Here is a 63174-nt window from a genome sequence, read left to right as displayed (position 1 = left end):
CTTTTAAAATATGCAAGATTTTCTTGGGGTGTTACAAGAAATCGCTTCTCTTTTACTGGGCTGGTTTTGGAGTGCTTGGGTTTTTTTAAAATTTCTGTTATTATTATTTCGATACTCTTTAAGGATGATAACAACCATTATAACTCACCCTCTGAGAACACCTCTGTGGATGGTCTGTGGAAAAATGGTTTGAATATCTGTCCTACCTTGTCCTGTTTATCTGGAACTGTTTTCAATGTAAATGTCTTAGTGGATCAATGCATGACTAACAACATGGGCAGTTTAAATAACAAGCCAAACTATGGCAATCTTCACATTCCATCAGCAGAAATCTGCAAGGTAAAAGACTCATTTGTTCCACAACCAGTTTAAGTCAAGATGACTTAATGAAGACATTTTTATGTACCTAACACAGAGGCTCACTCACTGTCACACGCTTAGTGTGTTTTATATGACACAATGCCTGCATGTGTAAGCAGCATGGCAAAAACTTTATGACATTGACTGTGATTATGCCTCAGTCTTTCTGAGTTTTCTTCTTTTACTCTGAGCTATATTGCTAGTAGTGACAATGGTGGTGGTGGGGGGTGGGAGGAAGTAATTGTTCTTTTAAATTTAATATGCAGGAACTAACACTGTTACTGCTCAGGAAAGAGCTGCAGACATATAAGGTGAGTGCTAGCTGCACAATCTAAGGCACAGCTCAGGGCAACACCTGCACATCAACACCAGGAATCTTAACAGAGGCAACTACAAACCAGCAGTATCTCTTCCCTCCTTTCACTAGCCTGCTAATATCAAAACTTATGTACCTAGGCTTATGACATTTCAATGTCCCTGCATGTTCCCACATCTCTGCATGAGCTCTTAATTCCAGGACACAATCATCTCAGGAGCGTGGTTTCCAAAACCTCATCACTAAATAGGCAGCTGCCATCAAGACTTATTTTCAACTTGGTGAAGTTGATGTCAACTGACAAGTGGACCTTTGTGTATAAAGGGCTTGCACAATTCTCTTGAGCTTTACCATGGTGTGGCCACTATCACCTGTAATTGCGGCTTGGTAGCCACTGCCAGAGCTGTTCAAGAAACTCTCTGAGCTTGGTCCACTGCACACAATTAATTTCTAAACAACTTGTGCATCCTAGAGTATTATGAGTTATAATCCCATACCGCAACACTCAAAAATGCTTTTCTAGCTAACTACAAACAGACTATTATTAGAAAAAGTTGATTACTACTGATTTACCATTCTAGGCATCTAGATTTGTTCCTGATTCAGCCTACAAAAATGTACCAAAACCATTACATAGTTTGGATCACATTTGTACTATTGGTGTGAGGATTTTGGTAGTCACACTTTTAACAACATAGTCATCATCATGATTTCTAATTTCAAATATGTGCCTCCTGTCTCTCCACAGAGAAAAGAACAATAGCAGCAATCCAAAAATTGCGAAGGCTTCAGTCCCTACTTTTTGCACAAAAACTGTACTTTTTGTATAGTTACCACAAAATCCTACCATGTAGTGGCTATTAAAAGCAGAAGCTGTTTTCTTCATTAATACTGGTCTTGGTACACAACCTGACATTGATCCACATATACGAACAGCATTATTTGGAAGTATGGATTACTTCTTACACAGCCTTTTTAGGATGCTGCAGCATTAAATAAGGAAGCTACAAACAAGTATGAGAAACATGCTCTTACTAACTGCTTCATGGAATTTCTTTGACAAATCTCTCCTTACTTTCAAGTAAAATGAACTTGGCTAAATGCAATTAATCCAGAGGGATGTTTCTATAGTTGTAACTATTCTTCAGTGTGTATTTTGTACCATTTACTTAATAATCTGAGGAATAGGAGAGACAGTAAAATGAGATGATGCCACACTCCTGACATAACTTCCATTTCCTAATTTAGAAGGCTAGTAGTCAAAAACACAGATCAAAATTATTCAGAGAAAAGACTACAGCAAGGAGGGTATTTGTAGCATAAAGCACTGCTCGGCATATATTTGAGAGTGGTGAACTTGATTTTAAGGCATTTCCAACTAGCCCAGTTAAAAGCCTAAGGTATGAAACATTTGGGTACTTTGTTCCCTTATTACTATTTTTTTTCCAAGTTACACTATGGTTTTGTTAGGATTCTAATATATGTGTCCTCTTAACTCATTTCTCTTTTTGTGCTTGTGTTCAGATGAAAACATTTCAGCTGGAAAATGGTATTCAGATGGTAACAAAAATTCATATGGTAATGTAACCAGAAAGCTGCAGGGAAGGCCTTAGGTGTGCAGATAACCTATGTTCTTTGAGGAGCACTGCGTAATTTGTGCAGCGAGACCTGTTACCAGACAGCTCAGTCCAGAGCTCCTCTAACAGGCAGTGCGAGGGGACTGGTTCATAAAACTCTTCTGATTATTCCTATTTCTTTCCAACACAGGCACTGCCCTTGCAATGGCATGGAGATCTTTTCTTTAGTTCTCTTTTATTTCCTTATATCTTCCACTTACAGAAAAAGACTAACAAACCTCATTTACCACCTCTAAAGCTAAAGCTTCCTACTTTCCGTTCTTCATACCACATGCTCCTGCTCTCTCCACAATGTGTGAACAAAAGCATCTGGGCAATGATGGAAACAAGATTAACAAACACGTCTTGGGTAAAAATAACAGTGTGGATCCTCAGTCCAACACATCAGTTGGGAGAAAAGTTTGTGATAGCACCTGACGTCAAACACAAGATGCAGCAGCTACTTACTGCGTGAGTAACTGTGCCCTGCACTCATCCTTGTCCCCAAAACCACCTCAGGGGCAATGTTCACACTGGACACTCACAAGGCCTTCTCACGTGGACTTCATCACAGAACCATAGACTAGCCTGTGTCAGAAGGAACTTCAAAGGTCATCCAGTTCCAAGCCCCCTGCCATAGGCAGGGGCGCCTTCCACTAGGCCAGGTCGCTCAGATCCCCAATCCAACCTGGCCTTAACCACTTCCAGGGACGGGGCATCCACAGCTTCGCGGGGCAACCTGCGCCACGGCCTCGCACCCCCTCACAGCAAATAACTTCCTCCTCAGATCTGCTCCACGCCCACTCGTTTTACGTTTGAACCCGCTCCTCCTTATCCTGCCACCCCCGGCTCTGGTTCTCTGTCCCCACCAGCCGCTCCTCTCCCTTCCGTCCCCACTCCCCACACTCCCGCGCAGCCCGTCAGCCCCAACGCCAGGCGCGCCTTTTCCGCCCGGACCAGTGATGCGAACGCTCTATGACGTCACTTCCGTCAGCTCAGGCCCGCCCCGGCCCCGCCCCCCCGTGCCGCCACCGCCCCTCGGGGCCTCGGACACCGGAGCGAGGGGAGGGGGAGGAGGAGGAGGGAGAGAAGAAGAAAAAGAAGAAGCAGAAAGAAGAGGAAGAGGAAAAGGAAAAGCAAGAGAACGAGAAGACAGAGGGGAGGATCCGAAGAAGGAGGAGGAAGAAGAGGAGCGGAAGCGGAAGGGGGTGGAGATGGCGGCGGGGTCCTCGGCGACGGCGACGACACCGATCCGTAGCGCGGGCGGGCGAGACACCCTCGGGAGGGCGGAGCCGCCGCTGCTGCCGCCGCAGCGACCCGGCGCCTGCTCGGAGCAGTGACTACCCGGCCGCGTCCCCCTCGCCGCCGCCTCCCGCAGGCCGCCCGGCCCTTGCCCAGCCCGCATCCGCCCCCGCCGCCGGCGGCTGCGGCTCTCTCTCGTCCCTGCACCGGCGGCGGCGGCCCCAGCACCGGCGAGGTCTCAGCTCCCCGTCCCCAGTGGTGCTGTGCCCAAAGGTCCCGTCGGTGTGCCGGTGATTATGCGTGGTGTGCCGCGGATGCTGTATCTCTCCTTCCGCTGATGCCCCCGCTGTTCCCCCGCCTAGGCTAGAGCAGGCTGAGCGCCAGCTCCTCTGGAAATCTTCAGCCATGTATTTCCTTAGCGGCTGGCCCAAGAGGCTCTTGTGTCCTCTGGAGTCCCTGGAGCGACCGCTTCACATCCAGACGGATCCCCAGAGAGCTTTCTTCGCAGTTTTGTTCCCATCTCAGCTAAGCATCTGGTACTGCAGAGTGAGTATCCACCTTTTTATAAGCTCTCGGACGCTGCTCTATCAGCTGAAAAGACCTGTCGTCTGCTAATTTTTTTCTTCCAGAAACGGTTGTAAAATTTGATGCTAACTTTACCGGATATTCCTATATTTGTGAAGCTGAGTGGTTGTCCACGATGTTTAGTGGTAGCAGTATAGTCTTAAGAAAATATGCAACACCAATCTGCTTACAGTTAACACTGGTTTTTCCTAAAAAACGAGACTTCCAAGAAACTTTTTTTTTTTGAGGCTGTGCATTCTGCTTGTCCTTAACATAAGGAGTGTTTGTGGCAGTGTAGGGGTTTTTGCATGTATGTTTCATGTCTTTCCCCTTTGTATTTTCTGTGTTTAGATAACGAATATATGAATATAGAAGATATGAAGCACTCTTTGTAAACCATGGAACAAATGCTATCATTACCCAGAATGTTGTAGCATAGAAGTTCACAAAGTTTTCTTTTTATGGAAAGTTTAAAAGTTTTGTGGCTCTGAAGAAGACTTGTCATGGCTTTTGCACAGAAGGTGCTGGTTTACCTATATCTAGTTTGAAACTGTGTGAATAATTGACATTAAGTGCCTTGCTTTTAATTCACATTGTATTATCTGGTAAGAAAATGCTGTTTGTCTGTTTGATTTGATGCAGTCAGTGAAAACTGTGATACTGACTTTGAATTTTGATGCTGGATCCTTTTAAATACTGCCTAGATTAGACCCTAAATCTGTCTATAAATATCTCTAGATCCAGGTGGTTTATGAAGTTCATCTCAGATTACCAGGGAAAACAACAATCCAGTTTTAGAAAGCTGGTACTGAAAAATGTCAAATGACAGTCATAGCCTTAAAATCTTATTTTTAAGTTATGCAGCAATTTCATCATGTTATGTTTTATTGTGCTCAGTAAGGCTGTTCACTAGTTCCTGGCAGGGGTGCTCATGCTGTTTTTTGAACCTAGACAGGTATTCAGCTGGCACGATATCAACTTTGCTGTGTGAACAGCATCATCTGGCCTCTGTTTCCTTTGGTTTACAGCACACAGTGTATATAAAGTGTACACTTCTTAGTTTTTGCCTTACAGTTGGGGAACCTGTAGTTGTAGTCTGTCAACACAGCAGAGCTGATCTTTTTCATGGAAAGACATAGAAAACAACAGGCTCATGAAATGCTTCGCAAGATGTGCCCTGTTGTCTAGAGTGTAGTTTACTTTATGGTCTATTTTCAAGGATGAGGTTCATTAGCTTGCATGCTTAGACTTGTTTTGAAATGTTAAACATTGTATGACTTGCTACACACAGCACTAGAAGAAGTCACTTGGTGCAGAAGAGTTGACTAAACTTAGAGATCATTAATATTTTTAAAATAGATTTTGAGTCCGTTTGTAATGGGTGCTTTTGAGGAAGGTGCCAGTAGGCACCATGCCTGACTGCTGACTGATCTTAAACTGAAAAACGTGTTACATCTTGTGGCCTCTGTGGACAACTGGGTGTTATCAGAAACCTGGAAGAATACAGATTTTGGTCAAGGTCATTTTAAAGTAGAATTTCTTGCATTATTTTTAGCTGGGGTCCTGAATGTGGTTTGTTGGATTTTTTTCCCCAGGCTTTTCTTTTTTTCAATTTCTTGTTTGTTTTTGAAGGTAAAGCTTAAAATCATATGTTTGAACTTTGATAAAATAAAATTACTGCATTCTAGAAGATGTTTTCATTAGTCAGAAGCAGAGTTTTTGGAACAAGGATAAATTCCATCAGGTTGCACTAACTTGATTTCTTGTCACAGAAAAGCCTTCAGGCTGGTGTTCTTGTTAAGACTTTTTACTATCTCAGCTGTGTATCAAAGGTTTCACTTAGGTTTCATTTAAGAATGAGGGGATGAGACTGGGAAAGTTCTGTTTTGAAATTTTCAGAAACAGAGCTCTTTGAAATGCTTCCAGGTGTGTGAGCTTGCATTCAGTATGTGTATTTTTAAGGTGACATAGTAATGTTTAAAACTCCTTTTCACCTACTGTGCACTAAGAGCTAGTGGAACTAAGGAAAGTTGATCCCATAGTGTGGATTGCTTCCTGTTTTGTAATCAATATAGGTATTAAGACTCAAAACAGGATAACTGGTGTTGAAAAAAACCTGACGGAATTCTGCTATTGTTTTTGAACCAAAAAGTTCTTGACTTCTTTTGTGTTAGGAGAGATTGGATTGTGAATAGAGAAGACCACTCAGGTGAATGATTTTGATCATGCACCTGTGTTGGTGAAAGGTTGTTGAGCACAGCCCCCAGATATATTGACATTTATTTGTGAATCATATGCATGTGCTACTGTACTAGTATACACATTGTCTAGCATACACAATGTAGTCTAATTTTTTTCATCCGTTTGGAAGGGAGCTGCTTTGGTCACCTAGTCTAACTGCCTGACCAATTCTGGGCAATCAGAAGTTAAATCATGTTATTAAGAACGTTATTCAGATGCTCTTATACACTAGTAGAGTCTGGGCATCAATCACATCTCTTGGATGCTTGTTTCAGAGTTTTAAAAGGAAAAAGAAAGAATTAGGTAATACCAAAATGAACACGTTTTAAAATTTTTACTTTATGTATTTTTTAGTGGTATAAAAAATTCCTTTGTTGCTCCCCATTGGATTCTGTTAAATACACTCCACTGTGGAGACCTCTGCTTCAAGCATTTTCCTTAAATCAGAAGTTTTAGGTCTACATGCTGTAGATAATTCCTTGACACTTAAGAGCCAGCATAACTGTTTTCATTGGTAGCTTGTCAAACATTTTCATTCTGGTGGTTTAAGTACTTGGATGCTTGAAATGAGAAACATCAGTGAATTATAGAACCTTTCTGAAATGCTATAATGAGATAATTGCTGTTTGATAAATTGGCTTGGAAACTGAAGATGAGGTTTCACAAGGCAGCTGTGCAGTCCGGTGTGTCATCAACTTTCCTGCTTGCACCTCTATTTTAATGGAGCTTATGATGGACTAGTGATGTTTTTTACAGGGCTGTTAAGCTTAATGAACAAATATAAGCCTGTTTATTTAGTTGATGAAAGAATGAAAGGAACATTAGAGTTGGCCCTTTGAAAGTTTTACTCCTTTGACAGCTGTGGCTTTAATTTTAAATTAGTTTAGTTATCTCTTGAATTCTGGAAATTCACCCACAGGGCTCTAGGTATTAAGAGACAAGGTAATGTCACTAAGGAAGAAGGTGTCATAGACAAATGAAGTTTTCTGCCTAACCCCTGACAAGTGAATTGTGTGCAGCAAGAATAGTCTGCTGATGTAGTTGTACAAATAAAAATCGTTCAGCGTTTCCTTTCTTTAGTAATAACAGACTTGTGACAATGACAGGAATAAGTGCTGGCCTTGAATATTTAATGAAAATAATGTCCTGTAGGTTGCTGGGACTATCTGCTATGTCTTTGTCAGTCAAAACCAGTTTTGTGAGCCCTTTCGAGCTAGGAATAGCTTGTCCCATTCAGAGGAGAATTCTTGATTACTGGTATGCTTCTCTGCTTATGATTTACATTTACTCTTGTTTTTCTTCTTTTTTGGTTTCTTTTTTTCTAATGATCTGATATTGAGTCTGAACACCTAAATGAACTAAAATAAGCTTTTGGGGAAGCATGCATGTCAGAATCCTAATTGTCAAATAGGTGGTATTAGTTTTAAGTGCTCTGTAAGTTGGTATTCAGACTGCTCTCACAGCTCTCTCAAATGTGCTCTTCAGTCTCTAGCTGTTGCCATATTAGACTTGAAGTTGAGTGAATGTGTGCTTTAAATCTAAGCATACAATAGGATAAAACGGGACGGGGCTTTTGTTGGGGAATTGAAGTCTGTAACCTGGAATTTTGCCACACTATAAAAGGAGTTACTTGTGACACAGTGCATGGAATTCATAAGATATATGAATAAATACATTAAAATTGTCTGCAGTTGTTTCTGTAGTGTTTTTTTACTTATGAGGGCTGTTAAAAAGAAATGTTTTCACCATGATTTCAAGATTGTTTTCATCTCAGAACTGTAAGCAGAATAATTTACAGAATTATTATGTGTGGCTTTTTCTTAATAGAATTGGATGCAACCTCTCGAGGCTTTTTATCTAGAATTTTATTGCAGAATGGGACAACAGATGTCTTGATATAAGTGGTTGTGTTGGCTGTGTATTGTGAACAATATGGTACAGATAGCATCAGTGCAAGTTAAGATATCTTACATCTTCTGCTGTGTTTTCTTCCTTACTAGTCTAACCCCCAAAGTGCTGATCTCTTATTTAGGCCCTTTAGACACTTGTCTGAGAAGGGGATTTCTTTTTATTTGTCAGCAACAGTAACAGTTGTGCTGTTGCTTCTATTAAAAAGATGCAGTTATTATATAAGGGAAAAAATGTTACATTGATGAATTATCTAATGAAATCCAAAATTGTCATGTGGTTATTTAGTAGGATTTACAGGCTTTCAGTGTCTCCTGTGTTATAAAATAGATGACCCCTGAAAGCAGTGTCATAATTACATGCATGATGGAAAAATGCATTCTCAGTTATGACTTTTCAGTGTTCAGTTAGTTGCATGTAAGAGAAGACCAAAGATGTATAAAATATGCCTTTGCTTTTTGGCAGCATTTTTGAGCAGTAGGTTAACTGAAAACTTTTGTTTGGGAGAGGTAGTGGTTGACAATTCTGCACTTTGTTTTTCGAATTATTTCACAATAGCCATGAAACACATGATTGGAAGCTATGTCTGCTCTATTGGGTGGATTTTCTGTTGATTCTGAGCTTTCCAAACACTTTCAAAATTAAATTAAAGGAATTATGGTTTTATAATTTGCTATCAGAAATGCATTTGTCACCACCATTTGTCAGTAACCATTCTGTTACTGACAAAATGGTCTTTTGTGGTCTATTTGTACAAATTTTTCTGTTCCTTATTGTTCATATGCTTGCTCTTCTCCATATAACCTTTCTGTTCTATTAGCTTGTAATTTAACAAAATTCTAGCATTTAAAGCAAAGCACAGACCATATAGTGACAAAATAAAGTGCACAGTGTCACCAGACTTTTGTTCTGTTCTGTTTTGTTGTTTTCTCCCAGCCTTATCTTTGTCACTTAGATCATAAACTCATCTGAACAGCGTTTTTGATTTTTGTCTCATAACTACAGCCTAATGAAGCATTAAAGCATTTGCCATATAAAACTAAACAGAACATTGCTGTTTTTCAAAGAAATGGTTTCTTTATCCTCAATGAGATGGATTTTTGATATCTAGAGTAATACATGGTCAGGGGATAAGACTGTTAGGTTTTAACATTTATCCACAGTCATGCAGGTTCTTGGACTGAAGTTACATTAAGAAACCCAAAACTGTACATAAGACCATGTTGCATATGTGCTGTCAGGTCATGTGTTTGCTTTTCAGACTTAGTCGTTTTCTGCTGTATTTGCTGACCTACTTGTAAAATCAACAATACGCACAGTTTGTCATGAACTTGCAGTCAGCCAGAGAATCTGGTTTAACTAAGCTATTTTTTCATTATTTTATATTTTGTCAAATAATTGTACCTCTTTCCAGTTGGTTTATGTGTCATTTTCTGTGATGGTGTAAACATCTCAATTAGGACTCTTGCTCGTGGGAGGACTCAAGTCTGTTCAAGGCTACTTGTCCTCTTTAAAGAGGGCCTTTGCAAAGCAACAGTCACATTTTAGTTAAGGGTTTAAATGCCAGTTTGATTTGCATTTTCATCAAATGTAGTAGAATGCTTGTGTTAAGGTAAGTGAATTGGTAATTTCCCATATTTAAGCTTGCTGAGAGAATTTGCTGCAGGATTTGTATACTTTAATAGATTTTTTCATAAAAATTACATTATACATGGCTAAGTGTTCTGACATGGGTTATGCTGCTAATACTTGGTAAGTGAGCAAGATACTGTATTAGGTCAGGCAGAATTAAGTTAAACAGTAACAATTAGGGATTATTTCATCATGAGTTTGGCTGTGGTGTTTTATGTTGTAGTTTTTTTAATTGTTTGCATAGGTATTTTGTCCAGATGTTGATACAGAACTCATATTTCATAGGGGAAAGTCCACAGGGATTCTTAATGTATAACTGACAATGAAGCAGCTGTGAGTTTTTAGGTAGTTTGAATTTAGGTGGCTTTGCTGATGGAGCTGTCTTGCTACCTTACTGTTTTACAAATAGTGCAGTTAATTTCTGGTAATGCAAACCAGATTTGCTTTCATGTTATAATCTCACACCAGTAAAAAAGAGCATGTTTAATGCTAGAAAGACATTGTTGTGAAGCATAAAAACTTCTGAGTAAGAACTGTGTAACATGTTCTTGTCAAGTAGGTAGCTGACTGATTGAAGGAGATAAAGTGTAGCTGTGAGAACAAGAAGTTCTCTTTCTTTTCAGTACTGTTAACTAGTGCACTGGAGAGTTTGTTTACACATTAGTAATAGTAGTGCTATATTATTTTTAAGGTTGCATTTCTCATTTTTCTTTTTACCATTTTTCTTACCCTGTAAACATCCACTGCCACAGTTCCTCTTGTAACTGAGTGGCAGCTTCTGTTTTGCCTGACCTTACATTCCTCCTGAGACAAAAGTACCGTATCAAAATGCTAGATTTTCTTTGCAGCAGACTTAAAAATGCTAGATATGCTTCTTATCTATTTTGGGAAGTTTTTTTTAATGTTACATTGCAATTAAGATTGCTTACTCACGTCTTTCTTCCTTAACAGCTGAAGGTGTTTACTTCTTCCTCTAAACAAATGTTTTACTTCTTTTTAAACAACTCTTTATTTTTTAGGTTGTTTGTTATGTTTCTGGAATCCAGTTTCTCCCAAAGCTGTGGTTCTTCCATTAATATTTCAGCAAGTGGATTTTAAGCATATCAAAGAAGAAGGATTAATATACTGGCTTATTTGAGACAGTGGGCATAATTTGTTAATTGAGCTTAACTACATAGCTTCGTAATGTTAGTAGCTGCATGCAGAAGTGGAAAGAGTAAAAGACTTGGAATTTTTCTGAAGTTTATATGGAGATATTGGGTTTTTTTAACATGAAAAAAGGAATGATTTAGGAAAAATTCTTATTAATAAAACCTAAACCCCTACTATTTCTATACAGGGTATGAATTAAATATATAAAACTAACTAGAGGAGAAAAACTAACTACCCTTCCCCACACACCTATTTTTTTTTTGTGTTTTTTGGTGGGATTTTTGGTTGTGGGTTTTTTTTGTTTTGTTTTGGTGTTTGGTTTTTGATTTTTTGTTTGCTTTGGTTTTGGTTTTATTTGTAAAAACATATGTTAAGTGGCTTGCTGTGCTTGGGTCAGGTAGTTAGGTTGATATATATTCCTGTTTACAGAAATATTCCAGTACCATTATATGTTTTCAGACACTTTAGATATAATAAATGACTTCAGATGTAAAATTACTATTTCTCATGAGTAAGCAGAACAGGATCTTGAACTCTCCTTCTGTCTTTGTTAATCCAGACCATTCTCACATGTGTGGAAAGCTTTTAAACAGGGGGATAAATTTGTATGTTAGGGTTTTCCTCATGTCTGAATTCATGCTTTTGTCTTCTGAAGTATGTGGAAATTAATAGTATCAGTGTAATATTTCCTCATTTGACCTCTAGCTGGGTAGCATTTGTGACCTATTTATTTCGAAGTAGATCTGCTTTCTAATAAGGAGCTAGTTAAACTACAGAAGGATAACAGTTTGAGTACAAGCAATAATTTTTAACTGCTTAAATCCTCATCTGCAAGTCACAAAGCCTAAAAATCAATTTGTATAAATTTGGTAGCTGGTGTGTATATAGAATGTTCTTCCAGCTTCAGAGATGTAATAGCGGCTTTCTTGTGAATGAATGTCTCAAGAATTCTACACTATAAATACTGTAATTATTCTGTAAGAGTAGTAATATAGAAAGAAAATTGTGCATTACTGAGTTTCTAATTTTGCCAGCGGCTAAAATGCTTCAGGCATGGAAGTGCTTTAAGAATGATCTTCAGGTTTGCAGAATGATGCGGATTACCAAGAGACTGCTTTTTCTCAGTATATCTAAGGCAGTTAGGGTGGTTCTAAGCCAATCGGTGAAAGGCTGTGTAGTTCATTGAGGACAATCAACTAGAATCTGCTACTAAGAATAATTAGTTATCTATTTAATGTTGGATAATTTGATGCAAAAGAAGCCACACAAGTTGAAAAAGCTGGTACAAATAGTTCTTAGGGTAAAGATTAATGTTCTTGTTATACTTCATAAATGTTTATTTTTGGTAATTCAGTTCTGTGTGGGTATGAAATTTAAAGAATAATGCTGTTAGCAGCACACCGAGTTATACTGTGAATTTACCAAGGCTAAGGCTGCCTATCTGACACTAATTCAGCTTGTTATTTACGTGCATGAGGACAACATTTCATTGCTTTGTTTTATGTTCTTTAAAATTAACATTCATACTTTATAATTAGGTTGTTTGCAACTCTACGTTTTCTGAAATGAAATTGAAGGAAGTGATTCCAAATAGGATGGAATTCTAAATAGGATTACCAAATTCTGGAGTGATGGACACTCACAAGATTCGTGGGTAGAATTAATGTTTTTATAATTATTGTACTGCTTCTGCTGGTCCATCAAGTAAGCAAAGAACAGTACTAAACTTCTGTCACCTGCAGTTGTAGTGGGAAGCTTTGCCTTGTGGTATCGTGGTTAATTTCAGTAAAATGAGTGGTTACTCTGTACCCTCTTGGTTCCCTTTCAGTGTGCTTTTTCTGGTACAAGGTTCGATGCTCTAAATCTGAATGACAACTGACATTAATAAAGTTAGGACAGCATACGGTTTGACAATTAGGGGTAACTTTTTTGACAAAAAGTGTGTCCTGCTTAATTTAACTTCTGTGTACCAGTATTGGAGGATAATGGAAGGGGAAAAATCCATCTAAGCTGAGAACTATTATTGATTCAAGAGCAAGAAAATAGAAACACTTGTGCAATATATTTAAGGAGAAGGAACATTTCTAAGCACTAGAGCAAGGAAGGGTAACTTTGCATTAGGTTTTTGTGTTGCAGCTCTCGACTGCATTCGTGAAAGGGAATGAAGGCTTAGTAGCTTTGTCTGGTCTTCCTCACCTCAAAGCTTTTCTCCCTTCCCAGAACGAAAGGTGCTATTGGGGGCATTTTGCATTACTTGCAAAATCCTTCCAGCTAACTGTAGAGGTGGATTTTCAGCAGGTTACGACAACCTGTTCCAGAAAACAAATTTCGTGATTATCATTCTCTTTAATACAATGGCCTGTCCATTTAGTAGAAACTAGGGAAATTGTCAGTACCAAATATTCTATAGAATATATCATCCTAATTCGTTTGACAGTCCTTGTCATTATAGGAGCCTGTTTGAGGTGTGTCTGTTCATCTTAAGCATCAGTTACCCTTCATCTAAATTGAAACTATTTCTCTATTCTGTAATGACTCCTTGCTGTGCAATTATGTATTTTATTCAAATATCCTGGGTTTGAAAGAGATTAGGAATGACAGTGTGGCAACAGTTCTCCATGAACTTTCTTTAAAAGCACCTATTTCTAATGGATTGTCAAATACGTATTTTTTAATCTCCTTCAAAGGAAACATGTTTTAGCTGTTTAAGGAGACATAGTATTTTACAGGTATAGCACAACATATAAAACATTCCGTTCCTTCTAGATGAGATGTAATTATTTTTATTTTTTTCCTCCAGCCAAGTGTATTAATCGTAAGCTACAAGGAACTTTCAAAAGCAGCTTCTCAGTTTGGACCTTATAAACAAGCAGAATGGCGACCTGACAGCTCAATGATAGCTGTTTCGGTAAGTAGAATTTTTCCTTCTTACTCTGGTTAAACTATTGCAAACAAAAGTTTGTGTTACCAATTTCTGTGCTTATGGAAACTTGCAGATCATAAATACATTTAATTGATACTTGTCTTGTGAAAATATATAATGGTACCAGGGACTTTCTAGATGATAGAGGCTTTCTTTTATAGTATTCATTAATTTTTCCTGTGAGAATGAAGTGCGGTTCTTTGTCTTAAAACAATGGTTAGATGTATTGGCAAGGGGATGATACAACATTTCATTATTTTAGTAATCTGGTAGCAAATAATACGGTAATGCAAAGTTATGTGAATGAAAGAAATAGTTGTGGACTTTGGTAGCATAGTCATGTTTTACTTGATAAATAGGGTTTGAAGGTGAGTTTTAAGAGATGAAACTGTGGCCTTATTACTGGCTTTTGGGGGTTAAAAAATATTGCAAGTCACAGAGAACACAGAAACAAGGGCAGTGATAAATGATACATGAACTCTTCTGTTTAGAATCTTAGAGATGAGATCTTGTCTCACATGGAAATAAAGTCTTGTTTCATAGCTGGTGCTGTGTTCACAGTACTTTGGACTATTTCAGCAGCAGTATATAAAGCTTAAGGTGCAAGGTGAACGCAAGAAAGGTGGGAGTACAGTTTATAAGAGTTGCAATATGAATCCTCTTGGTGTTTTGGTCAGGTCTTAACTTTAGGACCAGGTCTTAAATTAGATACTGTTACCTTAGTGGAAAACACCAGATGATTTATGGAGTAGTTTTTGTCTCTAGCAATATCATGATAATAATAAATCAGCTAAGCTTCCCGTGGTCCAGTTTTCTTTTGCATAATGCAAGTAAGTAGTTGGTCTAAAATGTTAAAATTGCCTAGCAGTATCTGATGAAATCAATGAAGTTAAGTATTTCTGTTAGTGCCAGATTATATTCTCAGTGAGTACTAATAATTATCAATAAAGTCAGAAAGATTTCTGTAATTTTTGCTATGGATCAAAAAGAATTCTTCAATTTTATATTGCACCAAACACAATTTAATTAAACCTTTATGTAGTAGTTTAGAGGAAATTTGAATTTTTATATTCAATTACTTTGCATATTGTGGGGTTTTTTTCTGAGATGCTGTGATCCATTTGCTCAAGAGACGTTGTGGTTCAGCTGACAGTCAGATTTGCTTTAGTTTCTGCCACTTCAGTGACTGAAATTTAAAGTTTTTCTGCAACTAAATGTAAAGTGCTTTTTGGCAGATAGTGTTGAAATGTAAATGCCCATAAAGTCTCAGTTTGTAAGCTAAAGTTCTGTGAATTAAAATTCAAAATGGCCATCGCTTATAAAATAATGAGTGTAATAAGATTTCTAATATTCTTTGTGTTTCTTAGGATGATATTTCATCCCTGGGTGAATGTATACAAATGATCCAGTCAAGCATGTATTGCTGGTTTTGTTGTAGTGAGACAGCGCAGAAAGTTAGTCTTTGGAGCTTTAATTAAGAAGGTGTTTCTGCAGATGTGTGATACTCTCAACCCCAAGGAGAGTTCTGTCTGAGTGAATAGTTTTCTCTTTTTTCTTAACTAACACATTCAAATGAAGGAGCAATGGCAAAGCAAGTTTTTAATGAAAAACCCAATAATTTTGAACTGAAATAGCATCACTTAATTACTGAAGTCCTTTGCAACACCTAAAAATTTCAGTTTGAAAGCTAAGTGATGTTTCTCACCCATTACTACCTGTACTCATGAGTACATGGTTGTAGTAATTTTCTGTAATGAAACTTTGTTTTTAAGAAGGTGAACATAAGGCTTAGTGAAGGTGAACATAAGGCTTACTTATTAGTGAAGTGGTACATGCCTTTTCTTTTTCCCCCGCTTTTTTTTTTAATGACATCATCATGGGGAGTGTAGTCTGAATTTTATGTTCACCATACCAGTGATATACCATGTTTTTTGGTTTTGACAGCCCAAATATTTAAGTGTCTTTATGAAAACAAATCACAGCATATGCTTTGAGGTAAATATTATTTTTACGGCAGGCAGACTTTGGGCCAGCACATCAAGCTTTATACCATACCTCAAGTAACTACAAAGGCATGCAGTTAAACAAGCTTAAGCAGTTTTCACAGTGTCACCATCCCCTAGAAATTCTAACTTCTTTTTCCAGTGGTATCTTCTGTTGCTAAATTGTTGGCACATTTCCTAGGCAGATCTTATTTTTTCCCCTTATATTTTGTAGTTTCTTCTTTCATATTGCTGCCTTTCCAGTGTTACTAGGAAATACTACTTCTTATTTAGATTAGTACATACATCCAAGGTAGCTAATTCTAGTAGTAAATCAGACTTAGGAATTGGGTCAAGATGCTTCATTATGGAGAAGTATAGGAGGCATTTTGGTCCTTCCCATGTTACAGGCAGTCCTTTAAGACAGACTGCTCTTCAGCATGCATTCCCATAGCTAAGGCAGAGCTTTATTAAACATGGTAGCATACAAGAAACCATGTTATGAAATCCCTGGCAAGATTCTCAGTGTTTATACTTCTGACTGTCAAAGATTAGAATGATCAGGGAATGGACAACAGTGATGGTTACTTATTTATTTTCACTCAGACAATTTTAAAGCAATGAGACCTCTGTAAATTAATATGATCAATTTGCCAGAAGTCTGTGCTTGAGTGCTTCTAAATTTCATCCCCCTCTTCATGTAATTTGAGGTTTCTATTTAGAAATGAACCTGTAACAATAGCAACTTTGTCCTTTGAATAGTGTTCAGTAAGGCCCTTTGTACCTTAATATCAGTATAAAGGTACTTCACAGTATTGTTTTACTGTTCTTTCCAGGATAAGGTAACTTAGGGGTTAAATATTTAATGATGTAATGGAATGAACCTGTAAAGATGTTAGAAATGAACACGTGTCTTTACCACATAATACCTGAACATGGTATTACAGCACACAGAAAAGCTTCCATTTATTGTCACCCTGTCTCAAGCTCACCATTATGGTTCAGATTTTTGTTCTTGCTTGAAAAATATACTCGCTTTGAATGAGAATAATAGTGTTTCTTGGAGTTCAAAGCCAAAACACACATTTTCTAAAGTGAAATGTTTGACTGAGGAAAGCCATGGCATCTATGAAATGATACACTAACTAACAAGAGTGTTGCTTTATTCAAAGAAAAGGAAACCAGTCTTGCAAGGAAATGTGAAACCATTAATTTCAGTGCTTTTTGTCTCCATTGCTTTGGATACATGCCCAGCCCATATTAAAATAATTGGATGGAAATGCTATTTAACGAAAATGCATTTACCAATTTTCCTGGAGAATAAATTCATGCTGTAAACAAATAACACTTCTTTGCACACATAACATTATTGGTCATCTACTTGTTTCATGCTTGTGCAAGCAGCTTCTAGGTATGACTGGAACATCATATAACTAAATGATTTGTATTTGTTCCCTGAATATAGTATGAAGTCATTCTTTGAGAATGACAGAACATGGCTTGGGATTGAATTATTACAGGCTTTAAAGATAAGTGATGTGAGGATTTCTGGAAACTACCTGTATGACCAACACTGAGAGGCAGTGCCTAAACTCTTTGCATCTAGTAGTGTCTGTGTTCAAACACCTGGAGAGTTTATTCAGATACTTCCCACCTTCTACTCTGTTTTCCGTGTTAATTCCTGTAGTTGATAGGAATTATGTGCCCAGATTCTAAGTATCTGAAATAGTTGTCAGGTTTTATAGATTTGTATGAGTTAGAGGAAAATTTCTGATGGACTGGTGCATAAACAAAATAGTTTTTCTGGTTTTCGATCTCCTGCCTGTCTATTCATTTGACTTTAAGGGTGGGTATGGATTTTATCTGGAATTAATATAAACACACAGTGTTTTAAATGTCTAAATGAATGTATATTTGATTTCAATATATGAGACATACATAGAAGTCACATGAGACTAACAGATTTTATTCACACTGAGACTAGATATTTATCTTATCAGTACTTCTCTTTCAGACTGCAAATGGATACATCTTATTTTTTGAAATCCCATCAGCAAGAGACAAGTATCTTTATGAGCCAATATATCCTAAGTAAGTATTTTAAACTTTTCATCCTCACAGTGTGAAAAAATATGACTAGACAACTTCTAAGCAGCTCTTATGACAAAAGATACTTCATTACAGAGTATGTTTTAATGCTTGATGAGTATGTGAATCATCATTCCTATGAGTTAGAGTCAGTGTAGGGGAGAAGTTGTGTTCAAGTAGATTGCTGAGTGTCGCTGTGATTCCTTAGGTCCTTCTTACAAGCTCCCAAAAGCCTTAATAGTAGGTAAAGTCTAATTTTATAATTTGAGGTAGTCAATTGTGTTCATGATCTGCAACAAGATTTAATGATGCCCTTTGAATAACTCAGTTGAAAAAATCACATGTCTTAGGAACTGTTAAGGTATAATTCAAAAATAGATCCTGTCCACGATGTTTTCATAACTTGGAGATTTTTTTTTACAAAATGGGGAATAAAATCCCAGTAGTTTTGAAAGCAAATGGATACTTTTTAGTAAGAATGTGCAAGTATTTTTGTTGCAGTGTGTTATGTTGTCAGTTTCATCTTATTTTCCTGATTGTGAATGATAGAATACATCTTACACGTTTAAAATGTGACTGTATTTTGATTGTTTTTTGTGGTTGACTTAGTTGATTTTGGATTTTACAAAATTGGGAAATGGCTAGGACAAATTAAAACTTCAAGGAGTATATGTGTTTGTGTCTGTGTGTTTAGATAGGCAGAATCTGTAGTCATGGTTTGGATTGAATTTGTCCATGCATATAATAGCACATTCTCGATTGCTAATTGGATAGAAACTTTTTCTTTTTTTTTTAATATATCCCTCTATATATCTTCATCATTATGATAATACTAGTCAGTTTATTTTTTTTTATATTCATAAAAAGAGTTAAAGTTGAATCATGGATCTCTCCACGTGGTCATCTCTGAGGAGTATTGGATAGCCTAAGATGTCATGTAAGAGGAATATATTTGGACTTCTTTTTCTTTTCAGTGTAACTGTTAAACCATGAACATTAAAAGAAAATAAAGGGGGTTTTCAAAAGTATTTAAATTCAAAATCTGTCTTCTTTCACAAATGTGTGTAGGAAGAAATGACGTGGCAGGTAGTAAATGATTTAAAAGTGGATTTTCCTTTATTGACTAGAATTTTTTTTGTGTGTTATGGCTATAATCCATCTTTTGACCTCTGAAATAGCTCTCAAAGCTCTGGAATTAACTGGAATTTATTGTTGCAATTTACTTTTCTTTTTTCCAGAAACTTAAGACTAATGTAGACAAGTTATATTACTTTACTTGCCTCTTTGGAGAACTGAATAGCAGTTTTCAAACTGACTCCTCACATCTGGCTTACTGTCATCAGGGGAAGAGGCAGACAGCCTGCTGCTGCAACTTGTCCAAATAAATAAAGTGGTAGTATATCCTTGTCTGTACATTACATAATGCAGAAAAAACTAAGCAGTAGTTTATTGTGAGTTTTTCTTGTTCTTTTTGAAAAGTTTGGGGGGTGCTTTAATTGACAAAACCTAAAAACTTATGGAGATATACATGAAACACAGTAAAAGTTGAGAAAGAAGCTTTGGAAAGTTTGTTCAGAATATCACTTGAAGGAAGGCTTGAAAATACCTATTAAGCCATCAGTGACTAAGCAGTCTAACTTTTATAAAACTTTAGTAATTGATATGAATTTTTGACCTGAAAATGCATGTTTTAATTGTTAGTTGTGTGTTGAACAATCAGGGTTTTAAAATACATTTGTATAGCCCAAGAAGGACTATAATGCAAATTCCATAGATCAGTAGGACAAGGTATTTGTCCCTAGTGTGTTTATAATAGGTTGCTCAAAGTCTCCTAAGACTAATGTGTGTGCTTACCTTTAAGAAGATGATGATCTCGCTGAATTTACTGGGATTACTAGCTTGTCTATACTTAGTCCTCAATTTTGAAAATCTAAATAAAATTACTACTGTTCTGATTATATTAGATCAAAAGAAAGACACAGGCATTTGTGGGTGAATTGTGCCTCCTGTGATTAATGTCAAATGATTATTTAAGTTATTAAAATGGAATGAACTTCTTTTGCAGGTGCAGATACAGTGCACTGCCTGTAGGCAGTCTCACTAATTTACATTGTAGAGCAAATACTTGGCAGGGGTTAATCAAGCAAAAAACCTCCAATATAAAATGAACAAGTTGACAAATGAGACCAAAAGCTAGAATTGAAACTTTTATCTTTATTTGGGCATATGTTCATTTTCCAAAGGCATTGTTTCATTGAAATGGTTGGATTTCACTTCTGCTGGGTTTAACAATACCAAATTAGTTTTCTTCACTTTGAGGCCATTATAGATCAGTGAAAGGCCTTGTATCTGACTTGCCTCATGCTTGAAAGGGGACATCTTACTGTTTTCTCCCCCTGTAACAGTGTGTTCTTGGCTCCTTCCTCTATGTTGGCAGCAGTGATTATGCAGATGTGCCTTAAGTAAAGTCGGGTTGTTGACCTGATGGGGAAACTAAACCTGCCTATCTCCCTTTTTTAACCCTCCCTGTCCCCTGCTCTGGATTCTAGTAGCTCATTTTGCAAGTTGGCATTTAGTAAAAGGCTGACATTAGAAAAAGGTGACTTTGAAGTAGCGCTGTGTAGCCACACTGTGAAGTTGAAAAACATGAAGTGGCCATTCAGTGATACTTGTATAAATCTTATGATTCATGGTAAAGCAATTGCTTGGAACGTTTTTACAGTCATGGATATATTAATTAGGACTCTTCCAGCTCTGTCTTGTGCGGTTATTTACCTGTGCTGGGCAAAGTGAGAGAGAGGGTGATGACTTTTGGAAAAAGTATGAGGGTGTCCTTGCATTAGCGAAGTGACAGACAGCTGCTGGAAACAAGTCACTAAAAACTGAGATGAATCTTTAGTCATGTTCTACTTTTAAAAATTATTACTAATTCTTAATGTTTATTAAGTGCCCAAATCTACTTTTTGTAAGCAGAATGAAGCCTGTGCTTTAGTAGCCTTTCTTTAAACAATACTGGCCAGTTCTGGCAGAAATACAAAATTTCGATGTCATGACTGTAATGAGAAGGGGAAGCCCTCTTAATACAACTACTTGAACAGAATTCTTAAACTGTGCATGTCAATATAACATGGTGGTTGTGTGCTGGGAATATACACCAGCAACATCCTCAGCTGCACCAAAATATTGGTCTAGTGCAAAATTTCCCAATTTAGTCAGTGTCCTGAAGTTGAAATTGCAGCTAGGTTTGTTAACATGCAGGTGAAGATGTTGAGAATGGTTGTGTTTAGATCCTTTTGTCCACTTAGCTCTCATTTAAACACTGTGCATATTTTACCATAAATTAAAGAAAAATGGGTAGTCAGAAAAGCAGGTACTAGGTATATTATAGATAATTTCTTGATTTCATTAGTTTTTTGCAGTCTTCAAGATTGGGACACTGGTAACTGAAGTAAAGTAGCTTCGTGTGGTATTGGTACTTTTTAAGTAACTGCTTTAAAATTTGCTTGATAATAGTTTAGCTTTGATTTGAAGAAAAGGATCAAATGAGTTGCTGAAAGTCAGAATCACTCATCAGTTGTCTGTACGGGAGAGGGATGTTTGTGGAGAAAATGTCCTTCCAATTCACAGTTACTTTTATACAGAGTTGTTACTATATATAGCTGTTGGGCAACATGGACAGAAGAGCTTGCCTGTATCTGGTGTGTTAACAGAGCTGTTCTAGCGTACAGCTGTTGTGTAAACTGTAGTTGCACTTATGAAAGTTTTTTATTGGTCCAACTTAAACAAAATGCTTCAATGTGGAAAGCAAAACAAAACTGTATGAGAAGTGACAGAAACACGTTAATAACTCAGTATGCATTCTAGTATATCTAATCGCTGCATGACTTTTTTTCAGGGCCACCTCTTTTTTTTTTTTCTCAATCTAATGGCACATTTAGTAAAAGAGCTAAAGTGTGAATTGAGGCTAAGATGCCATCCTGTTTGAATGCCAGAGTCTTTGCTTTTCCTTATCTTTCAGTATTATGAAATATAGAGATTTTGTAAAGAAAGATTGAGTGAACTTCCCTTGCACCGCTGCTATTGATTGTTTTAAATCAGACTGAATCAAAGCCTAGGAAAATTGATTTCCTGTTTAAAAATGCACATTTCACATTATTGTCTCCTATTCATATCAAGTAATTGTAATGGTCTTTATATTCTGAAATCTGGTGGTTTAATGGAAATACTAAAATCCAAAATTAACATTTGTGGCTGGAGCCCACAAATCTGTTGAAGCTTGTTGTATTAGTAACTGAGGACATAGCTCTTATGAAATTTAGAATATGTTAAATACTTTAAGAAGGTTTAGTGGGAAATACTTCTTAAACACTATTTTATACCTTTAGAGATTTAATCTATATAAAATCTACTCATGTAGGTATGGTAAGAGTTAGTCAACTAACCTGTTCAGTATTATGCATATTATATGTAAAAACGTGTTACTAGACTTATATGATAAAACAAGTGCTCATGCCATAACTGCAACATGTGAATATTTATATATAAAAAATGAAACTTTTCATTTTTATTGCTGGAATCCATTGGTATTTTTTTTGTCATATTGTGATATTTTAGGAGTGTAGTTTTTCTGTCAAAATGTTTCTGGCACTGTTGATATTTGGCTAGGAATTGCCAGTCTGTTCTTGGAGTGAGCTGTCATTCATGCTTAGTGAAAGCTTACAGTATCCTCCTTAATTTGTGAGACTAAAAACAGGGGAAAGAAAGCAGTAATTGTATGGTGTTTGGTTTTTTAAAATTAAGCCAGAGTACCCTGCAGTTTCATTCCAGCTCTTGGAGGCTTTGCTCCAGTTCAGAGCAGATTTGGAAGAGAATCAGTATTGGCCATTAGCCCACATTCTGGGATATTTTCCTACAGTGAGCACAAGTACAAAGTCCTGCTTCAATTAGTTCAGTCTGGTTTTACCACCCAATTCCTAAAGTAACTACAAGACAAAACATGAAAAATAATGTATATAAGGTAAGAATGTAGCATCTTAAAATAAAATTTATCTCTGCCTGTGATTGCTTAAGGAAAGTGACAGTGCAAAGTGACAGAAGCAAATTTGCAGTTTTGTAAGCTGTGGCAAGGTACAGTAGTAACTTTTTGGGGACTTTCCAAATTAATTTGTATAGCTATTCTTATGTTTAAAGAGGTAAATAGGTGAGTAACACCATCAGAGTGAGGGCTTCTCTGTACTGATCTGGTTGTTCTTTCTGTTTAGGGGTTTGCCAAAGGAGAGTAACTGAAGTTTTTTCACTTGAAGAGCATGTGTGACTTAGTGCTGGGGATATTTTTGCCTTTCAAAAAAGACAAAATCTAAAAATTTTACATGGCTAATTAACTAAATGTTGTAATTGGACAGTCTTTTGAGTCAGGTTTTTTCATATGCTCAAGTGGAGCCTGCATTTGGGGTGCGATAAGGGTGTTGTGTAAATTTAGAATGAGACTTCAATGATGTAGATTATTAAGTCTCTGAAAGTGCTTTGAAAATTAGTTGTTAACTAACCACTATGAATTTGTGAAGAAACTAGTTCATATGATGGTTTTCAAAGCTGTATTGTTGCTTATATGCTTGGTTACTCTATTCATGTCTTAATCTTTCAGGCATTTTTAAAAGCTATCACCTTTCCTATAACCTATAGGTTTATAGGTGCCATAAATTACCTCATCAGTGGACATTTTCTTCCTGATCCAATGACTGAAGATTAGTATGTACAAAGGTTTTGAACTTCAAACTCTTCAAGGGTAATCAATGAGGTGTATGGTTAATAAACTTACTAGGTAATTTTTGCTCAGCAATAAGCTTCTGCTGAACTTTACCGTTGTAGTTTTCCCTGTAAGATTTTAGCATTGCTTGGAAAATGTATTTTTAAAACTAGATTAGCTGAAGAACTTCTGTTAACCATTATGGCACTTGCAAACTCTTGATGGTGTTTCAAGAGGTTTTAACCTCTTAATTTACTGAAAACACAGATTGGATATCAGGAAAAAGTTTTTTACTGAAAGAGTGATAAGGTACTGGAATGGTCTGCCTGGGGAGGTGGTGGAGTCACCATCTCTGGATGTGTTTAAAAAAAGACTGGATGTGGCACTCAGTGCCATGGTTTGGTTGAGGCGTTAGGGCATGGATTGGACTCAATGGTCTTAAAGGTCTCTTCCAACCCAGTGATTCTGTGGTTCTGTAACTGTTGTCAAGAAATCTTTGCAACTGAAATAATCACTTAGTAAAGCATTTAACTTTTTTATATGAATAGCTAGCTGTTTCTTTTCTCAAACTGCTGAAATGTGCTACTACCTAATTGTGTAGTAAAGGCTGTACTAAGAACTCCTTTTCTAAGCACTTATTCTTCATAGTTGTTACCATAAACTCACTTTAATTTTGTTGGTGAGGCTATTGCCAATCTATATGAATACATCTCTGCATCCAGTCAAATGTATTTAATCCTCAGCTGGTGGCTGCCTGCAGTATGTGGTAGAGAGATGCAGGTTTAAGGAGTGAAAGATGCTAGATGCATGAAAACCAAACCTCACAGGTGTTGATGCAGGCTCTTTGAATCAGGTGTAAAAAAATTAAGTCCTCAGTTTTTCAATGTGAGCATTAACTGCAGTGTTCACATGAACCATAGTAAAATGGTTAGTAAACATTGTGTAATTGTGCTAATACAATGAAAATGGCTGGTGTCAGGTTTTTTTCCTCCTTGCCTTCAAGGAGAACAACTTGTTGGTGATATAAGTTGTTTTAGAAACACTGCCCTGCTTTTGTCATATAAATATTGCCATTAATAGCTGAAGCATCATGATTTTTAATCTTCTTGTCCCTTCCCTCCCATGCCAAGTACTACTGAAGTATTTTTATCAGAAACAACTAAGAAGATCATAGCCCAAAAGTAGTATAAAAGTATTTTACCCTGTTTGTATCAAACAATTGTTCTAGAAATAACTTTTAAGTGTCTGCAGTCTTTCTTATTTTTTTCAATGAAATGTCTCCATTACTTCTCATTACTTGCATGGTTTAGCCAGTGAAAATGGGTGCAACTGCCTTGTTTATTGTTTGGTTGGTTTTTAAAGTAATACATTGTTTACCATTAGTCACAGTATTTTTTTGAAATACTGTATTTTCTGACTCTGAGAGCATTTCTGAATTTTTCTAAACTATTATCCAGCAATAACTGCCAACTATATTACTATGAGTACCCCAAATAGTACAGTGAAAACTTAAATATGAATTTAATGCCTATTCTGTCTCCAAACTAGAATTCTCCATTACTAAGCAGAAAACAGTGGACATTATTTTTAAAAACTTAGAAGAGACTTTAATATAATATGTGTTGTGTACCTTAATTGTAATTACAAAGAAACCCTTAAGTACATGCTTTCAGATTCTGCTATAATTAACTTCTTATGTATTTCTTAGATGCTTTTGATAGCAGTGACAAGTTCATCCGTGTATCATGTTGTATGACTTAACTGTTGTGCAATTAGCAGAGGCCATAAATGCAGTATTGTGCACCTAGAAAAATTAGCTGGCTGATGTCCTGTTTCCTCCCTGAACTTCCCACCATTTCAGATAACAAGTATCAAGGAAATTCTTCCTACTAGTTGAAGAGTCTATTTAACTCTGCTTTTGCATGGTGCTGCCTCTTTCTTGAATTTAGGATGCTTTTTGGTGTGGTGGGGCTTTTAAAAACAGCATCCCTAATCTTTCCATATTTCAGTTTTTCTTGAGTTGCAGATTTTTCTCAATTCTGAGTTTTAAGAGATTTATTCACAGGCTTAGTTACATGAACAGATGCCATGCAAATTGCAGTGATTATGTTTGATTTGACATGCAGCTGGTCAGTCACTGGAATGTGTTCCTCTCAATTCTTGTGTGAAAGTGAGTTACTTAAAGTTTGGCTGCAGCCATAGCAGATGCTGATGTGGCAACCCAGACCAAACATTCTTTCCTGCTTCAGTCATCTGTGTGCATTCTTCTTCTTCATTTAAAGGTCAAAGGAACTCAGCCAGTGAGGCTGACTCATGCAGATGTGGACTGTATGAACACAGTGTACTTTCGGTAGCACCTCCTTTGCATCCATACTAGGGGTTTCTTTTTGAATTGATGAATTAGACAAAATCATAGGCAATGAGTTGAAATAGTGGCATTTTTGGAGTTTCAGTCAAGGTGACGTACCTTAACTCTGTGTGGATTGGCCTCTTGCAAGGTGGATAAAAGAAGCCTTTTTGGGACAGAAATGATAGTTCCCCAGTGGAAAAGATAAGGTGCCACAGATGGTAACCAGTTCACTAAGACTAGCTTGTGAAACTGAAAATATTCAAATATTCTTGCAACCTATTTTTTATCAAAGGTGTTGAAAGGTAAAAAAGCCAGCCTACGAGGAGACTTGAAATTTTTCTTCCTGCAAAACATGTTTTTTAAACCATGTTGTTACCATTCTGGCTTTGTAGCTTGTCCTGTGCAGAAACATTGAGTTTACACTTGGTTATGTACTTCGGTTAGTTAAAACAGATATGTTTTATTGTGTCTTATACTTACCTAACAGTAACATTTCTGCATTACTCAACCCTTTCATCTCAGTTTTATTCACTTGCTTGCACAATTGAGTTGTACCACTGATTGCTGATAAACCAGAGTATTTTCATCTAGTTTGGGAATGTACTCTCTGGAACTGTATGTCCACACTATCTCCACTGTCTGGGGTTTTATACGTTTTAAAAAGCACCACAACAACCCCACCAAGCTAGTATTATTAAAAAAAGAAATTACCCTTTTTTTCAGGGTTCCTGTCAGTCCATGATAGCTAGGTTACATGAGGGGCTAGATCTTTCCTAAGACAGCTGCCTTTTACAATTAATTTTTTTTGGAAATGCAAACCAGACATTCTAATAATTTAAATTTATACAAGTTGCAAATCTTTTGGTGGTAAATTAACGAACCTTAAAATAATTTTTTCTCATTTTTTGATGTAATTCTTCACAGCCACCATAGTTTTGTTCTGGAAAAATGATACTACTTCCATCTACTAAATCCAGATTGACAAAAGTTACCTTGGTCTTACCTTAGCTGGCATATATCTTTGTCCTTGCTACACAAGGAAAGGTACAGTGCCCATCAAAGAATAACAGATATGAATATGGCATTGCTATAAAATGGTAGTGAATTAAGGAACTTGATATCTACTGAGATAAACAAGACAGGAAAGAGATTGATGTATCCTTGTGCTGTCAGACTTCTCTAAAGCTGCATCTGCTTTGGTTTCCGCCATGTCTTAGGCAGTTATATTTGCTACCCTGATGTAAATCAAAATAAATGTTCTGTCAGTTAAAATACAGGTAAAGATTACTTGAATCTGTGTACTTATCTATTGTTTCAGACTATTGAAGTTACTACAAATTCTAACTTGTCTGCAATGCCTGTTACATTCATAGTTTGCTTTGCTTGCTAGCATAATGCTGATTAGGTAAATGAACTAGATGACATGTTACAATACTTATGACTGTAGGTCAGTTTTCATTTAAAAAAAGTTTAAAAAGCACATGGCACATCTGATAACTCAAATAAATAAGGAATACTTTAATGATGCTGTATAGTAATATATAGTGATGTTGTGACATAATCAATGGAATGTGAAATTTAAAATGAGGAAGATAAAAAGACGCTTTCTACATCTAGAAGTTGATATTTTGTAATGGTCTATTTAAAGGGAGGGAATCAGTGTTCAGTCATCTCTTCTTAGTAGGTCTTAGGTTAAAAACTAGTTAATTTGCTTCAGGGAGAAATAGTCCTATGAAGTACTGTGAGAGATGTCTACTTGTATTATGCATGCTGAATTTATATTATAAACATTGATCTGACAAAAGGAATGGAAGAAACATAAACATTTTGAAGTCTGTAATGCATCTTGAAGAAGAATAAATGGGATATACTTAAGAATTCACCATATTTAATTACTGTAAACACTTGAGTAACAGTTTATTAAATCAGATTTTTCACTGATACATATCCCTTTTTTAGGAGTATTAAGGCATTCCACACAGCTGTTGTAGTGTTCATTCTCTGTTCTTATATTGTCTTATTTTGCCTACATACTAGACTAAACTTTTAGCACCAAAATTACATCCTAGATATTCAGTGCTGCTTGTGGCAGATTGCACGTGTGGGGGTGGGGGTGTATACATACATACATACATGCATACACACACACACACACACACACACACACGTGTATATATATGGGGAGAAAAAGGAATGTAAGTCAGTAACTCTTGCATCTTTTGAAGGACAGCCTGTTTTAATTCAAGTATTTCTCTTGTATTTTAGAGGAAGCCCTCATCTGAAGGGAACCCCACATTATAAGGAAGAACAATGTGCTCCTTCGTTAAATCTAGAAATGAAAAAAGTGCTGGACTTGCAAGCCTCTATCACAAGGTATGCTCATTAATTGAGTCTTGAGAATTTTTCCATATGTATCAATACTTTTTAAAAAGTGAAGGGAAAACTGGATGGAAGAAAAGGCTTCTAGTAAGTTTTTAGGCTTATTAATAGTAAGGACTGGTATTAGTAAGTTACTATTAGCAACTAGTAAGTCTGAGGAGGTTAAAAAGTGAATTGCTGTATAAGAATTCTTTCTGTGCTTGATTATGCTGATATTTTTGGCATCTAGAAGTATGTAGTATGCTCAGTATTACTGTGTATTGCTATAAATGAGTTTGTCCTTCAGCTCCAAGTGTGTATTAGGGATTTCATGGAGGTGTTGGTCATTAGAGCAAAACTGTATGCAGCATTTTAGCATTTTTCCAGATGCCTTCAGAAGTCCATGTTTGTCCTTTTTCTTTGCCACTTGCTTTTTTGTGGTGATGGCCTGTCCTATAAAGCAATTTTGAACATGCTAAATAAGTATGCGTGAAAAGATGGTGAAACTTCATAGCATTGGAAGAGATGGAAAAGTAGCAGAGTGAAGTTTGGGAAGAGTCTCCTTAGCACAAAATGGGTGTTGGAAGACATGCAATATATATTGGAAAAAGCTTTGCATGCAAGTAGATGAACAGTAGTTGTCAGGATTTTGGAAATGTTTTAGGAAGGCTTTAGAAGGAATCTAGTTTCTCCTTCATCAGTTTGTTCCAACCACAGATTAAAATGTAATCTGAATTATTTACAGCCTAGGCAGTATTGTTAATTTTCTGGCATAGATGAATAATTGATTGTTGGCAGCAATGTCTTACGGTTAGTCAAAAGTATTGAAAAGATCTTCAGCAGTTAGTATCCCAGTTAAGCAATTACTATAACAATACAGACGTGTTAATGAACAGTGATTGCTGGAGAGAAATTGAGGTGTTTACCATATTTTGTCAGCATGGTATGTATTTGTAACTCATGTATAACTTTACAATGCAGTTGCTGGTACAAGAGGCAGTTATACAGTGTTCATGACATTAATTGATACTTCTGTGACATTGATTTGAGACGAAGTTTTTTAGGGATTAACAAATATCTTTTATTAGTTTGCAGTCCATGTTAGAAGATCTACTTGTGGCTACTGCTGATGGATTTCTCCATCTCATTCACTGGGATGGTATGACCAATGGGAGGAAGGCCATCAACCTATGTACAGTTCCATTTTCTGTAGATCTGCAGTCTTCTCGAGGTAGGTTTTAGGGATTCTGTTGCTTGCAATAGTTACCTTTTGGTGACATACCATCTAATACAAAATATTCTCTCTGTACTTAAGCAGAGATGGGAAAATTTTGCCATTTGTGGGAATGAAATAGCCTGTTTAAATTAGGTTTTCTCTTTGAAGTAATAAGTAAACATCTGAAATGTCTGTTAGCTTGCAATATTTCTGTGTTCACGTATTTTTAAATTATTCATACTTTCTCAGCAGGTTCACTTTTGGGATTTGAAGATGTTTACATCAGAGATATGGAATACTGTGCCACGCTTGATGGCTTTGCTGTTGTTTTTAATGATGGCAGAGTTGGCTTCATTACACCGATGTCGAGTAGATTCACTGCCGAGGTGTGTTTCCTTTAGCATTTCTGCCATGCACAATAAATGTGTTTTCCTTGGTTTCTGCATTTCACTTGGCTTTCTACTTTAAATTCTGTTCAGCTACAAAGAAACTAAAATTTAACATCTGCTTAAGAGATGACGTAAGAACAGGACTGCATTTTGTAGCATAATTTGAGCTAGATTTTTATAGGGTTGGTGCCACTGGGAGGCCATAATTGATAATAGGTTTAACTTTCATTTATTCATTGAAATTGTCATTATAGACCATGTCTTACTGTGTCAGACCAACAGTCTTCCTGTTAGAAGTTACAAGTGGGATGATAGGAAGTGGTTTCTCCTATGCCTAAATACAATAAGTACTATGTCTAGGACTTAGTTCTTGTCAAGTCTATCTCTTTCTCATAGTGACAAGCATACTTCAGAATTTCTTTTACAGGAATCTTTTCCAAGTTAGGTGTTTTCTTACCTGTAATTCAGCCTAAAAACTATTACATTTTGTTGTTTGATATCTGTGTTTTAATTACAGAATACCGAAAAGAATGCATCTGTGTCAGATTCCCTCACCCACTTAAAATACCTGTGATCTCAGCTGTTGCAGATGGAAACTTACCTTCCTGGGTTTTTTTCTTTCTTTATTCTTAGTACCATCTACCATTTTTTCCCCCCTAGGCAGTGTTAGGGATTTTTTTGTCTTACAGGTATTGATTTATTTTGTTATTAAGAGATCTTATAAACAGTTTTCTTACATATTGATATATTTCTGTAATTTATGTTAAGAGGAATAAAACCAGTTTCGCATTACTGGATTTTATTTGTTTGAGCCATGTCAATTGATCTTGACATTAATGAAATTTTGAGATCATGAAGGTCAACTGACAGATGCGTAATATGGTGGTCATGGATAGAAGCTGACTGTTATTAATAAAAGCACTATTTAACAAAAAAGTCTTCTGCATTTCTTTCTCTGCAGCAGCTCCATGGTGTTTGGGCACAAGATGTAGTTGATGGAACTTGTGTGGCAGTGAATAACAAATACAGGCTAATGGCGTTTGGATGTGCCAAGTAAGTTTTTTAAGGCTGGTTCAGAGCAGGGGAAGATTGTTTCATTATACAGCTGAATTAGTAGTTACTTCTTACTAAGTTGGGTTGCAAGAACTGTAAAGATCAAAGTAATCAGTCTGCCTGGAGATTACATAACGTGCTGTCAAGAAGGCAGGAGAGAGGTGGAAAGAAATAGTTGCTTGCTTGAAGTGCAGTTGAAATTTATGTTTGCTGTTCAGGTCTGGGGAAAAAAAATTAAAAGGTGGCTGGATCAGTAGCAAGGATTGGAAAATGGTGCAATTCCAGCTAATCTCAAAGCAGGATTATAAAGTCAGTTTTAAGTAGTTAATCATAATAATATTGGACAAGAATCAGCACTTTGCACTCAACTGAGAAAATGCTTTATGCAGTCATGATGTGGTCAAGAAAAATGTTGCCTGTTTGAGTAACTGTGAATATTTGTAAATTAAATGTTGCAGAAGTGCTTTTAGTTGTGGTATTTTGCATACTGCTCCTTCAAGTCCCTCCTGTATTATACTGCTTAAGCTGGCTTTAGAGTGAAGCTTTTTATTTTCTTTGATTGTATTTTACTTGGGTTTTGTTTTAGAACATTTTAAATAATCTGGTTTATTTTTCATTTGTCCTCTTAAGAACTAGTATTCTTGTTTTTAGTAACTATACAGTGTGTTGGTGTTTCCTCTGAAACAGGAATAGTTACTTTAATTTACTGATCATGGTATGCCTTAGTACATCTCTGATGAAACTTTGTCACTGAGTAAATACTGCCTTCCCTCATGGATTGTCTGGCAGTTGGAAGCCATAAATGTATGTGGACTGTATGTACATATGTATTTTAAGAGAATGAAGTAGTTTCAGTGCATTGATTATTCTAGGGCTGGTGTTTTAGGTCCTCTGATGCCTTCTGGAAAGCATCTTAGAAATCTGCTTCAGAAAGTTCTTTGCCTAGTACTTGATTCAACATGTCTGTTCTAGATAATTTGTTACTGGTGAGAGAAATAGTATCTTTTCTTAGCCTCTTGAAACTGATAAGAAATCCAAATGGTCTGTAGTCTAAAGCATGTTTAATATCTTCCAGTGGCTCTGTGCAGGTTTATACAATAGATACCACCACTGGCGCCATGCAGTTTTCTCATAAATTGGAACTGACACCAAAACAATATCCTGGTGAGCTACTTTTATTTCTGGAATTTTACAGCTGCTTTTAGGGTATACTATATTTTTTATCATAGGCTAGTTAACCAATGTTTATTTGTTTGCATAATCACTGATGTGAATATTATTTACTCCTGTCTGTTTGTAGTAATTAACTCTTGTGTCTTTGCACTTTCAGCTGCTTGCTTTTTAATGAACTTTTAGATGTGTTTTATGTGTGAGGGTTTGGGTGGGTGGTTTGTGGTTTTTGTGGGGTTTTTTAACTAATTCTTAGTCTTGAAATTAATTTTCAATTACCTCAGGAAATTTGAGATTATTGCCAAAACTGATAATTAATATAATAGAATTGTGAATTAATTTGAAGCAACTGACATACAGGGTACAGAAAGAGTACTGAGTAATGCAGCATCCTTCCTGCACTGCAGTGTATTTTTAGATGTGGTATTCTGTGCTTGAGAGTAAGGAACATATGAAGTGGGTAAATTGCATCCTCAACTGAAAATAGGTGTGTCTATTGGTTTTCAGTTAAAAAATAAATCCATAAGTTTTACGGTTGTGTTAAGTGCCTCTATTGTCAAAAAAATTATTTTATTAGAATTGTGTTTTTGTGGTTGTCTTATAGCAGTGTACTTCTGGCATGTTTTCCTGTATTCTTAGTTTCTTACAAAACCAAGCATGCATTGGAAAGAAAACATTTTTTGTTTGCTGCTTATTCATTTTGAGATGGTCACTTTGATAAATGCATCAGTTAATTGAAAAATCAAATATTTACTTCCATATATTTTTATATATACTTTTACAGTGAAACCATTTGAAGGACTTTCACTTTTTCTGTTACTTTGTTGTCTACTTTTAAACAGATATTTGGAATAAAACAGGACCCGTTAAACTAATCAGATGGTCACCTGATAGCTGTGTTGTGATGGTGACCTGGGAATGTGGAGGTTTGTCCTTATGGAGTGTTTTTGGTGCTCAGCTTATCTGTACTTTAGGAGGTGATTTTGCGTGAGTATTTTTAATGACATTGTAAAGAGTTCATTAGAAGTGGTTTTTTTTGTAGTTGAAAGCATCTAATTAGAAATTAATTCACTGAATTAGTGTTTAAAAAATCTCCTTCATTTATGATTTCTTAGATATTGAGATATTTTGGCAAATATTTAGGAGGGGATCATTTAAATAAAAAGAAAAATGTATTATTTTTATTTTGTAATGGTCTTTTTGTCTGTAAAAGAAAATTACCCTAGAAGAAAACTTGAGCAAGCAAATATTAAAATTCCCTCGGTGCCTGTATTTCAAATAGTTCATGCTAGACATCTGACCGTTGCATTGCTGTTTTTTGTAGTGTAATAGATCAAACATGCTGTACCATTTGAGATGAGGTTCAATGTAGAACCAAATGAAAATACAAAGATAGGAATTCAATTTATTATTCTGATGAAGTTATTTGGAAACTCAAACTTGTTCTGTTCTGTTTTTAAGGTATCAATCTGATGGTGCCAAAAAGGACCCTCTAAAAATCCGTTCCATGGTAAATATGAATGTAAAAATACTGTAATAGGATGACTCTTAATATTTTAAATTGTTTTTAGTATAACAGATTTTCAGAAAATCAAACTGTCTTTCTTTTCCCAAATTAGTTTTCATAGTAAGATGCCTCTACTACAATGTTTTATTGAAGGACAAAAGGACAGCTGATGAATTTTTTTCATTAAGTATGCATGGCATGCCTTTTCTTGCCTTTGCTTTTAATATTAAGAATGAACATTTGTGGTTTTTTCTTAATTTTGCTTTTTTATCTGGTGCTATATTTCAAAGTGCAGTGAGACACAGATCAACATTAATTGTAAACTCCTTTTTTTCTCTAAACTTACTAGCTGGCCTTTGACACTTAAAGTAACTTTACTCAGATTATAAATTCCAGAGAAACTTAACTGCTTTTTTTTTTTTTTAATCAAACTAGTTAACATTAAATCCAATCCTGCTAGTCTGTAAAATCAATAAATCAATAGAATAAATTAGAGTAAATTTTAAATCAGAGCAAATTTCAAACACGTTTTACCAGACCTCATACAAACCATGATGAATTTTGTGACAATTTGGTTTAGTCGTTATGACATAGTTGCTATGAAGATTGACAACTCTAAAACATGCATCCCAAGGGGAGGTACGTATATGCAATGACAGTATCTTTTAAATGTACCTCTTAAAAATTTCAAAAATTGAAATTCTGATATAATTGAATTTGATGAGAAACAGACAGTGTAATTTTGGAAATCAGGATTGTTTCATACCTGGCTCTCTGGAGAATTTTTGTTTGTTGCCCTAAAGTGTGAACTAAACAGTCTTCATTACTTACATGGGTGTCTTTGCACAGTTACACTTCATTTAATCTTTTTTTTTTTTTTTTTTTTTACATAAGACAGGAAATAATTCAAGCTAGATTCTTGCTGTACCAAGTGAATTTTAATGTTTGATTCCTATAATGATACAGTTTAGAACAACAAAATGTGTGGATTTATTCCAGGCTCACATATATTGTAAGATCAGCTACAATAAGTTTCTGTAGTTCTTGTTTTATGAGAATATATAGTATTACATTTATCTGTATATGGGGCTGGGGATTTTATTATTGTTATTCTTTTACCTTCAGACCTGGGGATCAGAAGGGTATCATCTCTGGGTTATTGATGGGAATTCTTCAAACATGAAACCTGAAAGAAATGCAAATAATGAAGCTCAACAGTTTGGTATTCTGCAGTTTCAGTTCATCAAGAGTGCACTCACTGTTAATCCTTGTATGGTAAGTTTTATTTGTTGATAAATATGTCCTTGTTTTAGATCATACTTCCAGTTTTAGATGACCTTTGGGTTGTTCTCTCAGATTTTAAGTCTGTTCTGCAACCATGAGAGTTGTCTTTCTTTTCTGTCATAGACGCTTTAAAATGGTACTGTGAAAATATTGCTATGCAATATTTCATATTTTTTACTTAGAATCTCTTAATATATTGATCATGTGTTTTCCTTTGTCTTCTGTATGTGGAACTCAAAGTTGCTTTTTTTTCTTTTGTTTTGTTTTGGTTTGGTTTTAATATAGAGTAACCAGGAGCAAGTCCTCCTTCAAGGAGAAGATCGCTTATATTTGAACTGTGGAGATGCAGCACAGACTCAGAGTCCCAGAAATACTTTGGCACACTCTGAACATAACCACACCAGGGAAAGAGGCCCATTTTCAGACGGCAGTTTAGATTCTCAGGGTTTAAGCACTTTACTAGGACACCGGCATTGGCATGTTGTGCAGGTAATTGATTCTGCTTGCGCATATGTACTTTGTGCTTGCAAGAATTTGTAGGGGTAGAATATGCCACTGATCTCCTCACTCTCTGCCAGACCTTTTTCCTGTGGTATGAGATCATTGCCTTTTTATTGTCTCTGGGGGTTTGCCATGGTACAGCTTTTTCTCATTGACAAAAGGTAAAGCAGCATTGGTCCTATCAGCCTTATGGCTATGAGTTTGCCTCCTAGCCAATAAACACAGTCTCAAAGCTCTTATGACTTTGGGAAAGAGTAGTTAATTACTTTCCTGGGCTTTGAAAGAGAGAATAAGTGCAACACGCAAGAAATAATTTAGGTGTTTGTTTTGTTATTTATGCAAAATGCTTTAAAACATATTCTGCTCATGTATATAGTCTTCAGACTCCAGCTGTATTTTCAAACATAAAAAATGGCACCTGTTTAAGCATGTAACTAAAACTTCACACTATGAGGCTTTCAAAGAAGAAATTGTCTCCAGGGTAGTAATGGGACTTCTATTTTTCCTGAAATATAAATAAAAAGATAAATGTATTTTAATCTGTAATTCTAATGTGTATTCTTTGATGCTTGAATTGGTGACACTTTTTAAATAGAGATTTCTGAAAGATCCCCAGTATTTTGTTCTTCACATAGCACATGAATCAGTAGTATTAAAAAGTATTTGATTCTAGGCATGTCAGGCAGGTTCTAGGTACTGTTGAATTTCCACTTTAGCTGGCTAGGTAACTCTTCTAAAACTGGTGTAGGAAGGAGATATCTTTGTTCTGTGGTAAAAGTAAAGCTGAAACAATTAGAATTACTGTGCAGAGCAACATATCCATGAAAAAGGACAGTGCCTGGGTCTCAAGAGTACCTGCCTTCCTTGTGTCAGATCAGAGAATGGAGTTCTAAGCTGGTTTTGTATCATCCCATGTGACATGAAGAATACAGAATTGAGATTTGATCTGACACATTCCAGAAAAGTTCTCTCATAAGAAGGCTTTTGGATATGCTGGTGTGTATTCGTGACAGGATTAGAAATTTCATCCCTATACTGAAAGTCCTGTCTGGAGACTGTATTTATCAAAACCTTTATGTTCCTTTGAAAGATTCTCTTAGAGGGGGAAATAGCTGGGAGGAGAGATGAGCAAATTGTGACTATTGATCTGTAATATAGTATTAGTTAGTGTATGTTGTTAATGCCTTTTGATATTTTGTGTATTCAAAACAGGGTCACATTTAGGCATCAATAACTTTTGGTGTGTGGGCAGTAATTGTATTTAAAAACAAATTTCCAACATTAAATATCTTTATGATGGTGTTTTGAAAAAAAAAAACACTGACATTGTCCAAATTCCTAAGATGTTACAATTAATTGGTACTTTAATGGTGGTTGGTATAGTCATGTGGTTTTGGTTTTCTCTCTTTTTTTTTTTAGATTCATAGCACATATCTAGAGAGCAACTGGCCTATGAGGGTGAGTTATTTTAAAAATATGTTCATGCTTATTTAAAAATATTGGAGGGTTATACTTAGGATTAGCTGAACTCTGAAAATGAAATAATTAATTTACATTACAGAGAGAAAACTGTGTTAGTAAAGTATGAAACGTGAAGATACTTTACACGTTTTGAGTTTGATGTTATTGCCTTGTGGTGACATATTTGGATATATATATGTAGTTTAAATAAGTTCCCTTCTGGGGTTCTGGTAGCTTTTATTTCTTTTTTGCAGTTTTCAGCTATTGACAAGCTTGGACAGAATGTAGCTGTTGTTGGCAAGTTTGGTTTTGCACATTATTCTTTACTCACCAAAAAATGGAAGCTGTTTGGAAACATTACCCAGGTGAGAGGTTGTTCAATTTTATTGTGGTGCACAGGGAAGATTTTATTTGTTGGGATGTGAGACTTGGAGAAAATTAAAGAGTATAATTTTCAAGTAAACAGCCTATTGACACACTTGGGATTAGGGTTGCTGGTTATACATGTGTTTCTCGTAAAGTTTCTGAAACACAGATCTTATGGTTTTGACACGTCTATTTGTGTCTGAATATTAGCAGAGTATTCCAATTTTGCATGTGTATAGTCAGACAATTCCATTTGTTTTATCTAAGGGTTCACGTGATGTAGCTTTGGATGTAAAGCTTGTAAATTCTGGCTAGAAACACATTTGAGAGAATCCAGGGATGCCAGTGGCATAAGGAACTGTAGAACTGTATTTTGTAGGATGAGGTTTGTCCTTCACATACTACTCTTTATTACTTTGGTTATTTTAAACATTAAAAACTTCTCAGACGTAGTCTTGCCGCTATGCATAAAGCTTATAGAGATCATGCATGGCTTTAAGAAATTACCGATATAATGTACATCTCTGTGTGTATAAGTATATAAAAATACCTGTTTGTCTTCTACTTGCTTTTTTCTTTTCAGGAGCAAACTATGATGGTAACAGGTGGCTTAGCATGGTGGAATGACTTCATTGTTCTTGCATGTTATAATTTAAATGATCACCAGGAAGAGGTGAGATACTTTTCTTCAAAGTAAATATATAATGATTAGAGTATCTGAGCTGTATGACAGTATTATAAGCATGAAATTTATCGTGATATTATAAACATGTTTACACACTATAAACTTTGGTGGCATTTGGTTATATTCACAGTTTATATATTAGTAATTCTCTGCAGAAATTTTTTGTTGTTGTTATTAAAAACTGTTTACTGCTGACTACAGTGAATCTACTCATTGTTCTGAAGACTTTGTGACATTTTTGCATGTTAGCATGAAGTGGGTTCTGAGATACCGGTTTACAATGTTTTGGGACAATTTTTCAAGCTTTTAAACTGTATGGGCAGAAGAGATTTACTTACTCTTTGCTTTTTAGAACTGGTGAATAAAATTCCTTCCTTATGATTGTCGTTCAGTACATCAGATTTGGCTGTACTGTGCTTTAACTGCTTTGGCTATAATAATAAAATGCAATGGATAAAATACTTGATGAAACAAAAACTCAGTAGTGTGTCTTGGTAGAAATTCTTTACAGCCATTCCACAATAAAGAAAATAACCAGAAGTGAATTTCTATTACCTTGTTGGTAAACAGAACGTGTATTCAAACTTCTCCTTTTCCTTGCAGCTGAGAATCTACCTGCGAACGTCTAACCTTGACAATGCGTTTGCTCACATCACCAAAGTGCAAGCAAACACGTTACTACTGAGTGTCTTCCGGGACATTGTGATATTGTTCAGAGCAGATTGTTCCATTTGCCTTTACAGTATTGAGAGAAGGTCTGAGGGGTGAGTGTCACTGTTTGAATGCTTTTGCAGTAAGGTACCTGTGGATCTGGTCTCACTCTGACTAAATTCCTGCAATAATACAAAGGTATTTGATAGCTGGTGGAGTCAGATTTCCAAAACACAGAGTGGTGTTATCTCTCTGCATAAGTTAATGAGTGTTTTCACTTGCACGCGTGCTGATAGGCATGTGGAAGATAGAGGTAGGTAAGTGCTGATGTATCCACATTTCCAGCTGTCTGAACAAACATGTTCCTAAATTATAGGAACTTGAAAACTGAATATGAATAGGACAAAAAGGGGCTAAAAGACACCCATGTATTTGAATATCTTAAAATAAAAACACGTTTCTAACATTAGAAGCACTAATTAGTGAGGGGAAGGTGGCAGCAGGCTTGCAAAGATGAAGAGAGAAAAGGTTTGGTCTTGGTGTGGAGTTGAGGAATTGTTTTAGTACAAAAGAAGTAGCAATGTAAAATATGCCAGGTGCTTTCAGACAATTAAGATTAGTGAATCTAAGGAGATGATAAAGATTCAGAGATTTAGGGATGGGGTTAAGTGCCTATGTAGGTGATTTTTCTTACAGTTACGGTATCTTCTTTTTAGCAAGAAGGGACCTTTTTGTGGTAGAAAAAAACAAGTTGTTCATGAACTTCAGAGAAAAATATTTTCAATGCTTTTAAAAAAAGCTCCCAACAGAATCCAAACCTGGAAGCTGTCTCATTGAAGGGTCAATAGAGTCATATTCTAAAGTATTGGATATTGTCTTTTACCCATGCATAGCTGCATTTCCCAAAGTATCAAGATCAGTAGCCCAGTTTAGGTTTGTTTGGTAACTTTATATATACTACTGATTCCTGATTAAAGGAATGTAATTTGTTCCATAGAGTAAATTGTTTGCTAAGGATAAGTTGCTTATTTTCATTAGGTTTACTCCAACGTAGTTATTTCATGTTAAGTACCGTTTTAAAATTTCTAAATGTAGTCATTTTCCTTTCAGTCTTAATCCTACTGCCAGTATCCAAATTCTTCAAGAAGTGTCCATGTCTCGGTACATTCCTCATCCTTTCCTTGTAGTGTCTGTTACATTGACATCAGTGAGAACAGAGACTGGCATCACCTTGAAGATGCCTCAGCAGGTAACAGATCTCGAAATTTGATAGAAATGGTGCCTGAATTTGTTAGCTTACTCCTTAAAGGTTACCTGGCTGATAAATCAGTCATGAATCAGTGACTCTTCTATGTGGTAAAATCCAGAACATGGTTTTTTCTGATGTTCATTGTATAGACATTTTATGTGGGAATTGGGGGTGAGGGGGTGGATAGAGAAGTAATAGTTTAGATTTTATTTCATACCTTCTCTTCTTAACTTGCAAAATTTGAGATCAAATCTTGGTGAACAAATTAATTAACTCTGTCAAGGGTATGTTGCTCTATTGTGTATTAACAGTCAAAAACCAGAGCAATCCATGGCATTAGGAATTACCTTTCCTGCAACAACATGTCCATTACTCAGAGAAGAAATAGAAGAAATTAAAAGATGGCATATGACCCTATAAGGCACTCTTTGTCAATTCTGCAACAGCCAAATAACGACTTAAGATATGAAGGTCCCAGTCTTAACTTCAGAATTTTGTCAGGGCACTGAAAGCACATGCAAAGAGAACTTGGATTTTTGTTGTAAATGAAACCAGAGTTGGCTTAACTGAGCTGAATACTTTGCTTTCTTGACACACCTTACAAAAACAATTTTTCTCTAACTGAAGCTAAATAAAAGTTCAGGATGCTGTACAAGTGTGGCTCAGATCTTTTTGGCTCAGCTCTTGGGTTTTGTACCAGTGTTAGTCTTTGCAGTCAGATACTGGCAATCATACTGTGATGATACTGATAAGAATACAGAGCTTTATTTTTCTTAGAATATTGGTGGATTGCCCATGTATCTTCTTTTTAGCAAGAAGGGACACATGATTGGAAAAAGTCCATATTAAACACATGCAATGAGTTTGGTGAATAAGAAACCTTGTAGTATTTACTCTGCAGAAGAACTGGTTCTTGATATTTCTGAGTCCTTCTACATTGAATTCAGCTGTTAGTCATCTCTGTAAAGTGGCATATTTAATTTACATTTTTTCTGGGTTTTTTGTGTGGTTATGAGTAAAATTATAATTCAAAAAGCTTAAATAATTTGACTCATATTCTTTCTATCCTTAGGCTTGTGAAGCTGAAAGTATTATGCTTAACTTAGCAGGACAACTTATCATGTTGCAAAGGGATCGATCTGGGCCTCAGATACGAGATAAAGATAATAATCCTAATCAAAGAAAGCATGTGAGTAAATATATGTGGAGTATTGCATAGGGCTTCAAAGATGTCAGTGATGGAAGAAGCTGTGCAAGAGAGTGGTCCAGACACAGAGAAAATAAGACTATAAGCTAAGCAGTATCTATGCTTACAGACAGAATTGTTGGCTGGAAGTATATTAGCATTTGCTCATGTTTGCTAGTTATTTTGAAATGAAATAGACAAGCTTTAAGTATACTGCCCAAAATTTCATATGCACCAATAACAGAAAATCTCTAGTCTGTCCAGAAATGTTTTGTATGTTTATGGAACATTATCATTTTTTGCAGAGTACATTTACAAAGTTCTTGGCAATAACAACAATAGAAATCAATTACTGAACTTTCAGTTCTTCTGAGCTGATGAAAACCAATTCTGTGTGAAACAAGCACATTGGGAGAGTGAAATTTGGAAAATTCAGATAAAGATTTGTCAGTTCTAGGTTGGACTTGAAAGCTAACTGAAGAAGCAGAGAGCAGGTTTTTATTTTTCACTTTTATTCTTATCTCTCTGCTTCCTGAGTAAGTATTAAGGAGGTTAAAAAAAGAAAAAAATGTCTTGAGTTAATATAAGTATTAAGTGGTCTTTTGCTACATGCTAGGATGCAGATAAGAGAGAGGCAGATTTGTTTCATCTTTGTTAGAAGAATAACATGTTTGGTGTTACTAGGTGAAAACTAGAGTTCTTGTGAATAGGGTAAAAATAAAAGGAATCATGGATACTGATTTTTTAAAAAATTTTTTATTTTTCATTTTAAATAGCTGCCTTTTTGTGCTCCAGTTGTCCTAGCCCAGTCTGTTGAAAATGTATGGACTACTTGCAGGATTAACAAACAGAAACGCCACTTACTGGAGGCTCTGTGGCTCAGCTGTGGTGGGGCAGGTATGAAAGTCTGGCTTCCCCTGTTTCCCAGAGATCATCGAAAACCGCATTCCTTTCTGTCAAGACGGATCATGCTGCCTTTCCACATCAACATATACCCATTGGCTGTTTTGTTTGAAGATGCCTTGGTTCTTGGTGCTGTTAATGACACTGTGCTCTATGACTGTTTATACACTCAAACCAGTGCTAGAGAACACTTAGAGGTTCTCTTTCCTTTCTCCATTGTTGAGAGAACCTCTCAGATCTACCTCCATCACATTTTACGCCAGCTCTTGGTTAGGAACCTCGGTGAACAAGCCTTGCTTTTGGCCCACTCCTGTGCCACATTACCATACTTTCCTCATGTACTAGAACTGATGCTTCATGAAGTGCTGGAAGAAGAAGCTACCTCGCGGGAACCCATTCCCGACCCTCTCCTTCCCACTGTGGCGAAGTTCATTACAGAATTCCCCCTCTTCCTGCAGACAGTTGTTCATTGTGCTAGGAAGACAGAATATGCCCTGTGGAATTACCTTTTTGCTGCTGTTGGAAACCCAAAGGACTTATTTGAAGAGTGCTTAATGGCCCAAGACTTGGACACAGCTGCCTCTTACCTTATTATCCTACAGGTAACAGCACCAGATATATTGCAAGAGTACTGATATTTACTAATATTGCAGTATTTTAAAAATAATGTCATATCAAAGTTGTGCATGTTCAACAGATCTTCAATTTAACAGTTTTCTGTTGATATTATCTCCAGTTATGAAGGGTGGTAAGATCATGCAGTGTAAGTAGTTAGTTTACTGATGTAAATGGGGAAATTATAGCATGAAATTTATTGTTTATAATCTTTGGGATACTCAAATGTGAAGTAGTGTGGCTTGACTTAATAGAACTTCTGATGCTCTATAGAAAAGTAAATCACTTAATTATGCTTTGTTGCTTGCAGAATATGGAAGTTCCAGCAGTTAGCAGACAACATGCTACTCTCCTGTTTAATACTGCCTTAGAGCAGGGAAAGTGGGATCTCTGTCGTCATATGATTAGATTTCTTAAAGCCATTGGCTCTGGAGAAACAGAAACACCCCCAGCTACACCAACAACTCAGGTTTGTGTTGAGAAAAGTAAACACTGTGCATCAAGCCTTGTATGAATAATTTTCATGTTATCTATCATGTTTGGTCTTTTCAGTATATGTTTTGGTTTTCTTGCTTTTAGGAACCTAGTTCAAGTGGTGGTTTTGAGTTCTTCAGGCATCGCAGCATTAGTTTATCCCAATCAGCAGAGAATCTCCATAGCAAATTTAATCTGACAAAAACACTGAGTATGCCCTCTGGCCCATCTGGAAAAAGGTAATGTCTTCTCCTACCCCACTTTATTAGGTAGAGGACTAACTTTCTTACCAATTTAAGTTATAGAAATAAATTATAGGATAGATCTGTCATAATCTCCTTCTACATCTTTTGCATTTATAATTTCACAACTTTTGTACTCTTTATGTCTCATAACATTCTTGGGAAAATATATTCTCACACGTGTAAATATAGGTATGGTGTTTGTATGTATGCACAGGCATGCCTACATAGATATTACTGACCAAAAGACACTGAAACAACTGGATGTGGTACACATTACATCTGTAGTAATTTAAGCAGCTAGTGAGACCATGTGCCTCATATTTAAAGGACCTGTTTTGCTGAAAAATACATTTTGAACAGCTCACAGTTCACAGCATCACAGTGTACTGCTCTGCTACTGTGCACATCTTGATCTGGCACTGTGTTTCCAAGCTACAAATAGAACCTTTTGTGCCTTGGGGTGAGCCCCTCGAAAGCTGCTGTATACCGACTTGATATTGATAGTTATTACTGTTCAGAAGTAGGATTGAACTGAAATTCATTATTATCTTTGCTTTGGCGTTTTTCTCCATCCTGATTTCTAAAACCATTCTTGTATAAATTCTGAATTAGTAATTTTTAATAGAGAGTACTGCCTTAAAGGTTTGGACAGGAAGGGCTCTAGGCCAATACTTGATTATTTCTCTTAACTTTGCAATGTCATCTGCCTTTTATCTCCTACTTTACTTTTTTCTGCATTGCTAATAGTTTAATGCTCTATAAAAACTGCTGCTGTTGTAACTTAAATCCTTTATTTCACCTACCTATTGAGGCAGTGGGATCTTTTAAAGAATATAAACAGCAAGGAATTAGGGAAACTGCTTCTGCTGTTATATAGAAAGCTCTCCTTTTACTACTCTGCTGACTCGTGCAGTTGTGGCCTTTGTGACTCAGCTTTATCAGTGTTCACTTGGCTGTTCTGTGCTGTGTGTGTGTAGGTGGAGTAAAGACAGTGACTGTGCTGAGAACATGTACATTGACATGATGCTCTGGCGGCATGCTCGGCGTCTGCTGGAGGAGATCAAGCTGAAAGACCTTGGCTGCTTTGCTGCACAGTTGGGCTTTGAGCTGATCGGCTGGTTGTGCAAGGAGCGAGCCAGAGCTGCCCGTGTGGAGGATTTTGTGTGTGCTTTGAAAAAGCTACACAAGGATTTCCTCTGGCCATTTCCAGTTATACCAGCTTCATCCATTAATTCACCTTTCAAGAATGGAAAGTACAAGACAGGTACAGTAGCATCTGTTTTTGATAGATTTCAAACTCAGATTTCCCTCCTGCAATGCTACATCTGTGAATCTTATTTTGTTCTGCCTCTCTTTAGCCAAGATAAGAACAGGCTGAGGCTTGCCACCTGCACAGCTTTCTCACACAGAGTGTATCTTTTGAAGAGATTCTGTTTAGCATAGACAGTATCTCTTTTGTGATTACCATTTCTGTTGAAATCTCCTGCTTTCTCAGGGGTACTGAATTGGACATTAGTGTAGATGTTAAACTCAACATGGAAATTGCTTCAGTGTAAATTCTGCTGCAGAAGATTACTAAAATCAATATTCTTTTGTAGTCTCTAGATGAGCTTTTGATTACCTTTTTAAAAATTAAATAGTAATGTTCCTAATATTTGAAATTTACTTTGTTAGATGGTAAGAATTTAGAAAGCTTCTACACCTCCTTTATGTTACTGATCTCTCAGTTCACTACCTTATCTCCTTACAGCAAAGTTGACATTTGCTACCTTATCTCCATATGGCAAGATTGACATTGTTGCCAAGTCTTCCCTTTTTTAGTAACAGCATCATTATTTACTTCTGTTGACGGTAACACTTTATTACATCATAATGCTTTTATGCCAGTGCTCTCATAAAGAGCTGGTCAAATTCCTGAAATGCCTAAATTTGCTGCATTCCCTTGAACTTCATTGGTCCCCCGCATATTGACTTAGGTGCAAGTTTTAGCTTCCTGAAATGCCTGGAGACAACTGTCTAAATTTCCTTCTGGATACTTACATTATTTTTCTATGGTGTGTTTTGATTTTTTTTAGCTGTGGGGGAACAACTACTAAAATCTCAGTCTACAGACACCTTTGTAAACATGGAAATGGACACAGGGATTTCAAACACACCTCGCAGCCGCAGCTGGCTTGGTACTATCAGCTCTTCTCAGAGAGAGATTGATACTGTTTCATCCCATGGACCACATATGCAGGATGCATTCCTTTCTCCTTTGCTAAGTAAAGGTTAGTCACTCTTCCTTCTATCTGCTCATTGGAAGAATGTGAAGTGTGTGCTTATATTTTGATATTTGTGTGTCACTGCTGTATTGTTGCTTCTCTACTGATAAGAAAAATTCAGGAAAAATAAAAGGAAGGACTTACTGAAAAGTGAACTGAATTTTTTACAACAGAAAGGTAATGCCCATGTTGTACATCTCTAAGTACATGGAGTTGAATATGAAATAGATGTTTGCTGAAGTTTCTATCTGTGGTGATAACTTGAAGTTCAGTATTTTTGCAGTCTGGATAGGAAGAGTATCCTATGTTGTGGCTTTTTGTTTCTTTGTCTCTTGCATAGATCAGCCTCTTGCAGGGGTTGGAACAGCTCTAACTGCATGAACTTTGTGCTTCTGGGTTTCTTAAGAATGATATTAAATACATTACTTATTGAGGAAGTTGAGGAAATTAGAGATCCATATAGTTGTATTTTTTCCTATGGCTTTATGTAAATTGCTTTTTAAAAGCTGCAATGTATGATGAGCTTACTAAAATAGAAATTTTACTTTGTATGTATTTTTTCTGAACACAGAAAGGGGAAAAGTTTGTCAGAACATTCTAATTTTTTAAAAATTTTGTATACTTCCTCTTGTCCTTGAGCACAGAGCAATGTTTTCAACAGTATCTAAATCATGTGATTTCCACTCCATTAGGGCAAAGATCGAAGTACGTAGTGTGAGCTACAGTTTCCTAATTTTTACAACAGTAGAGCCTTCTGTGTGATTCAGAGCATTTGGAGATCCTCTCTGTCTGCTTGGGCACGGTCTCATTTTATTTTCACTCCTGTTTCTCTTGTTTTTTATATCTGGAGACTGCAAGAAAATATTGCACTGATTTTACTGCTGTCTGCCACTACTGTTCTTTCTATAAACAAGTATATGTGGGGGGTTTTTCTGAGCTGGATGAAGACCTTTGAGTTCAATGGACTTTGCTATGCATTTTGAAGCAGTTTATTTCTAAAGAAACTAAATTAATAGCCTTCAAAACATTGCTAACTGAATTCTAATAAAAATTTCACAAGTTACTAATCCAGTACTGGTATTTATAGGCAAGAAGATAATCAAATAACTTTTTGACTTCCTAAACATTTTTCAAGAAAAGATGCATCTGCTTTAATATGGAAATATCTTTCAAGAGTAGGTGCCTTCATGACTCACCGCTGTAATGTTTTTAGCTATGTTACTGTTCCTTTGAAAATTCTGTTACTGCATGTGCTCTTCATGTTTTTACTGGAAATACTTCTTTTTGTAATTTGTGCTGGTAAATATTTACCTTACAAAGCATTTGAAATCTTCATGGTTTTGTGTGAAGAAAATAATTTTATATTGAAACTTTATTTTAACAAAATTTAATGGTAAATAAGCAGAATTTTAGACAGACTATAACCCTTCCTGGACTTAATTCTAGAACTATAGGATGCAAGATGCTGTATTGGTGCTTTTATGATGATTGCCAACACATACCTAGGATGGCTTACTGATAATAATTCTCCTGAATTATTTTTACTGGATAGAAAAACTATTGCATTCCCAACATTAGTTCTGCCATCCAGTGTGACAAGAAGAATGCTGAAGCAGGACGGACAATATGCCTGAAGCAACTGTGATGCACTGGAAAGCATTACTGTTTGTCAATTTTTATAGGAAGTAGTTCAAAAATTCTGAGTCTTACTAAAGTAAGTAGTTTCTTTTTTCCCTTATGTTTCTGAGTGTTTTTGATAGGTGATGAATGCAGCATTGGTTCAGCAACGGACCTGACTGAAACAAGTTCTATGGTGGATGGAGACTGGACCATGGTGGATGAAAACTTCTCCAGTCTAAGTTTAACTCAGTCAGAGCTTGAGCAGCTCTCTCTAGAGCTGGCCAGTAAAGGGCCACACAAGTCACAGGTGCAGCTGCGGTAAGTAATGACACCTTTGAGACTGAGAATTGCTGGCATGCAGCATTTGGAGAAAGAAACAATCTACACCATCACACTGCAATTTTTCTCTTGGGAGTAGAAAAATAAACAGCCTTTCTTTCCATATAGGTATTTGTTACATATCTTCATGGAAGCAGGATGTCTGGATTGGTGTGTTGTCATAGGCCTTATTCTCAGAGAATCTTCAGTTATCAACCAGGTTTTCAGTATCATGCAGTCCTCTGATATTGATGGAGAAATCTGTCAGAATATCAAGACTGGCCTAGATGCTGTTGACAAGTGGGCTTCTACGGATTGGTAAGTGTTACTTTCTACCTTCACATTAATTTGAGCTGTAGATATTTTGTTACCTAAAAAGTAACTTTTGAGTTGTTACCTTGGCTTTAGCTGCAATCTCACTTCAGAGTTGTCATCAAACTGGGAAAAAAAACCCCAAAACACAAACCAAACCGGAACAAACCCAGAGCAACCAGCATTCCAACTTTTATTGTTTGATCAGGGTTGCCTTTTTCTCTTTATTTATAACCATTTCTGCTTTTCAGGCACATGACAGAAGTACGAATTTTAATTCATTTATGGTGTTCCATCCCATTCTCTTCCTAGCCCTGGGTACAAGCCATTTCTAAGTATCATCAAACCACAGATCCAGAAACTAAATGAAATAGTAGAAGAGCAAGTACAACCAGAAGCGTTTCAGCCAGTGAATCCTTCTAAGGTTCCTGAACAAACAAACCCGAGAGCTGAGGAAAGCAGGACTTCATCTAGCCATGGCACTAATCCTCAGAGTGATGCTGGCAGCACCAGTGCAAGCAGACATGAAGAGGACAAGGCTAAGACAGAGGATGAGGATTCATTCCAAGAAGGCAGTTATGACTGTGTTGTGTCTTAAATGGAAGGCGAACAACTTCCATTTGTTCAGGTGTGAAAGGAAGCAAACCAGCTTCTGTGTTTTGGATTTGAACTCTTTTTTTAATTTTGTTTGTCTGTTTTGGTTTTTTAAAATTTTAATCTTTGAAATTTTTAGTGGGGATAACTAAACACCAGTTTCATCTAATAATTTGAAAAGGAGGCATGACTCTTTTTGATGCAGTGGCCAGATTGCAGCTTTACATTTTGATACTTTAAATAGTGTTGGAGAGTGAACACACATGGAGACAGAATCAGCCAGTGTTCATCAGTACCTTTACATTACCAACACGTTCCGAAGAAACTACTTATATCTTGAGTTTAAAAGGCGAAGAGGGGATTAAATATAAAAACTGTTTTCTTTGCAGATTGCCTGCCTAATACAATGTCTGATCAATGCAGTTCAGATTGGTTTGATACTGATATTTTTTATTAAAGGACTGTAAAATATATTGTATGTTTTTGTGAATAATCTTGTACAAATACTCAAGACTGTACCATATTTGGAGGTACCTATGTGTATTTGCATGTTTCTAGATGACTAGTAAAGTTAAAGCAGAGTTGCACTTCTTTCTGGATGAGGCATACTTTACTGACCTAACACTGACACAAGGTGGCTTACCTGTTTTTTACTGCCACTTAACAGATCGTGTAGTTGGGTTAAGGGACTGCTGAAAGTTATTTATTTAATTATAAATTCTTTTCTGATAAATGGATTTTTAAAATGTAAATAATCATCGTATACTCTTGCTATGGAAAACTAGTTTAACAGCTCATACTTAAACATTTTTCAAACATTTTATAATATGCATACTTCTAACTAAGACATATTTTACTTTCATACAATGTTATGAAAACCTGGCTGCAGAAGTCTGTTGCTTTGAGGTACTTATTTTTTCTAGCTGCTGTCCCTATGTAATAACTACCTGTAACAGTATTAATTTAGATATTAGCTTGTTTGTACTGTGCAATCAGAACAAAAATGCAACATTACTCATTTTATACACGATAAACTAGTTTATTTTTTATAACATCACTTGATTACTGACATGGACCAAACTAGTCATCGTAGGGGTAGTTACAGCATCTGTTGCTTTTCTAGTGTAGTTGCTAAATGCACATCCATTTGAACTCTGAAATTAAGACTATTCACAATTAAGTTTTAAATTAATTGTGTATTCATCATCTTTCTTTCCTTTGTAGATAAGATCAAGTGCTTTAAAATGTACAGATATTAAACTGTTGCTTTAGAATGGCTTTACTAAGCCAATACAACCAGTACAAGTGCAATAATTGCGAGTATTACATGGAAAGCTGGAGCTATTAATGAATGCAACTTGAACTTCATTTTAAGAGTTGAAACTTGAGACTGAAGTTAAAGGAAAGAAACTCAGACTGAGTCCCAGCATTAAGCTTATTCTGCATTGTAGCTACTGGTTACAGATAATGTCTATCATACCTACAAGCCTGTTCTGACCTGACGTCAAAATTCATTATTGTTTTAAGGGGATAATACTTAAAGCTTTTTTTATGATAAAGATATCTGCTTAATCTATGTTAAAAGAAATAAAAACTGTGCTTCAAGTTAATATTTTTCTGTGGTTTTGTGGTAATGATGTAAGCCAAGCCCATCCTGGTCAGTGTTCTGCTGTTCAGGTTTTGGATCTGTGCAAGTAAAACTTACATTAACTGATATATTAACATTCTTAATATTCATATCTTACTACTGTGCTATGTTGTTTAGCAGATAAACCTTTTTAGTTGTGAAATTTTAGAAGTTTGTACTTCTTTAGTAGTAATTATCTCTATGCAAATCTTACATGCTAATTTTGTATTTTGATTTCACTGCTGTTATACTTGTAATTAAAAGACAAATGTATTCAACTTTACTTGAAGTTACTCCTGTGAAAAAGAACTATTTCTGACTTCAAGCCATTCAGGTAGGCCATCTTAGAGAGACAAAGCCCTCAGAGAAACCACCTGATGAAATTTTTTTTTATACTCCTGTGGCTTGTTTTTTACAGGATGAAGGAATTGAGCCTTTGCCTTATTAGTGCATCTTTGAAGTTACATCTACCCGCTGCTGTGAAAAGAAATATAGTGGGTTTAGGTGGCAAGGGGGCCTCTGTCAGAGCCAATTCCAACAAACACAAGCTGGTGCCTCCTCTCTGTAATGTATTTAACAAGGAGTAAAAAAATGCTTTGGAATATGAGTGAGGAAGAGTCCTGCAGGCAGCCCATAATGGAGGAGCGGGAGGAGCTATTCCAGGCACTGGAACAGAGATTCCCTGCAGCCTATGGCTCTATGCAAGTAAACACACACATTAAATAATATACTGTCTTGCTAATTAGCCTCTTACTGCTGTGGTACTGTTCAGCAGCTCAATCCTTCTAGATGTTGGGGAAGCAGGCTCTACACCTGCAACCCACTGCGTAGCACACTGGAGCAGATACCCACAGTGACAGCCTTGGAGCACCCACACTAAGCAGGTGGATGGATGATCCCTGAAGGAAGCTGCAGCCCAAATAACCCATGCAAAAGCAGGTTTCTGGCAGCAACTGTGGCCCACGGGGATCCATGCTGAACAGTCTTCCTGAAGGACCACCCCAGCAAGAGGAGGATCCACTTTGAAGCAGTTTATGAGAGACTGAATCCCATGGAGTAGACCCCATGCTGGAGCAGGGCAATAGTGAGGAGAGGAAGGAAGCAGAGGAAATGTTGCAGACTGAACACGACCTGACTCTTAGATGACCATCCCCAGTTCTTCTACACCACTGTGAGAGAGGAGGCAGAAGAGTGAATCTGGGAAGGAAGGGGAGGTTGGGGGAAAAGTGTTTGATTATCATATTTAAATTGGTAATAAAATAATTTTCCCAAAGCAATTTTGTTTCATCTGTTGTGGGTACTAGAGAGTAATGTCCTTGTCTCAACCCATTAATTTTCTCATCACATTTTCTCCTCCTGGTCTGCTGAGGGGAGGGTGTCAGCAGTTTGGTAGGTACCCACCAGCTACCCGTAGTTAACCCTCCACAAAAGGTCTATTCATTCACAAATGTGCACTGTTTACCTGAAGATAGGAAAAATGGGCCACTTAACCAGTTGAGGATAAACATCTTTTTATGGAATTCCAACATGTTGTCACTCTTTTCACTTTGTGTATCCAGCTCACATAAAACTGTCTGCCGTAAGATTTCCTCCTTCACAATTTGCACATCATCAAGTTTTCTTGATCTGTTTCTCATTCTTTGCAAAACTAACTGTCTCAGAAAAACAGGAACAATATATTCCCTGCTATTAGAGCCTTTCACACTGGGTGTACTTACTAAACTGCTTCAATCAAGTTGCATTTCTGAAGGTAATTTTTCACTATCACTTTTATCAACCCAAGTAAGGTAATTTTTCCTCAGCATGTTTTAGGTCAAAGAAACCAGTTCAAATGATTTTAGAGCCAAAGTGTCTCTAAGCTACAGATTTGAGACCCACTGTTAAGTAAGCAGAAATTCCTGAATTCACAATCTACCAGAACCTGTACAAAGGAGGTCCTTTTCATAATAAACTGAGGGGAGAAGCTGTCTGTGGCTATAATGATGTTATAAAAGATGATGGGTAACTTGCTGAGGGTGGTAAGCTGGCTTCAACTGGAGGATGGATTTCCCACAAGTAAGAGGGAACATAAAGGCAACAGATACACCTACTGTCTCAGCTTTGTCTCCTATCCTAGAGCTGAACGCTGTTGAAGTACTCTAGTAGGCAGTGACAGGAATGGCAGTGCAGGGTGAGTGGTGTAAGTAATCCCAGTGTTTAAGCAGGGAAAAGAGATACAAACTTGTTGAATGTTCTGTTTATCACCTGGCCCCTGAAATAGGAAACTCCTTGGGCTTACTTATTCAGAGAGCACTGAAAAAACTTAAGAGTCCACAGCTGAAGACTAAAGCTACTACATAGCAGACACAAAGCACCTAACAGAACCATTTCTGAAGGAAAGAATAATTCAACATACAGAGCTAAGTAGAAATTGGATTACCTTTTTCAAGTTACTGTTTCCTATCCAAAAAACCCCAAAAAATCCCCAACAAAAGGAATTAAAAAAAAAAAACACAAAAAAACCCCACCAAACAATACAAAACAAAAAGCTCAAAACAAAGCAAAACCACCCAAACAGAACAAACCACCACCTTCTCCCTTGAATAAACCATCTCCAAATAAACTGTGCATGAGCCTTCTAAAATGGTTACTTAAATTCACCTGTGCACTTACTGGCTTTGAAGCTTCTATTTGTTCCATTCTCAGAACAGATTAAAGGAACTATTCCTTTTTAGAATAATCACTGCTAATTTTTAAGACTGATTCTTTCATCCTTCTGCAACTGAAATTTTTTAAATAATGTTTGCTAAACAACACTGATGCTTGATATCCTGCTTGAAATACAGATCTCCCTAAACTGGCTTGCACTTCCTGCTCAAGACTCTGCTTTAATGCTTAGCATGTTCTCATGCTGCACCCACAGCTTTGACAGAACCCTGAAGAATTGCAGACCAACAGAACTTCTTCCACAGTGAACAGGAGAGCCTGGCTAATTTCTAGGATCAATTTATCACCCAAGACTGAAAGGGATTTACAAGAAGGTTGAGAATGAATTTCTGTCTTCAAAATGGAAGCCAGTTACATAAACTGACACTAACCACAGAACATAGGTTAACTGATCTTGCATGTCTTCCTACCATTCTGCACCAAGACCACGTACCAACTTCTAAAATGGGTCACCCTGCAGGTCCCTTCCAGACAATTACCAAAAGTCAGTTTATGTTTAGCCCTCAAGGGAGAAAAGTATGGAACAGCTTTGCCATGCAGACAAACTGTTCTTCAGCTACGTCCCACCTGCTACAGCTACCTCTGTATAGACTTGTTGGATCTTGTCAATTTGATTAGTGTTTCTCCACAAGAACTGCAACCCAACCCAGACTGACAGACATTAAAGACAGGTCTTACTAGCACAGAACAGTGCCACTCAGCTCCAGAGTCTGTCAGTTTGTGTATGATAGCTGAAATTTTCCTGTTCATTGCACCTATCCCAACACTTCTTTCTTCAAATGCATGCTTCTACTTGACAGACAATCTTGAAGGTATGGTGACACGCTATAAGGATGCGCTAGATTGTCTAACAACAGGTAGCGGCCCCCTTTGCTTAAATTGATAAAGCACTTAGTACTCAGCTTCAGTACATAGTAGATTCTCAAAGTCATCAAAATGAGGGGAAAACCAGAAGGAAGCAATTTAGAAAATGCTGTGGATGTAAATTGTTTCCAATGGGCATAAGGCAATTCTAACCAACTGTTTACTGCCTCTAAGAATAAATAATGTTTCTACTCTAGGCCCTTGTATCCCTAAAGTTACCAGCTGCTTGCATTTCATGCTTTTCAAAGAGTAAATCACACATAGCTTTTTTAGGAGAAATAGTAACCCATAGTAGCAGAAGACTCATCTGCTTGTACTTGAATAGGGAAGCAGATGGACACAAACTGAGAACTTCCCCATCCTGTTTTTTTGTCTTGGATTAACAACAAAACTGGTCTCAACCATCAATTTTGCTAAGAATACTTAGCTTGGCTACCAATGACTCCTCTGTATCACATCTTTTTCAAAAACTACCTTCCTCTCCAGGAAACCACCCAGAATTCCCATTTTGACTTTTCTCAACTCAGATGATTTTTGCATTCTTTGACCAAGCTTATCTTCCACACAGCTCTAACACCAGCTGTCTAACCCAGCACCTCTCAGCAGTATTTCTACCCCAAGCTCAAGTAAAACATTACTGCAATGAATGAAAACTCAAATATATAGCCTTTAATCATGCTGAAAATCAAGTGTCACCAATCAAGTTTTGCTTTTATTTACAAAGACAGAAACTGGCAACAAACCAGATATACCTCATAATAAATTTATTTAACAAGGATTAAATCCTGAGACAGCAGAAGTTATTGCTTCACTTAAAGTTTCAGAAATTGCCAACAGGCATTTTTATATTTTTGGCTCCCAGTATGAATTCTTCACACAGCACTTCCAAAGCTTTAAATCATAAGCAAAAACACAAAAATCAAAACTGAGAAAGATGGTAAATATCAGTGCAGCTTTAGTTAACTAGCTGTGCATCAGCTAGAGTACAGTACAACACATTCACTGAGATTCAAGACACAGGAGTTTTAGTTCATAAATCTGATTTTCAAATCATTAATAGCACTTGGAAATAACAGAGAGATTGTACTTTCAAATCAGATACAATCAAGTGAGTGATGATTACTGCACATTAATGTATAAACCCAAAGGTTCTAAGATACTGATGGCCAGTTCATTATGATTACAGTAATTAAACCTCTTATCCTAGTCCATGAGTGAGCTGACAATCTTTGTTAATGTCCCTTGCAACCAATGACACTGGTTCTTTCCACTATTACACACAACTACAGAACAATCCAAAGTAAAAATATCTGACTGGAGAATTGTTATCCATCACAGCTCACACAAATTAACTGTCACACAACTTTCTTTCATGTGCTCTGCAAACTTACCAGTACTAGCATGTTTCTACTCTAAATGATGATGCCTGCACAAAATCTGCTCTGCATGACATTAGACAGTACTCAAGAGATTAAAATAACTATTTAAATTTGTATTGTGATATTGATATAGCCAAATGTTTTATATATAATTTGGAAAAAAACATTAAGTTCCTTCAGATACATCAAGTTCTTTGAATTTTAAAAACTACCCTTAACTATTAACCACTGCACTAAAAAACCCCAAAAACCTGGTAATTATAAAAAATGAGGTCAGTAGCTTCTGATTTCAAAGCTTGCCAATTAAAATTGGAAGATACTCTAAAACACAGTCATTTATAAAATTCATCCTATGAAAATAAAATAAGAGCAATCCAGAATATTAGACATCTTTTCAAGATTACTCTTTTAGGTGCTTTTCCTTAAGGAAAGAAAACCTCATTTTAAGAAATAGTAAAATGTATTAGCAAGTGCAATACTGACACACTACCAAAAGTTTCTCCAGAGGAGATACCAAAATTAGCCAATTCTAACAAATTGGAAGGAAACTGAAAATTTAGAGTAGATTAATTATATGACATCCACTTAAATGAGTAAGGATTTAGACTCTTATGTATGAGAGAGCAAGTCACATGCTCGTGTGCTGATAGTGAAAGATCCCAATAGGAGCAAAACCACAAGCTGGCAGTTGGGTTGAACTCAGCCACTCATGCTGTAACACCAAAGAGACAGGAAAAGGGGTAGGACTAGGTTTTTTAACAGAAACATACAATTTGGATAAATAATTACCATGTCCCATCATAATATTGATTTCTCTGCATTGTGCATTTGCCAAGGACTCAACACAACCTACATGAATACCACAGCTTTCAGTGACTTCATCCAGTGACAAAAGCAATACTCAGGACTTTGCCACTCTGCCGTGCTCCCACAGGAACAAACACCTTCTATGTGGAAATCAGACTTGAATAGGACGATAGGATTGGTAGGTGATACTCCATGTATCAGTGAAGTACAGTTTTATTTTACATAGTATCAAAATAATTCCATAAAGCCCTCCCATTACAATTGCCACTATTTATTATACTAATATTACCTCGTCAAGTGCAGTTTTCATTTTAAGAAACCCACTAGCCAAACTGCCACTTGTGGAAGAGCCAAGGTGAACTGCATTCAGAAAAGTATCATTATATCCCCAAGATAGCAGTAGTCTTTAAATAGTCAAACTGCTGAAGAAACACCGTTTGCTGAAGTATTTTAAATACTTGCTGTAGTCTCTGGCATCTTGTTAGAAAGTGCTTGCCATAAGGGCATGCTGCATCAGAGATAACCCTATTAGCCCTGCAGCATTGCTGTCAAAATTAAAAGACAAAAAGGTCATAGGTACAGGACCAGCCAGAAGAAAACGTCCAGTTTGGAAACCTCTCCAGTAAGGCATAGAGTTGAGGCGACTTTTGATCTTCCCCAAAAAAGTAATGTGCTGCTATGGCAAGGGACACTATTCCATCAGAATGCTTCTCTGGGGCCTGAAAGTGAGAAAAGGACAACACAGTCTTTATGATTGTTCCTGACACTTCAACATAGATCAATTCAAATGCAGTATTCTACAGATAGTATCTATGCAACAAAATCCATCCTGCAGTTTTTTGTCCTCAATGTTAAAACACACCCTATCTTCATATCAGTCTGATTACATGACAAGTTCAATTTGAAATTGACTGGCAACCAGATGTTTAGATCACAGTGTCTCTGATGTGTTACACAGCTTCCATGTGCTCCTACTTCAGTGTTTGCATCTGTCTGTTTTGCTGACAAATCAAGATACGGACTCCAACACAGTATTTACACAGATCCTTCTACAGCAAACCCCCTCTGCCTAGCTTTGCCTCTATCAGACTTGCAAGGCTTGTCACACTTGAGACTCCAATCTTCCTTATCAAGTACCCTTGGAGGATTATTTGTATTTAGACTGCCTGGTGCAAGAAGGAAAAATGGACTTTCTGAACTTTGAAAGATACTTGTAATATTTACTTGAAGAATAAGTGCAAAACCTATAGTAAAAACATACATAAAAAACCATACTGCTAAACCTATAGTAAAAACATACAGGTCTACAAAAAATAATTCCTTTGCAAGTTAGAAGGGTGGGGAAGCAGATAATAAATCCCACTCAAACAGCAAGGCTGGAAGCCTTGCTTCCAGCTGAAAATAATGTAAAAGAAAATTTAGAAAACAAAGCTTTTACAACTCTCTTCAGCTTAGGTACATTTTCCACCAAGGATTCTATAATTTCCCAAAACCAAGCAAACAAGAGAAGAGAAAGGGAAGGAGAATTACTCATAATAATAAAAATCAACTCAGAAATAACAGTAGTAAAGATAAAACTTCAGGAACTGTGAGGTCGAGATCAGAGAAATCAAAAATTATGAGCAAAGACCATGCAGACAAGAAAAATATTTTTCCCTTGGCCGTCTGTCAAGCTGGTGGACTACTCATGGAAAACACATGGGAGCTGATCTATAAAGCTGATGTATCAAAAGAGGGATACTAGAATCAAGATCTACCAAATAAAGCAAAGCATTAGGAAGTTACTGGAACATTTTTCACACAGGAATGCAGCCATGGTGGGAAGAGGGGGGACCAAGGCACCACCTGTTTCCTGTGGCACCGCACTCACCGTCAGTTCCACCCAGAAGTGCCAGGGAGCTGCATGCAGCCCGCGGGAGTAGAACACAAAGTAGTCTCCCCCCAGGCTGGCGACCGGCATTCCATCCCCGAGGGACCAGCGGGACAGCGCCGAGCCCGCGCGCGGCCGCACGTACAGGGACATGTGGCTCGGGCCTGCGGGGACAGAGACGGGTGTCCACATGTATCAACAGGCAGAGGCAGAGCAACCTCCTGCTTTCCCACGGAACAGTAGGGCATCCTTGAACTACTAGTCATGTCTTCCAAAGCATGACAAAAATGTTCTCTCTACGGAAGATGCTCCAATTTTTTGTAAGCACTGGGGTAAGTGTGATGTTGATGTAACAGAGGAACACAGGACATTTTATAATAATAAATATAAAAAAGTCTTATACACACTAACATATAAAATGCTACAAGATCCAGCTTAGAAAGGACCTTCTGTAAAACAAGCAAGACTTACTCGAGACAGATGAGGTTACCAGTCCCAGAAATAAGAACTGCAAGACACTACTCACAGCTTCTTGTGTGCTATGGAACTGAATTCATGCTAATCTCAGAAAGCTCACAATCTTGTGAATGGCACTAAAACCTGGAGTACTGGAGTCAAAGCCTGATTTATTATGGGCATAAAAATAAACACAAATCATAAACCAGAAGCTTCAGTCACTCACCAGATACTTCAAAGCTTAACCTCACAGAATTCCAAGGCATCACCTTCTTGGACAGAAGTTTAAACTGAATAGGGCTTCTTGGCAAAATTTCCCGAGCAGGAAGATACCAGTTTTTCCTGTGGAGAAAAAAAAAAAAAGCTTCAAGTTATTCTCAATGCAACACCCTCAGGTCAGAAGACAAGAAGTTTCTCCATAGTAGCTGACTGTGGTGCTACTACATGAAATACTCAAAAGGTATTGATTCTAGTAGAAGACAGGTAAAAATAAGCTTTTGGCCAGACAAATATTTAAAGAGCATATTAATAGAAAAATAGTCACTAGTGTATCAACTCATTACCTTCATCTGCCTTAAATTACAAAACAAACGAGTGAGAATATTTTCACCTTCAAACTAAACTTTTGTTCTCAAGATTATTGTGGTGTGAGAAACAGCCACAGCAGCTGGTTTCCTTCTGTGGAGACCTGCTACTCTAAAGATCCTCAACTGTCTGCCGCAGTGAAGGAAGGGAAGAAGACATATATCCTCCTCCTCTGAAATGCCCTTTAGGAGGCCCCCTCTTCACCTTTTTCTCCTGTGGTGCTTACATCTATATTCCACACATCAACTTCTACAGCTCCTGTAGCAGACCCATGGCAGAATACACAGACGAAGGATTATTTACTTTAAGACCAAGATTATCCTTTGTTTTTCTTCCCTTATATAAGTGAAATTGCATAAACGACCCCTGTACTCTGCAATAAAGTGCTCAAGTGAAGCAGAGTTCACACAAACCGGAACATGAAATGGACTGGCAGAATCCAAGGAAGGCCACAGAAGGGAGCCTGCTCCTCGCATGGAGTTCTAATGGTGTCATTGATTTCAGGTACATGGGGAGTTATGTGAGAAATTCCATTATAATCAAACCCATTAATCCATATACCAGAGTCACTTTTAACCACATTTCCATCTAGATCATGAAATCTTCTGCTTGTATGCTAGAAGGAAAAAAAACAACAAACACAGACAGATAATGGAGCCTCTGGAGTCTGCAAGAGTCAGAGGAGATTCTGAAATATCCTCCATGTGAATTCCTAAGGCCACTGCATTTTCAGTAGACTTTTCAGCCCTGAATACATATCTGAGTATTTATGAATATAATTGCAAGAATTACTCAGATAAGAAACATACCATAAAAACACCATCAGAAGATGACTGTTTTAGCCCACCTCAAACCACATTCACTTTTTAAATTACCATTGTTTACACAATTCACCCGCTTAAACCCCCTTTAAAACACCCTGCTCTTCTGATACAGATGAGCTGAACACTGAGAGTGAACAAGGGAAACATTATCGTTTCAAATCCAGGAATAATCATTAGACCTTTTAAACCAAGAAAGAAAAGGCATATTAAGCCTTGAAAAACTAAACATTCTTGCAACCAAAAGAGGCAATACAACGTGCAAAGCTTTTCTTACCTGGAGAAAGACTCGCTTAGGCTTTGGATTAGCTGCATCAGAACTGTAAGGAAAGAAGATTCCACTACAAACGAGAATCAGAGTGACTACAAACACAGACGTTAAAGCTACTAGCGTCGTTTTTGTACTTTTGACAAGGTAAATGAAGTTAATCTAGAGAATAAAAAAACAGTCCAGTTATAAAACCGCAACTCATAAATATAAAACACCACTTGTATAATTCTAAAATTCAATTAGGGAACTGAAGGAACATTAAAAAGACATAATTGCAAGTACCACCTCACACAAGACACTTCTTTTTAATCTCAGTATTTAAAACTAATATTTTTAAGATTATTTCTTTTATAGAAAGGAATAAAGTGAGTACTTCCTGGAACTTTCAGAATTTTCTTGCTTTTAAAACATCTGCCAAACCCCACCCCCCCCCCAAAAAAAAAAACAACCAACCAACCAACCAAACAAAAACCCACCAAAAAAACAAAACTCCAAACAAAAAACCAAACCCCAAAAAATCCCCAAACCAATCTTTCCAGGTTCTATGTCAGCAGAAAAAGCTCACTAATCTGAGTATTCTTTCTGAATTTTGTACATGTATTGTTCAGTAATACATTAGACCTAAATCAAATCTCTACTCAAAATTTAGCATTACATTTCGTATTTTACACCAGTCTTTACTATACCACCATAGAGCAATGTAAGCTCTGCTTCAATGATCTTTCTTTGACTAACACAAACTGTGGAATCTTTGACATATGTTCTAGAACTTTGCTGTAACATTTAAGACATTGTCAAATTATCACTAACTTCCAGTATTAATTAAAAAACTCATTCTAAACTATAACGAAAGCTTAAAGGTTTTAAACAACATTTGCAAATTCTACTTACAAAATAAGAAGACAGGATCATAGTGAAGATCACAATAAATCCTGCCAACACCACATCTGGTGGAATTTCTGAACCACTTCGTCCCATGACAGGTGTAAACATTTCAAACACAGTCCAACTAAGATACAGCACATACAGATAGGGAACGAACATCCCCAGCATGTACATCACAATAAACTTTATTGTGGCACCTATACAGAACAGGAAAAAACAAAAGACAAAAAAGTAGAAGCTTAGAAGGACATATATACACAGCTTTATTGATATATCCACAAGGATATACTGCTGCAAGTCCCAATACACAATACTGGACCTCATCCCTGACATGGATATGGGAAGAATATCTCGTTTTGCACAGCCAACACCAGTATAATTTTCAAAACCACCACAAAATTAATCTTGTATTACAAAAAAAATTTGAAACATGTTTTCTGTCCCAAGTATTTAAATATTACAATATTTTTATGAACCTTTACTGTTCATCAAAATTCTGATCCCTTATTAATATACTTACACACTCTTTTTATAGCCTGAGACCTGGGATGTTTTTCAGTGTATTTTTTTAAAGTGTCTCACGCTTTCAAACTGTCTTTAGTTCAAGAACACTTTTTCATTACAAAAATGTGACTTGGTTAATTTGACTACTCAAAGTCAATGTCTGCAATTTCTTTAGCTTAAATAAGAGTAGGGGTACAAGTTTAGAAAAAACTTCTGCCCCTCAAAACCCATACCTTTCTGGCTGAATTCCTTGTGGATCATCAGCTTAGTGAGTAAAGGAAATGCTACCCACAAGGTACAAATGAATGCTGAACAAAGGCCCATCTGAGTCATCACAGCCAATACTATTGACCAAATCATCAGTGAGGCATCAAAAAAGACATCTCCCAGGAAATGCTCATTCACATTCTGTAACAAAAAGAAGTAAATACATTTCATTACTGTGCACATTCCATAGGTCCCATCTCATGAGAACACATAGAAAAATCCACATTCCTTGTATACAATTATTTTCCTTGGGCAAAACAATTTTGAATAGCATAATCTCACCATCCTCTTACCATACAGAATTATCCATGACAGTATATTTTTTTTAATTAGTTTTCTAAATCTGCTGACATAACTTGTAAAAGAGATTACACAGGCTGGGGAAGAAGGAGGGAATGTACAAATGACAATACCAAAGAATACACAAGGCTAGTGTTTCAGGCAAAGAGGGCCTTTTTAAAAAAAAACCACAACACAGCACATTAAAAACTGTGTAATACTTATAGGTGAGAAATTATCTGGACCTCCTGAGAATGTAAACTTGTTTTTGAACAGTTGTTAAAAGACTTCTTACACAAGCACTATTATTAATGCACAAATATTATACTGGTGCCTTTTCAGGTCATGCCACAAGCTGTCACTGCAGAAGTCTGTTTATTAAAATACGTTACTTGTTTTGAATAAAAGACATCATATGTGAAACAACAGCAATGTTTTGGGGGGTGGGGGGGAAAAGAAGAAATTTAACCATCAAAAATATTATTTGCTTTGGGTTCCGGGTTTTTTTTTAAGCTACATGAGCAATTCTGCAGTGTATGCAGAGCAGAATTCCTAACTGCAAATCCTGCTAGTAGCACAAGGGACTGCTTGCATGAACAATGGTTAACAGAAAGCACCTACTTCAGTTTCAGGGTGAGAAGAAAAAAAAGGAGGAAGTGAAGAAACATCAAAGTTGCCAAACCTCTTTCAAAACATAAAGCTTATCAACTCACAACTTGTTAAGCCATGAATCTGCCTCTGATAACCAGAAAGAAACTGGCTTCCAAAATTTTTATGCAACTTTAAAGTCAAATAAAAGTTACAGAAGCAACATTAACTGTACAGTGTGGTGCAAGCTACAGCATGCAACACTTCTGATTTTCAGATGATTGATCTGATGATTAGGCAATCAGTAGGCATGAAGAAGATCTAGAGCCTGAAATGTCTCAACAGCTAATGAAAGTAACAACCAGCTCATCCAGACGACTGGAAAACAGTAACATTGCATCTATTTTATAAATTGCTCATCTTTTCCACAAAAACACCAAAAACATGTATTTAGTAACTTACGTGTACCCCTTCCCCAAAAAATTTCCAAAAACCTACTTCCAGAGAAAGACACAATAGATCCACTCAGAACTTTTCATACAACCAAATGGCATGAAGTTCTTAAAACTTCTTCAAACATTTGTATTTGGACGACAACTAAGGCTTCCTAAATTCCCTTGTCCAAAACCTCCCTAAATGGCTGAGATGATGTAAGTAACAGCAAGCTGAATGACTAAATATTACTGCACCTAAAACCTCAACCTAGCAGGCCTGAGTAGTCAAC

General features: G+C 36.7%; 2 protein-coding genes across 7 annotated transcripts in view; one reads left to right on the top strand and one right to left on the bottom strand.

The window, feature by feature from the left end:
- Positions 1-3718: 3718 nt before the first annotated feature.
- On the top strand, positions 3719-51445 carry RIC1 (RIC1 homolog, RAB6A GEF complex partner 1). 6 transcript variants are annotated; one of them, XM_059874216.1, is made up of 26 exons: positions 3722-4080; positions 13832-13939; positions 17951-18027; positions 28386-28493; positions 29567-29709; positions 29944-30080; positions 31048-31136; positions 32212-32300; positions 33149-33293; positions 33768-33816; positions 34939-35088; positions 35383-35586; positions 37018-37056; positions 37314-37424; positions 38009-38098; positions 38714-38874; positions 39872-40010; positions 41083-41199; positions 41973-42701; positions 43025-43183; positions 43294-43427; positions 44411-44697; positions 45509-45703; positions 47446-47635; positions 47765-47953; positions 48260-51445. In XM_059874216.1, the coding sequence occupies exons 1-26, from the start codon at positions 3940-3942 to the stop codon at positions 48543-48545; spliced, it is 4266 nt and encodes a 1421-aa protein (XP_059730199.1). In that variant the 5' UTR covers positions 3722-3939; the 3' UTR covers positions 48546-51445. The 6 variants fall into 6 exon arrangements, with proteins under 6 accessions (XP_059730202.1, XP_059730199.1, XP_059730198.1 ...); XM_059874215.1 differs by having other exon boundaries at positions 3723-4080; positions 29947-30080; positions 31045-31136; XM_059874214.1 differs by having other exon boundaries at positions 3724-4080; positions 31045-31136.
- A 2940-nt stretch (positions 51446-54385) lies between these two features.
- The window catches only part of ERMP1 (endoplasmic reticulum metallopeptidase 1), a 20885-nt gene continuing 12096 nt past the window's right edge, over positions 54386-63174 (bottom strand). The window contains exons 9-15 of the mRNA XM_059874220.1: positions 61550-61724; positions 60819-61009; positions 59934-60086; positions 59249-59451; positions 58477-58592; positions 57795-57958; positions 54386-56643 (exon numbers count right to left, since the gene is read on the bottom strand). Of these exons, the coding sequence (XP_059730203.1) occupies positions 56479-56643; positions 57795-57958; positions 58477-58592; positions 59249-59451; positions 59934-60086; positions 60819-61009; positions 61550-61724 (1167 nt within the window). The 3' untranslated portion in view covers positions 54386-56478. The remainder of the gene's footprint in view (positions 56644-57794; positions 57959-58476; positions 58593-59248; positions 59452-59933; positions 60087-60818; positions 61010-61549; positions 61725-63174) is intronic.

Source organism: Haemorhous mexicanus, chromosome Z (genome assembly GCF_027477595.1).
Source record: "Haemorhous mexicanus isolate bHaeMex1 chromosome Z, bHaeMex1.pri, whole genome shotgun sequence".
NCBI classification, from domain to species: Eukaryota; Metazoa; Chordata; class Aves; order Passeriformes; family Fringillidae; genus Haemorhous; species Haemorhous mexicanus.
The sequence above is the reverse complement of the archived record's forward strand: the minus strand, read 5'-3'. Positions and strand labels throughout refer to the sequence as shown.

Bases quoted from the DNA above. Each gene is read 5' to 3' on its own strand.
- RIC1 (XM_059874214.1), top strand. From the start codon at position 3,940: ATGTATTTCCTTAGCGGCTGGCCCAAGAGGCTCTTGTGTCCTCTGGAG. The intron at 33,294-33,767 runs GTGAGTATTTTT...TCTGTTTTTAAG, and splicing joins ACTTTAGGAGGTGATTTTGC to GTATCAATCTGATGGTGCCA. The intron at 38,875-39,871 runs GTGAGTGTCACT...TTTTCCTTTCAG, and splicing joins ATTGAGAGAAGGTCTGAGGG to TCTTAATCCTACTGCCAGTA.